The sequence below is a fragment of the Pinus tabuliformis genome, chromosome 9, assembly GCF_031772625.1.
Source record: "Pinus tabuliformis cultivar Carrire ecotype Pingquan chromosome 9, CPIR1, whole genome shotgun sequence".
Lineage (NCBI taxonomy): Eukaryota > Viridiplantae > Streptophyta > Pinopsida > Pinales > Pinaceae > Pinus > Pinus tabuliformis.
In genome coordinates, this window is record NC_142307.1 from 481,893,504 (window position 1) to 481,965,592 (window position 72,089).

Here is a 72,089-nt window from a genome sequence, read left to right on the forward strand (position 1 = left end):
CAAGCCTCCACCTTGACCATTTTCCGAATTCACAATCCACTCGTATAACTCAAACGAGAAGGAACAGAAGAAGATTTCTTGTATTTCTATGTACAAGTATTTGTGCAACCACTGTTCTTTCGTCAATCACAGATTCTTGCTTTCTTGCGTCGCGAATTCGTGGATCTTTCTATCCAACCAGGTTTCAATTTCTTTCTTGGTTGGATTCCAATGATACGACATCACGATCCCAGTCCCATCAATGGAACCATTTTTTGGCTTGATGGGCCCTGACCCAAGTTCAACGTTAGTCAACCAAGAAATCCCTGCACTACTGGCCCTTTCGGCATCAGCCCGTGGAGCGCGGACCGAAGTCTCACCCAAAGTAGTATGGGGGGATGCAGAAACCAAGTTTCCGCACCCTGAGATGGTCATGATGTCGGTTTATACTTCTTGATCCTATCTTCGTGCAGATCAATAAGCTTCTAGGGATTATCAATGTTCCTTCTCTCCTGTCCTTTAGTACCTCCGCGATGATACCCAACTGATCTTCGCGCAATCCTAACCCAAGGTCCAGGCACTTACATGCCTCTGTGACTGTGTTACTGTATAAGTTCCTAAGTTAGCTTAAGTGTTCCCTAATCTACCATGTATTTATAGCTACCTTCGCATAATCTTTTACTCTTGCTTGCGTTCATTTAACAGATATATTCGAATACATTTGCACATTAAATAAGCATTATAAAGTAAACCTAGATCGTATCATAATATAGTTAGATGCATTAAACAAAGAACAAATACACAGTGATTTGCAAAATAGTTCTCTTTATTGATATCTCAAGTTCAGTATAGACTCGATCCACCCTGTGCACACAACTTCAGGGGTCCGCACACTTAGCTGCAAACTTCCACCCTAGGCTTCTGCACACTCAGCTGTAGAGCCTCTACTTACGCTAAGACTCGAGAACACTTAGAACTTCTTACCCAAAACCCTTCTTCCTACTACTCCTCTTAGACTCTTTTAAGACTCCCTTTTTATACAATCCCATGGTCTGCAGACCATGGGTAGATCTTTACAGCCGACATGAGACTTCACAAAACAAGGGTGGACAACCCTTTGACCTCTTCACGCTCCACGACCACAAAATGCGGAGGCATTACATATTTATTACAAAATTTGGGCCTTCAACACCAAAACATGGGCTTTTAGCCCCAAAACTGGCTCTTCAGGGAACCCATTCCCAACACCCCAAGTAGACCCATAAAGTAGAGGGGAATAACTTTAGCTTTTTCTCATTAGAGGCACAGCCATAGGTCTTACAAACAACCAAAAATTCAAACATGAAAGTGTCAAGATCATAGGTTAAGCCAAGGAAGTGTGGAAGGGAAGTAGGGCTTATATTATTTATTCTAGCCTCTCCATTGGTCTCTCTGATAGGGAAAGCCTCATTGTCCCTATTTTCAGCCATAGTTTGGGTAGGTGATGTGGGTTCTTCTTCTTCCCCAATTGGTTCTTCAAAAATTTCAGGTTGCTCACCTACAGGGTCTTCTAACTCCATTGCAGTCAGAGAGGGAAGCTCCCAGTGACCAAAGAAGAGTCAAGGTTGACTATTTGAGGGTGTGGGATTTTTGGTAAGAATTTTCCTTGATTATCCCTACTCCTACGAGGCATGAAATAATTTTTTTTTGGTTTTTTTCACTTTTTAAAAAACTATATGAAAAACAAAAACAATGCTCAGATAGAAACAACATCTACTTAGACACCTCCCTGACAACAACGCCAAAAAGTGGTGAGCCTTGGTATTGCACCAAGAATGTTGCAACTCCCAAGGGATCCTCAACTCAAATTATCAACTCGAGGTTCGTACAAACTTAGAGGTGATAGTTCTATATGCACAACAGATTGGATTCTACTCATGCCACCCTCAGTCATGACATTAGATCAAAGTGCTCAGAGACCATTCCTACTACTAATTTAAAATGAAAGCTTGGTGATGAAAGTACAATTGAAAACTAATTCTATTTATGAAAGTGGAAATTCGATTTACTCAACTTGTAGATCCTAATTAATCAATTCATGAAAGGACAAGGGCTAGTCTACTTGCAAAAAGAAAGCTATTTTATCTTGCAAAATTCATCAAACTACCAAATCTACTTGCAGAAAGGAAGATATTTTATCTTGCATAATTCATCAAACTACCAATCATAATTGCATTTATCATCTACCTAGTTCACACTTGCTTGAAAATTAGTAGCCTACTTGCATCATACTTGTGATAAAAAAAAAACTAATTCTACTATGTTTTGCAGTGAGGAAAAGGAATGGTTGGAGTGGCCTAGGAGCTTCCCCTAATCATCAAATCACAAATGGGGGTCATTATTCATCTTGAATGAGCTCAAGTTGTAGTGGGGATCAAAACTGATGAAGGAAAGTGGTGCTACAGGCTTGCTATAGGTGGCTACTATAGGAGGTCCTATATTGCTATAGGAGGGCTTGTAATGCTACAAGAGGGGTTCCAAGTGGCTTTTGAGGGTGAAAATGATGTCTTAAGGGTATGGAGAGGTGGATGGAGGTTGAAGAAAATGAAGGGAGGTTGGGTTGAACCCCCTAGCCAAGCTCAAGACCTCTCAGAGATTTGTCTTGCACTAGGATGAATGCTCACGGTGTCCTAAGCTTACTAGGAAAAATGACTTATGAAAATAGAGTTTTGGGACAAAATGGAGGGTGGAAAGAGAAGGTGAAGGAGTCCAAGGTGGAGGTGGTAAAGGTGCCCTTCCCTGCAAATAAACACAACCTTACAATCAATCACATGCATACATCCATTTATCATTAACAAAATGAGATAACCTATGATGGAAAAGATGAGTTGAATTTAAATAACATCTATTTTATGCCATAACACTAATCTAATCACTAAACTGACTTCTAAGCTACATAAAGAAAATGTAAAGTAGAACAACTAACATTCATCTATTTCTAAGAAATCATAAACATAATATTTTTGGATTGAGGTTGTGAAACCTTCCACTCATTCTCCCACAAGAGAGGTGATGTAGAGGCTTGCAACAACATGTTTTTATAGCTTAATCTCTATTGAAATGAAAGAAACTATGAATTGCTTGGAATCAAGAAGAAAACATAAGTACAAGAAGAGGAACCAAATCCTCTGGGTTTGGCCCAAACCCAAGGGTCTCAGCCCTATGAAACTAACTCAAATGCAACTTAAAATCCAAATTCTCATTATCAAAAAGTACAGGTCTCATACATCACATAAAAGTTCAAAGTGACAATGTCAAGCTTCAAGCTCAATAACTACACCTAGATGAAAAAAAACTTTGAATCCTAATGAGACCTTCTTCTTGTTTATTTAGACAAAAGGGTAGTTGATAGAAACTCCCTTGAAAGTAGCAGTGATTCGGTCTTTGATCTCAAAAATAGTGGATCTTGTTCCTCTTGAGTTTCACTTGGACTAGGAGTCACTCAGCTTCCAATGAATTCGAACTGGTGAGAGAGGATGTTGTGATCCCAAGCCGAGTTAGGGAGTTAAGGAGGTGGAAAAACCCCCTAGATTCTCTCTTGGTTGTCTCCATCAAACCCCTACATAATAATTGCCTCAAAATTGCTTATTTTTCCTGCAATTAACCCACATTAGTCCACATACTATGACAACGCCTTTTTCTCCTCTTTCTAAGCATAATACAACAAAAAATGTGAATTAATGTGAGAGAAGGATTGTTTTAAGGCTGGAGGATGGCATGATGATCGTCAAAATATACCTATGATGGGCCTCATCACCTGACCCTTTTTCACAAACCCTTTAAGTTGTGTCAAATACACCTCCTCTTTTAAATCACCATTTAGAAAAGAATATTTTACATCTAATTGGTGAAAATTCCAATGATACTTTGTAGCTAATTTAATTAACAATCTAATAATATTCAATTTAGCTACAGGTGCAAGTGTTTCTTCATAATCAATGCCCTCCTTTTGTCAGTACCCTTTTGCCACCAATCTAGCTTTATATTTGTCTATAGTACCATTTGCTTTAAATTTGGGTTTGTACAACCATTTACATCCAATGGGCTCTTTATCTTTAGGAAGTTTAGTCAATTCCTGGGTTTTATTTTTAATTATAGATTCATATTCTTCCTCCATTACTCTTCTCCACTCTTCATGTTCATTAGCTTCATTAAAAATCATGGGTTCTATGACATTCAAAACACTACTCATCAGGGCATAGTCCTTATACCTTTCAAGTAGGTGAATCTGTCGAGTAGATCTCCTTTGCACTTCACTATCTAACCGTTAGTGATTTCCAGGTTACTAAATTCTTCCTCAAGCTTTTTCCGCTCAATGTTTTCTACTCCTACTTCTACATTATTGTCTTCAACTTCAGAAACTATGTGCCACTTTTCATAAGTGTTGTCCTTATTTCCTTCATCTACCTGTTTATGGAAAATTACATCTCTACTCACAAATACTTTGTAATTAGATGGATCAAACATTTTATATGATTTAAATTATTAACAATATCCTACAAAAATACATTTGATACCTTTAGCATCAAGTTTCTTTCTATTCTCCTTCGGAATATGTGAAAAGGCCTTACACCCAAATACCCTCAAATGATGAATTGTTGGTTTAAAACCATACAAGGATTCAAATGGGGTCTTGAGATCAAGATACCTTATTGGACTTTTATTCTTTAAATAAATAATAGTACTAATGGCTTCTGCCCAAAAATAATTTGAGAGGTTCTTACCTTTGATGATACTCCGTGCACACTCCACCAATGTTTTGTTTTTCCTTTCTGCAACATTGTTCTGTTGTGGAGTGTAGGGTACTATAAATTGCTGCACTATTCCATGACCCTTGCAATACTTGACGAAGTTCCCCAATTTGTATTCTCCCCCTTGATCTGAACAGAGGATCTTTATGAACTTCCCTATTTTCTTCTATGCCATGTTTTTGAATTCTTTGAAATACTCAAACACATCACTCTTTTTCCTAAGGAAGTACACCCAAGTGTACCTTGTGCAATCATCAATAAACAATAAGAAATAATAAGAACCTCCAAGGGATATGGTCTGCATGGGTCCACAAACATCATAATGCACAAGTTCTAATACATCTCTTCTTTTCCTATCAGAATTAGAGGGGAATTCATCTCTGTGAATTTTTCCTAATGCATAGCCTTCACAAGCAACATACTCATTCTTTAACATATGGAGTCCTTCAACCATTCTTTGTTTCTAAAACAATAACAAATCATGATAATTGATGTGACCATATCTCTGATGCCAAAGACTTTCTATTGACATAGTTGTAGAAGTCAGTGCTTGATGACTTTTTCAGGTGACATCAAGCTTGTATAGGCCTCCAACTCTAACCCCTAAAGCAACATGTTTGCAGTGATCCAACAAATCTTTCACCATGCAATGTGTTTTGAAGAATTCAACCTTTAGATTCTAATATGTAATTGTGGACACAAAAATCAAATTCTTCTTGATCCTGGGCACATACATAACATTATGAATGTGTTTAACACTGCCATTTGGTAAGGTCATTGGAATATCTCCATATCCCATGATCTGATGTGCATGATCATAACCAAGATAGATGCTACCACCATTTCTTATTTCCTTGAAGTTTTCATACCAGTCCTTATTGCACGTCATGTGGATGGAAGCTCCAGAGTCCAAAAAACAAGCATTAACATCATCTATTTTAGCAGACAATACATCATTAGACATAAACAACTTAAGATTTTTGAGATCAGAATTCAAGCCTTCTCCTACAAAATGTCTTGAATGTCTTATGTGTTTATTATGCCTAGCTTCATCACTTTTCTTCTTATAACAGTCTCTGTTTATATGACCACTTCTACCACAATAGAAACATTTCATTCTAGAGTCATTTTCAATAGATGACATCCCTTGATTTGATTTTGGAAATGGCATTTTCTGAGATGAGCTTACACCTTTACTTGCTCTTCCTTGTTTCCCTTTGAAGAATTTCTCCTTTTCCACAAGTGCCAAGTCTGGATTCTGAGGCTTCAAATTCTTGCACCTCTCTTCTTCCTGCAGCAGCATACCTATCAATTCCTCAAAATTTGGTGCTTTCTCCCTTGTTAAAAGACCTGTAATAAACATCTGATAGTCCTCTGACATTCCATTTAAGGTGATTGTCACTGTTAGCGCTCGAATCTACCTCAAGCTAAATGAAGGCGAGGTTCAAGGCAACATCAAACCAAGCTCAGTCTGGTAGCTAGCCCTACCAGAGCGGGAGAGGGCTCTCTCCGATTCGCACTCAGCGAATGGATAGGAAAAAAGGTCTGATATGACTTACAATGCGATGTTTACATTAGGCAAGTAAGTGAAAAGCGATTTTGGAAAATATTTTCGAAGTGACTGAACTTCTGAGATGTATATGGGATTGGCGCTTAGCAAAGAACAGAGAATTGAGAATGAAGGCACAGATTATTCTGTGAGGCAAGGTAGGCGAGAAGCACAGCAATTTCAACTTAAGGTGACGCGGAATGGAAAGATTGCCGAAGATAGTGAAAAGGGCATGGTCGCATGAATCCTTTTCAACAGAAGAATAACACTGCACATGAAATTTTCCCACAGGCAGAGCAATATAAATTGAATTCTACCTAATCTCACTTAGAAAATTTCACTGAAATGAAACATGAAATGAATTATGAAACATAACAAGATACATATGGAACATAAAAACACATTTTCTACACTCACAACAACAAGAATCCCATGAAACAGAGCCGCTACCTTTCATTAAACTCTCTGTCAAAAATACACAGTGCAGAAACAGAGTTTCTTTCCCACAGTCTCTCAGAAGTTACAAGACAGCCAACCCTTTGCAAATAACTTGCTTACAATATATAAAAAGTGTAGAGAAGAGATGGAACGCCCAGGGGTTGGGAAGTTACTCAAATCATTTCGAAAAGGAGATGGAGAGCCAACCATCAGCTACAGGTGCAGTGCTCTCAAGCATGACATTTGGTTGTGGTGACCCTTTGCATTCTTTTGCCACTTGGATAGATGCCCACCTGGAGAGAAAATTCTTTAAAAGGTGCCCTTGGTGCCAAAAAACCGAAGAGTAGATGACCGGGCCCACTTGGAGAAGTCGCGACCCAAAATTTCGCGAAACGGGAGCAATTTGGCCGTTTTTTCCCCTGTGCGCCGCGCCAAATTCCCTGTGCGTCACGCCACTTTGGAGCCTGTTTTGGGGCACTTTCAGGTGTCCAAAATGTGCCCAAGTGGGCTTGTTGGAAAGCCTATCCTGTCTACTTTCCAACCCAACTGGAATTTCTGAATTTGAAGCTCATTTTCCCCTCCAAACTTCATTGTCCCAAGACTGCTTTCTGTGTGTCCAAAAAGTGGCAGAGAGGCCATTTTTGGGTGTTTTTTGACCTTTAGGAGACCCAAAACTTGTCAAAATTTCTAGCCCGAACACCAGTAGACGTATTTTTTGATGCTGAATCCAAATATGCAAGATGTTGCTCGATCTGAGTTCTATATTTTTAGCGTGCACAAGGAAAAATTTCCTGTTTTGTGCCCAAAAAATTTGCCTGTGACCAAAATTTGCCCAAATTCCTTGAAATTTGGGTTGGAGGTTCCCTATGAAGTGCTTTGCTGGGCCAAGGAAGCCTCAGCCAAGATTCGAAGCCGATCTTGCTCCTTTGCCTCCTTTTCCTCTTTTGTCGCTTTGCTCAATTTTGCCTTTAGGCTCCTAATTCTTGCTTTGGAACTCATGTTGCATGCCTGGTAGTGATGAGTCATGCGCCTCAGCATGTCTTTCTCCCTATTTTCTTTGTCCAACCGCTGCTCCAAGTGAACGTTCACTTTCTCTAGCACATACTCACGGTCTTCGTCTCTTTGCTCCATACATCTGCCTTGCGCTGCTAGGATGTGTTGCCGGTTTTCCATGATCATTTGCAACTCTATCTTGGCTAGCCGATCCTCAAGTTGCTTGTTCCTCTGCTCTAGATACTGCACGTTCCACTTGGCCCTATCCAAGTCTAGGGATAGTTTCTCAATCACGAATTGCTACTCCTGAATGATCTCTCCCAGCTCAGAATTTGTAGGTTCTACATCTGTCTCATAATCCTATAGGAGAACAAACTCAGTCTCTTGCTCACCTGAAGGCCCCTCCTCGTGCTTGGGCTTCTTGCCCTTGTCCTGTACCTGTGTCGTCGATGTAGGTAGCGAGACCCCTTCCACTGCGGGTGGAGATAACGCTCGCTTTGCTGCTGCAAACAAAGGTCTAGTGCCTTTCGGATAGCCTCTCTGATATGTGATGTACACTGGCATGGTGGCAGTCTCATGGCTATCAAACTGATGTGGAGGGCTTCCCATCTCAGGCTCAAACTGATGTGAAGGACCTCCCACCTCATGCTCTGCCTCTGATATCACCAGTGGAGCGCTGAAGAAATCACGGGAGATGAAGTCCTCCCAAGCAATACCCTGCAATCCCAACTAATAGTCCACCAAAATCTAGATGAGAGCAAAATGATACACATTGTTTAGCTGTTGTCGTGGGCTCTTGCGCTTCATGAATTTCTTCATCTTCTCAATGTTGTTGCAGATGAAAAATGGGAGGCTCATCATCTTCACCCTGGTGAAGTGCATGAGCAGGCGGATGTGGTAGGCATAAAGGCGAGAAAACCTCCCCTCGCAACTAAAATATTTCATGATAAATCTCATGAGTGGGGCATACTCATCCCTCAAAAATCTGAATGGAAAAACCCTGGTGAGTTGGCTCAAGCAGCTGTTCTTGATGTAAGGCTCATAGTGATGCCTCTCCACCTTCTTTTTCTTATGCCACTGCTCCCCAACATTAGGTATCCCCGTTGCCACTGATATAGCCTCCGGTGTCAAGGTGAAAGTGACCCCAGCCAGGACAGATTGGCCTCCTTGTAGATGAAGTGCAAAAAGGCGGGCCAACTCATGATGTACTCTGACATTTGCCACCCTTTGGAAAAATTCATAACATGCCAAATGCTGGAAACAAGACATGGCAAGTGGGCATGCCTGTAGCTCTGTGAGGGTGTTGGGCTCGTCTCTGAGATGTATGCCATTCCGGTGATGTCTCCTATGTGCCCTCTCTCCTGAATATGTGTCACTGTGTGTATCCCCCTCATAATTTGATGAATTTTCTGATGCCATCACTGTTATTTGTATCATGAGTTTAGTGCTGCCTTTTTGAATCCAATGACACTGATGACTGCTCTAAAAATCTGTTACCAAGGAGACAATAAAACAAGGGAGTGTTAGGAGGGGAATGATGAAAAGGGGAATAGGGGTTTAAAGGGGAAATTTATCAAGGATTTGGGAGTATTTGGGGTATGGTTTTGATGGGGTAGGGTTAAGGAACTTTTGAGCTATATGAGTAAAGGGGACAAAGGGATATGATTGCAATGTAGCTAGGGTAGCTATTAGGGAAAAATGCTCCAGGGGAATTTAGCAGATAGAGGTAGGGTAGGAGCATATTTAACAATCAAGTTACTGTAGCAAAACCCTAGCTTTTTTACCCTTTTGTGTCATTTTTGTGTTTGCTTAAAAAAAATTGTTTTTGGTCTCATGGTCACCAACATCATATTTTTCTTTAAGCTTAGTATCAGTGGTGAAAATATTTATGGGCACTTTTGTAATTTTAAGAGCCAATTCCAAAAATTTTGGGCGATTCAGTGCATTCTTAGGCTCACAGGCTTGTGCGCCGCGCGCTTTGCCCAGTGCACCGCACGCCGGGTATGCGCCGCGCCAGTGTAATGTTAACACTGTGGCCGGGCTCCCAGTGCCGCGCGCCCTGAGTGCGCCGCGCCACATTGTGTGTGCGCCGCGCGTGGTCAAACGACACAATTTTTGTTTGAAAAACAGGGGAGGGAGTTTTAGGGGGGTTTTAGGTTGGTTGCTTTAGGGAATATGATGGAATGGAGGTGGAAATGATGAGGAATGAGGGGACAAGGGGAGGGGAGCAAAACCTTGGTGCTCATCATCACTTTTTGCGACCCCATTTTTCATTTTCCTTGGTGATTTTTCCATGGATGTCCATTGTGCTTTTGGATACCATCAGACATCTTACAAACCTCATATTAATGACAAAAGTGATGGAGAAGAGGTGTCAATCATGGCCTACCTCTTGATTCGCTGACTTCGCCGAGATTTGAGATGAATTGCAATGTTTTTGGGCACCTGGCTGTGTGCGTCGCACGCCAAGCCCAGTGCGCTGCACGCCCTGAGTGCGTTGCGCCCTCCATGTGCGTCGCGCACCCTGGTGTGTGCGAAGCGCCACCTAGAAGTCTGCTCTCCTTGCTCGAATTCCTCCTCCTTAGGACTCCTTTCTTCAACAATGCTTCTCTCAATATTTTTCATAACACAATGACTTAGTCTTGGGCCAAAACAAATATATATAGGCTTTGAGAGAGTTGGGTTTAATTTTTTCCTCTTTGAAGACCCACTTTCTAATGTTTGAGTTTTGCACTTTTCATTGACTTTTAAAACACTTTGCTTTTCCTTTTTATTTGAAATTTTGGCTCTCATGATAAAAATTTTGGCGTTTCTTTGCGGGGACTGTGTGACTAAGCCTCTGGCTTTGAAATCCATGACTACATCTGAAAATGTCAACTGTCAATTTTTGGAAAATTTTGTCATATTTGACCTTGTTTTACTTTTCTTAAAAACAGAGTTTTGAAGAAGAGTCGATGTCTATTGCGGTGATGATGAAGCTTTCTGCACTGTAGGTATATAAGATCTCCCTCTGGCCTGCATAACTTGTTCTGGACATGTTTTTTCAAAGACATTATTGATGATTTCCTAGACCCAACAATAAAAATGACGTTGTCCTGTAATATGACCAGACCTTGACTATCATGAACTTCAGTGATTATGGACCAAGACCTGAACCAACAGGGGCCAAACATGAGGGAAGATGAGTGGCATGACTTTCTCCGTCAAATCATGGCATGTCCCTAGCGAAATGCAGCTGAGTGGATGGAGCGGGACACCTAAAATTTGAAATGCACAAAGACCTTTGATCTCTGACGGAGGGCTGACCAGACCGACTCTAACATTGGCTCCAATGGTGGATGGTAGCTCCTTGGAGGTGCCAAGAACAGCAGATCTCTGGAGGAGCTAGACAGTGCCTCTGGGTCCATTGGGCTATGGAGTCATCATTTTGATAAACAGCACAAGACTCTGACTTATTTACAAAACTGAAGTAACCAAGAAATTGACTCAAACTTGACAATTGGAATAACTCAAAACTGACTGTACATACTGAAACCAAACTGAAATAAAAATGGTATTTACAATGACAGTGGAAGCAGCGTTAATGGATCAGCAATGATACCGCTTGAGCAGCCGACCATTGATCGGCCCTCCAGGACAGTCTTCCCCATTCATTTCTTTCAGAAGAAAGGCATTCTACCCTCTATATGCTGCAATCTTGAAAGGACCTTTCCATAGATTTTCGAACTTTCCGTGCTTGCCTTTCTCCTCATTTCTTGCATCCCACTTCAGCACCACATCATCCAACTGAAGTTTGTCCGCTTTTGCTTTTCTGTCATAGATTTTCTTTATCTTCTCCTGCAACTTAGATGTGTTTTTGAAAACTTCTTCTCTCGTTTTCTGCAAGTGGGTCATTTGATTCAGCCTTCTCTGCATGGGATCTTCCTCACTGCCGGCCTCCTAAAGAAGTTTGACCACCGGGGCAGCAAGGGATGCGGGAAATACTGTGTCCACTCCATAAACCAGCTCAAACGGTGACATACCAATAGAATTTTTCTAACTGATTCGATCTGCCCAAAGTGCATGAACCAGCCTCTTGTTCCAGCTCTTCTTATTAATTTCCAGCAACTTCTTGATGATGTTGACCAAATATTTATTCGAAGATTCCGCCAATCCATTGCCTTGCAGATGATAAGCAGTTGAATGACCCAAAATTATGTGATATTTGTGACAAAATTCTACCATCCTTTTCGATTTAAAAGCTACTGCATTATCAGTGATTATTTTGTTTGGACAACCAAAGCGAGACAAGATGTTATTTTCGAGAAATGAGATGATTATTGTGTCCATCGCTTGTCTGGTAGGTGCTGCCTCAATCCACTTTGTGAAGTAGTCCGTCGCTGTAAGGATCCACTTATGCTGTCCGGAAGATGCGGGATGAATTTCCCCAATGAAATACAACCCCCACTGCTGGAATGGAGCGCTCACTTCAATAGGTTTGAGTGGCAAAGGCTATAGTTTATGTTTCCCTTCGAAAATTTGACACTTATGACAGCGCTTTACCATCTTATGCACATCAGCAAACAAAGTAGGCCAGTAGTACCCAGCTCTCAAGATTTTGTTCGCTGTTGACTTCCAAAAAGGATGTCCACCACACAAAGTAGGCCAGTAGTACCCAGCTCTCAAGATTTTGTTCGCTGTTGACTTCCAAAAAGGATGTCCACCACACTCTCCTCCGTGGAAGTCTTCCATGACTTTCTTTGCCTCCTCTTCCACCAGAAAATTTAGTAAAATGCCACCGGGATCTTTCCAATACAGTGCAGAATTCAAGATACAAAATTTGGCAGCCCTCAATTTAAGTGTTCTCACTTTGTTTCTAACCATGCCGGGCGGTGGTGATAGATTTTTTAGCACATAGATCATATCGGACTACCATGGGGACAAAGCAAATATTTCGGATACCTGAACTGAAGTTCCTTCATCATTCTCATTGGACATGGCAGTGGTCAGATTTATGTCCAATGCATGCAAATTTGACTCAGCCATTAGCTTCGCCAATCCCTGTCCTTTGACCAGCTTTGTAGGCTTTATCTCCACATCGTATTCTAGCAAGGCTGCAATCCATTTGCCTCTTCTCCCTTCCGGATCGGTCTGCACTAAAACATCTTTCACAGCAGTATTAGGAACATAGGCCAGAATGTGAGAATGTAGGATATACACCCGGAAATATTTCAGTGCCTTCACCAATGCCAGGGCTTGCTTCTCAATGATGTTGTACTTCAAAGCTGCATCCCTTATAGCCCTGCTGAAGAATGCAATAGGTCTTTCATGATCATCCCTCTTCTGCAATAGTACCACTGCCATAGTGTGCTCAGAAGCAAATGAAAACAATATGAAATCTTGAGTGTAATCCGGGCTTACTAGAACTGGAGCTGAAGAGAGGGCCAATTTGACCAAGTTGAAAGATTTTACAGCCTCATCCGTCCATTTCACCTGGCTGTCCTTCTTAAGCATGTTGGTCATTTCTTTCAAGTGTTCCGCAAGATTAGGCACAAAGCGACGCAGAAAATTCATCTTACCATTGAATGACTGTATCTCCTTTTTGTTCCTAGGCAGATCGATTTGCTGAATTTCTTGGACACGTGCTGGGTCTATGCGGATGCCATCCTTTGAAATGATATGGCCAAGTAGTTTTCCTTCCTCCATGGTGAACAAGCTCTTCTTAGGATTCAGCGATAGGTCATATTTCCTGCATTTTTTAAAGACAATTTTAAGGTGATGCATATGCTCTTCATCAGATTTTGAAAACGCCGTCAAGTCATCCAAGTACACCACCAAAAATGCATCCTTCTCATTTGCAAACGCTAAGTCCATTGCACGCTGAAATGTGGCACCTGCATTCTTCAAACCGAATGGCATTTTGGCATAGTGAAATGTTCCCCATGGAGTTGTGAATGTTGTCTTATCCCTATCATCTTCATGGACTGAAATTTGGTTATATCCGAAATAACCATCAAGCAGAGACATACGAGATGCCCCTACTATTCGCTGAAGTATATGGTCCATCTTGGGCAGCGGATAGTTGTCCTTCAATGAGACCTTGTTTAGATTTATGAAATCAATGCATAGGCGGATCTCACCGGTCTTCTTTCGTACAGGCACTAAGTTAGATATCCAATCTGAAAATCTGATAGGCACAATGATACCTGACTTGTACAACCTATTTACCTCTTTTTCGATGGATGGCAGCAACTTTGGATTGATCCTTCTCAGCTTTTGTCTAAATGGTTTCTGATTGGGCTTGATAGGTATGGTGTGCTGAATGATGTTCGTATCATAGGTCTTTAAATCTGAATAATCCCAAGCAAATACATCTGCAAATGAAGCCATCAAACTGATATATTTGTCCTTGATCTTTGGCGGTAGTGTCTTGGAAAATTTTACCAATTTTGGATTTGTTGTTGTACCGATGTTGACTTCTTCTACACCTTTCTCCGTGGGCTGCAAAGTTGGCTTGCGGGCTACATCATCCTGATCGAAAAGTTCTTCTAGGGGTATCAAGCCTTTAGGAATGACGTTGTTCTTTAGCTGCAATACGTCCATTTGATTGATTTGAACTTCTTCTGTACCATTCCCTTTGTTCTCATCGTTTTCCACATCGATTAAGGTTTCTTTGAACTTACCTTTGTTGAGCAGAAAATCCTTAATCTCCTCATCATCTTGGAACACTTGCCAATGTCGTTGATTGTCTGGAATGGTTGGACGGTGCTTGACATGGATTTCAAATTTATTGCTGGAGTTCATGGGGATCTTCAAGCTGCTCGTTGCCTTGGCAAGAGCATCAGCAATACTATTTTGTATTCATGGCACACATGTCAAGGTGTATTCGGAAAATAGCTTCAAAATGTCCAAAACTGCATTACGATAGGCCCGCATCCTAGGATGTTTTGCTTGGTACTCACCTCTGACCTGTTTTATCACCAACTCGGAGTCGCCATATACTGAAATCCTCTTTGCATTCAGCTTCCTAAGAATATTTAGGCCAGCAATCAGAGCTTCATATTCAGCTTCATTGTTGGAACATTCGAAGGCCAGCTTGTAGGAGCAAACTCTCACGCTGCTAGGTACTTTGTTTGGGGCGGAGAAAGGACTGCGTACCCAAATACCAATACTAGCTCCATCAAAATCCATGGTCCATAAGCCTTCTTCTTCCTCTTGCAAGTGCTGAAAATCTTTTTGTTGCCCATTGTTTGTTTGTTGTCCATCGTTTGTTTGATGTCCATTATTTATTTGCTATCCATCGTTTTCAACTGATTGCCCAATCTTTTGTTGCTTTTCTTGTCTTTCTTTCTTCAAAATCTCTCTAAAATTTTATGTTATCTCTGGAATGTTGTCTGCTTCTACCATCTGACTATCTATTTCATTTAAACTATCTGAAAATATAACAAAAGACTCTAAATCTGTATGTACATAATTTATAGGATGATTTATCGGTTTCTCCTTGCTTGTGATCATATACTTCATCTTTTGTTCCCGATATAATTTCCTCATTTGTCCAAATACCGGGATTGTCGCATAGGAGAAATCCAGTTGTAGTGTCCCCTTCAATTTTTCCACCCAAGACCTGGAAAGAAGCATACCAAACCTTGGAGGAATGTTTGCTACCACTACGTCCATCAGAACATTTTTCATAGGACGTTGATCTAGACTCACCACTAAGTCTTTGATGAGCCCTATGCATCTTACTCTGCTGGAGTCGAATGAATAGAGATCATGATATTGGCGGGTGATGTCCAGACCAAGCTTATCCATGATAGCCTTGGGCATGAGATTATGAGAGGCTCCGGAATCGAACATGGCATTGTGTAGCACAAAGTCATGCAATCGTAAACTGATATAGAAGGGCGGCACTTCGCTCTCGGGAGACTCACCACTTGTCGCTGGCCCAAAAATCATTTCAAGTTGATCATCTTCCACGTTTACCATGTCGGACATTGGGTCCAAATTCAGCATTTTAGAAATTTGTCCTCTATAGCTGCTATTCTTCATGATTTCAGTCAAAGGGATGGATACCTTTAGCTTAGAAATCTCATTCTCAAGGCTGAAAGCAGGAGTTCTTTCTACCTATTTGACTGGGATCTCTTTCCTTTCCTTGTCTTTTGAGGTGGCCGATTGCTGTGATTGTTCTGCTGATTTCGATTTGTTGCTCTCCAGAACAACTGCCTCCTTTTCCTTTCTGTGTAGCTGATGGATCTTTCTTTGTTGTTTCATCCTCCTCCTTTTTCTAAATTTGTTTAGTCGGTACATCTTTGTTTCGAAGGGAATATCGCTGTTGTTGTGTGGACAAAGCATTCATATACCCCCTTTGATATTCTTCAGACTCTTCTTCCAACACGGTTTCATTAGCTAGGATAAAATCGGTGTCTTGGTGTGTAGCTGAATTCGCTGCACATTCTTCTTCTTCGGTGATGTAAGTAGGCAGCTCATCTGGAGTAAAAAGATGGTTTTCCTCGCCTATTACATTCCCTTCCTCATCTGATTTTGGTCCATGTACAAAATTCTGCTGCAAAGGTGTTTGTATCGGTTGTTGTGCTATCTACTCTTGAGTCCGCTGATCTCTTTGTCTAATTCTATATTGTGGCTGCTGTTGGCCACGAAAGTTAGGATTCCTAACTTGTGGCTCTGGCTTGTCAAGTTTTACCCTTTCGAGCATATATTCTACCTTCTTGAGCAGCTGATCCATTGAAGAAGATTCTTCTTTCACAGTGGTTTTCTTCTCTGCTTTCGCTCTTGCTCTTTTGGACAGCAAGTTAGCCTCAACGCTGACTGCAATTTTCTGCATATCTTCCATTGTAGCCGGTTCTCTCTCTCATAATTGGTATGCCATGTCAGCATCAAAACCATCCGGAAACTTCATCATTGCTAGTCCCACTGGTGGCTTTAGATGGTCTGGGATATCATTGTAGACTGCATTAAATCTAACACAATAATCTTGGACCGACTCACCGCATTCCGCTTGATTTGTTCATACTCGGCCAGAATTTGAAGGGGATTCTTTTTGACTTCCCACCTGTTCAAAAATTGTCTTTGCAGCTCAGCCAAGGTGGTGATGCTTGCAGCCATCAAACCTCTGAACCATTTCCTCACATCACCTGCAAATGTTTGTACAAAGAGCCTCATTGCCAAGTTCTCCGTATCGATCTCATGAAGTTCATAGAAATCTGCCATTTTATCCACATGTTGTTGAGTTGTAATATTGTTAAGAGTGCCATCAAAAAACGGGATTTTACTTTGATAGTCATTTGGCATGTCATCTAGGACTTGGGGCAGAACAAGAGGAGCAAAACGGGCAGCCATCATTCTCGGTGGATTTGGCCTTGGAGGTGTTGGAGGAGTATGCACAGTTTGCAAGGGGCTTGCACTTGGAGTTTGGGGTTGTGTGGCAATGTAGTTATCGATTAATCTATTATCTCTTTCCGTCTCAAGGTCTACAAGAAATTGCGGATCGGGGACGGTGTAATCAACAGCCTTTTCGGATTTAGATTCAAACAGTGATATCTCAAATCGTTCGTCAAACTCAAGCTCTTCGAGATACTCAAAAATATCGGGACATGAAGGGGATTTGAACACGGGAGTTATGGTGCTTTCTTGACGAAGGAGTCTTGGGATCAAATTTGGATTTTCGTAAATGTGAGGAGGGTCCGGGTCCGGATTCGCTCTGGTGTATCGTCTTGAAGCCAGCGTGCTATTGAGAGGAATTATGGGACACAACCAACTTACTCAGCCTTTCCAATCCTAAGCTCATCATCCGGAAGCCTAGAATTCTTATGAAACAAGGGGATTTGATTTTCAACTCGTCCCCAGTGGAGTCGCCACTATGTTAGCGCTCGAATCTGCCTCAGGCTGAATGAAGGCGAGGTTCAAGGCAACATCAAACCAAGCTCAGTCTGGTAGCTAGCCCTACCAGAGTAGGAGAGGGCTCTCTCCGAGTCACACTCAGCGAATGGATAGGAAAAATGGTCTGAGATGACTTACAATGCGATGTTTACCTTAGGCTAGTAAGTGAAAAGCGATTTTGGAAAAGATTTTCGAAGTGACTGAACTTCTGAGATGTATATGGGACTGGCGCTTAGCAAAGAACAGAGAATTGAGAATGAAGGCACAGATTATTCCGTGAGGCAAGGTAGGCGGGAAGCGCAGCAATTTCAACTTAAGGTGACGCGGAATGAAAAGATTGCCAAAGATAGTGAAAAGGGCATGGTCGCATGAATCCTTTTCAACAGAAGAATAACACTGCACATGAAATTTTCCCACAGGAAGAGCAATATAAATTGAATTCTACCTAATCTCACTTAGAAAATTTCACTGAAATGAAACATAAAATGAATTATGAAACATAAAAAGATACATATGGAACATAAAAACACATTTGCTACACTCACAACCACAAGAATCTCATGAAACAAAGCCGCTGCCTTTCATTAAACTCTCTGTCAAAAATACACAGTGCAGAAATAGAGTTTCTTTCCCACAGTCTCTCAGAAGTTACAAGCCAGCCAACCCTTTGCAAATAACTTGCTTACAATATATAGAAAGTGTAGAGAAGAGATGGAACGCCCAGGGGTTGGGAAGTTACTCAAATCATTTCGAAAAGGAGATGGAGAGCCAACCATCAACTACAGGTGCAGCGCTCTCAAGCATGACATTTGGCTGTGGTGACCCTTTGCATTCTTTTGCCACTTGGATAGATGCCCACCTGGAGAGAAAATTCTTTAAAAGACGCCCTTGGTGCTAAAAAACCGAAGAGTAGATGACCGGGCCCACTTGGAGAAGTCGCGACCCGAAATTTCGCGAAACGGGAGCAATTTGGTCGTTTTTTCCCCTGTGCGCCGCGCCAAATTCCCTGTGCGTCGCGCCACTTTGGAGCCTGTTTTGGGGTACTTTCAGGTGTACAAAAGGTGCCCAAGTGGGCTTGTTGGAAAGCCTGTCCTGTCTACTTTCCAACCCAATTGGAATTTTTGAATTTGAAGCTCATTTGCCCCTCCAAAACTTCATTCTCCCAAGACTACTTTCTGTGTGTCCAAAAAGTGGCAGAGAGGCCATTTTTGGGTGTTTTTTGACCTTTAGGAGACCCAAAACTTGTCAAATTTCTAGCCCGGACACCAGTAGATGTATTTTTCGATGTTGAATCCAAATATGCAAGCCGTTCCTCGATCCGAGTTGTAGATTTTTAGCGTCGCGCCAGTGGCGCAGCGCACAAGGAAAAATTTCCTATTTTGTGCCCAAAAAAATTGCCTGTGACCAAAATTTGCCCAAATTCCTTGAAATTTGGGCTGGAGGTTCCCTATGAAGTGCTTTGCTGGGCCAAGGAAGCCTCAGCCAAGATTCGAAGCCGATCTTGCTCCTTTGCCTCCTTTGCCTCTTTTGTCGCTTTGCTCAATTTTGCCTTTAGGCTCCTGATTCTTGCTTTGGAACTCATGTTGCGTGCCTGGTAGTGATGAGTCATGTGCCTCAGCGTGTCTTTCTCCCTGTTTGCTTTTTCCAACTGCTGCTCCAAGTGAACGTTCACTTTCTCTAGCACATACTCACGGTCTTCGTCTCTTTGCTCCATAGGTCTCCCTTGCACTGCTAGGATGTGTCGCCAGTTTTCCTTGATCATTTGCAACTCTATCTCGGCTAGCCGATCCTCAAGTTTCTTGTTCTTCTGCTCTAGATACTGCACATTCCACTTGGCCCTATCCAAGTCTAGGGATAGTTTCTCAATCACGGATTGTTGCTCCTGAATGATCTCTCCCAGCTCAACATTTGTAGGTTCTGCATCCGTCTCATAATCCTGGAGGAGAACAAACTCAGTCTCTTGCTCACCTGATGGCACACATGAAGGCCCCTCCTCGTGCTTGGGCTTCTTGCCCTTGTCCTGTACCTGTGTCGTCAATGTAGGAAGCGAGGCCCCTTCCACCCCGAGTGGAGATAACGCTCGCCTTGCTGCTGCAAACAAAGGTCTGGTGCCTTTCGGATAGCCTCTCTGATATGTGATGTATACTGGCATGGTGGCAGTCTCATGGCTATCAAACTGATGTGGAGGGCTTCCCATCTCAGGCTCAAACTGATGTGAAGGACCTCCCACCTCATGCTCTGCCTTTGATATCACCGGTGGAGCGCTGAAGAAATCACGGGAGATGAAGTCCTCCAAAGAAATACCCTGCAATCCCAACTAATAGTCCACCAAAATCCAGATGAGAGCAAAATGATAGACACTGTTTAGCTGTTGTCGTGGGGTCTTGCGCTGCATGAATTTCTTCATCTTCTCAATGTTGTTGCAGATGAAAAATGGGAGGCTCATCATCTTCACCCTGGTGAAGTGCATGAGCAGGCGGATGTGGTAGGCATAAAGGTGAGAAAACCTCCCCTCGCAACTGAAATATTTCATGATCAATCTCATGAGTGGGGCATACTCATCCCTCAAAAATCTGAATGGAAAAACCCTGGTGAGTTGGCTCAAGCAGCTGTTCTTGATGTAAGGCTCATAGTGATGCCTCTCCACCTTCTTTTTCTTATGCCACTGCTCCCCAACATTAGGTATCCCCGTTGCCACTGATATAGCCTCCGGTGTCAAGGTGAAAGTGACCCCAGCCAGGACAGATTGGCCTCCCTGTAGATGAAGTGCAAAAAGGTGGGCCAACTCATGATGTACTCTGACATTTGCCACCCTTTGGAAAAATTCATAACATCCCAAGTGCTGGAAACAAGACATGGCAAGTGGGCATGCCTGTAGCTCTGTGAGGGTGTTGGGCTCGTCTCTGAGATGTTTGCCACTCCGGTGATGTCTCCTATGGGCCCTCTCTCCTGAAGATGTGTCACTGTGTGTATCCCCCTCATAATTTGATGAATTTTCTGATGCCATCACTGCTGTTTGTACCCTGAGTTTAGTGCTGCCTTTTTTAATCCAATGACACTGATGACTGCTCTGAAAATCTGTTACCAAGGGGACAATAAAACAGGGGAGTGTTAGGAGGGGAATGATGAAAAGGGGAATAGGGGTTTAAAGGGGAAATTTATCAGGGATTTGGGAGTGTTTGGGGTATGGTTTTGATGGGGTAGGGTTAAGGAACTTTTGAGCTATATGAGTAAAGGGGACAAAGGGATATGATTGCAATGTAGCTAGGGTAACTATTAGGGAAAAATGCTCCAGGGGAATTTAGCAGATAGAGGTAGGGTAGGAGCATATTTAACAATCAAGTTACTGTAGCAAAACCCTAGCTTTTTTACCCTTTTTGTGTCATTTTTGTGTTTGCTTAAAAAAAATTTGTTTTTGGTCTCATGGTCACCAACATCATATTTTTCTTTAAGCTTAGTATCAGTGGTGAAAAGATTTATGGGCACTTTTGCAATTTTAAGAGCCAATTCCAAAATTTTTGGCTGATTCGGTGCATTCTTAGGCTCACGAGCCTGTACGCCACGCGCTTTGCCCAGTGCGCCGCGCACCGGGTATGCGCCACGCCAGTGTAATGTTAACACTGTGGTCGGGCTCCCAGTGTGCCGCGCACCCTGAGTGCGCCGCGCCACATTGTGTGTGCGCCACACGCGGTCAAACGACACAATTTTTGTTTAAAAAACAGGGGAGGGAGTTTTAGGGGGGTTTTAGGTTGGTTGCTTTAGGGAATATGATGGAATGGAGGTGGAAATGATGAGGAATGAAGGGACAAGGGGAGGGGAGCTAAACCTTGGTGCTCATCGTCACCTTTTGCAACCCCATTTTTCATTTTCCTTGGTGATTTTTCCATGGATTTTCATTGTGCTTTTGGATACCATCAGACATCTTACAAACCTCATATTAATGACAAAAGTGATGGAGAAGAGGTGTCAATCATGGCCTACCTCTTGATTCGCTAACTTCGCCGAGATTTGAGATGAATTGCAATGTTTTTGGGCACCTGGCTGTGTGCGTCGCGCGCTAATCCCAGTGCGCCGCACGCCTTGAGTTCGTCGCGCCCTCCGTGTGCGTCGCGCGCCCTGGTGTGTGCGCCGCGCCACCTAGAAGTCTGCTCTCCTTGCTCGAATTCCTCCTCCTTAGCTCTCCTTTCTTCAACAATGCCTCTCTCAAGCTTTTTCATAACACAATGACTTAGTCTTGGGCCAAAACAAATATATATAGGCTTTGAGAGAGTTGGGTTTAATTTTTTCCTCTTTGAAGACCCACTTTCTAATGTTTGAGTTTTGCACTTTTCATTGACTTTTAAAACACTCTGTTTTTCCTTTTTCTTTGAAATTTTGGCTCGCATGATAAATTTTCGGTGTTTCTTTGCGGGGACTGTGTGACTAAGCCTCTAGCTTTGAAATCCATGACTGCATCTAAAAATGTCAACTGTCGATTTTTGGAAAATTTTGTCATAGTTGACCTTGTTTGACTTTTCTTCAAAACAAAGTTTTGAAGAAGAGTCGATGTCTATTGCGGTGATGATAAAGCTTTCTGCACTGTAGGTATATAAGATCTCCCTCTGGCCTGCATAACTTGGTCTGGACATGTTTTTTCAAAGACATTATTGATGATTTCCTAGACCCAACAATAAAAATGACTTTGTCCTGTAATATGACCAGACCTTGACTATCATGAACTTCAGCGATTATGGACCAAGACCTGAACCAGCAGGGGTCAGACATGAGGGAAGATGAGTGGCATGACTTTCTCCGTCAGATCATGGCATGTCCCTAGCGAAATGCAGCTGAGTGGATGGAGCGGGACACCTAAAATTTGAAATGCACAAAGAGCTTTGGTCTCTGACGGAGGGCTGACAAGACCGACTCTAACAGTCGCAATATCAGTAGAAGGTATTGATTCTCCTATATCTCCCAACTTATCTTTCAAGTCTTTAATTCCGAAAATAAAGACACTAACGGATTCATTCTTTTCCATTTTAATATACAGAAGCTTACTCTTCCGAAAGTGGACACGAATTGTATTTTTAGTTTCATACAACTCCTTCAATGCATTTCAGATCGCATTAGAGGTCTGATAATCACAAATATAAGGAACTATATTATCTTTCACGACATTCTTAATAATACCTTTGCTTTGTTCTCCCACTTCTCCCAATCTTGAATTGATGTTGTTGTTGACCTTGCAGCAGGTTTTGTTTCTTCTCCCTTTGTGATGGTCCAAGTGCCATAGCCTTCCAATAGTGTTTGCAGCTTGAATTTCCAATTGACATAATTCGTGACATCCAGGTTATTAGCTTCGTTTGCAGCTTGAATTTCCAATTGAGATAATTCGTGACATCTAGATTATTAGATTAGACTCTATTGAGAATCACAACAATCTCTTAGAAAATAGGATCTAAATTTAATCTTATAACATAATCGAAACAACAAAACAACTTTTCTCCATTATTTCTAAATTTTCATTAAAATTAACCTCTAATCTTATCAAAATTCCAAATTCCAAAATGGTGAAGCAAAAAAAACCCATAGTATATATGCTTGAAAGAGGGGTCAAGTAGATTAATGTTTAAATTACAGTGATGCTATAATGTGTTTTTACCTCGGAAGCAAATAATTTAAGTTATATTCAGTCATCATGTCAATATTCAAAAGGCAAGCAAACAATTCCATGTCTATGTTTTGTTATTTATCCGTCGTCATATCACTCAAATAACTTCAGAAGAATATGCTATATGCTCAAATAGCAATCAGATTAGCTTAATGGTATATTTTGTTAAATATGGCAACCAAACATTCTTTTTTATTAAATAATCATACCAATATCCAAACATTACAGAGATAATTTCATATTTTATTAATATCAAACCTTCAAAAATAACTTACAAAATATGCCATATGCTTCAGTGGGTGAAAGTCGAGTAAAATAAAAGTCAAATTTCAATGATAATATATGCTGTAAAGCATGAACCCATTGGACACTCTAAATTATTGTGAAGTTATAAGCTGTGAAAAAATGAATACAGAGAACATTATCTTGTGTCTTTTTCTTATATATAATTCCAATAGGCTATGCTGGGCTAATTTAAATTGGTTAACAATGTGTTCACATTATTGATAAAAATGAACCAAATTGACTTTACTGGGATGAACCAAATTGACTTTACTGGGACTTAATAAGTATACACAACCATATGTGAAAAGTTGTACAACTTAACTCAGAAACAGGAATCTATTATTACTCTCCTTTGATTTCATGGAGAATCAGTACAAAAGCCACAATCTATTATTACTCTCCTTTGATTTCATGGGAAATCAGTACAAAAGCCACAGTGAAAGCATGATCGATTCCGTCATACACTGTGATAAGAAATGTATCAGAAACATGAATCCATTACTACTCTCCTATGATTTCATGGAGAATTAGTACAAGAGCCACAGTAAAAGCATGATCGATTCCAGGGTACACAGTGATCAGAAATGTGTCCCTTCCCAACAAAAATTGTGAAACTGTATATTTACGCCTCATCTGTATTTAACAAATTCGTATAATAAGATGTTAAGTGGCAAATCTGTATAAAAAAATTTAAAATGTGTGCAATTAAATATAGTTTAATTATAAATTTCAGAATATTTTGAAAATCCAATGAAATCTTATTAAATTTCTAAAATAATCTATAAGCAATTTAAAAATAACCATGAAATATAATAACCATGTATATTTCAAGACCTGTAATCCAAATAAGAATGACCACTAAGAAAATGTTAGATATAAAAGTGTATATACTTGGTATTCTACCTGTGCAATGATGGTTGCACCCTGATAAATTGTACAGGATCGTTGAAAAAAACTGCCTTTCACTTTGAAATCGGTCTGGGCAGCAGAGCCTGGCAAAGATACATTTAGAGACGTTCTCAACTGAAACACTTTAGGTGTGCGTGCTGTGAAAAGCAGATTCTCTTGCTTGCTTTCCTCGCCTCTGTATGCTTCCCATCTCTGGTGAAGGCTTAGCCACTGTTATGGGATAAAGAAATCAATAGTCTTATAGATTATTTTTAGTGTCGTACATTTTAAAATATCATTTCAGCAAGCAAAAATTGGTTGAGAATCAAAGAAAAATGGCCACTTTGTATAAGGTAGCGAAAGTTTCTTTTTCATATATACCCCTGACTAGGGAGAGTCAAGGGGTCTTTACTTCTAGATCAAAAACCCAAGCAAGCAGTGTCTAATAAAAATATTTCACTAATCAGTCTGCTTAATTTAATATAGATACAAGATATATTTGATTCTGTCATTGTTAAATATATTTTTGGTGTTATAGTGACAACTTCGCACAAATGAGTATAATGAATATGCTCCTAATTCAAGAATTCAGACAACAAATTCAATCCATTAAAATCACAAAACTATTACCTTCTTCCTCAGGGTAAGAAGCGGATTACCAGCCTGATCTCTGAGAATCCGTATGTCTCTGAGGCTGAATGCCCTGCCTTCTACAGTGAGAAGCAGGTTTCCAAGACTGTCGAAAACGTTGAAATCGCCCCCACTGAAGCTAATGGGCCTCCTCTGTATCGTCAACTGAACAGGGTAAGCAGCACAGAATTGCTGCCCGATCACTGCAACAGGTGGGCTGCTTCGCCCTCCGGAATTCTGGGGTTGGAGCTGGAAGGGATAAAAAGACTGTTGCACCTGCATTGCGATTTTCCTGCAAAATTATGGGTTGTCAGAGAAAAATCTGAAGATGGACCTGGCCTTAAGGGGCCGATTTTGTTGACCCTGCAACTTCTCTCAAAAATTCTCCAGATTTTCTGAAACTTTATTCATAAGTCAAAAAGCAGGACCGACCGATTTTGTTGACGATGCAACCTATCTGTTCACACTATCTCCAAACAATGGTTCATATTCAAATTTATGTGGCAATCATGGTACAAAATAAACCATTATAATTGAAGGCGTGCAGCTTTGGTTAGAAAAGTATGGGGCGCACCCTCGATGTGGAATCTTACATCGTGCAGCTTTGGATTTTTGGTAGAGAATTATAGTCCGTAACCTCGATGTGGAATATTGTGCCGTTATGTTCAAATGATGTTTGCACTGTTTATCCATATAGTAGATTTTCGGGATCTAATGAAATAATGTATATGGACTAAAGTCAGCAAAGTTGATCGTTGACTTTGCTGTGTATATGTGGAATATGTAATTTACATAGTTGGAGTATCTTTTAAGTTAATGGTAAAAATATATTAAAAGTATTAGTGTGTAGATTTTTGGTATCTAATGAATATGGGGTAAAGTTAGCATGTCCGGTTTAAGGAATTTGCAATTTTATAATTTGAGTGTATTTTAAGTTAATGGTAAAAGTAGTTGTTTAGTTTAGTTGTATCATGCGATTTAAAATTGAGGTTGAAATATTTTGATTTAGATTCTGGAACGTGTATGGATTGGTATAGGGAGCATATGGGTTTACTTAGAGGTTATAGTAGTAGATCTCATGTGAGTAGAAGTCCATGTCACGTGAGGAGTATCTTTAGAGATTATAGTGGTAGTAGTGGGAACTAGTCAGCCTAGAGATTATAGTGATAATAGATTTAATCAACCCCATGTCAAGTTAAGTGACCAATGAACAAAATTGATTAAATTCCAATTTCTTAGAATTTCATTGTTGGGCAAATAAATTTATTCGACCAAGTTACTAAACCTCAAGGGAAACACTAACAAGGAAATTCATCTAAAATTTTATTGAAAATTGTTTCAAGTTTGTTATGAAATTATAGGAAATTTAAAAAGATTCATAATAAAACAAAAAATAAAACAATAAAATCCTAAAGGCTAAAACTACTTGCTTAAAATAAAAAAGGTGACAAAAGAGTAACCTATACAGATTAAGTTAGTTTTGGGAGGATATTTGTTGTTATTGTACATAAAACATGAATGTTTATATTTGTTTTTATAATTGATATATTAATTTTTTTTATTTATATCACACACTTAAATTATATAAATTTATATAGTTATAAATAAATATAATATAAATAATATTTCAATAAAACATAAAAATTAAATATATAAAAGAAACATATATAAATTATATATATAATTTTTTATTTATAAAATACACTAAATTATATAAATTTATATATTCATAAATAATTATATATTTATATATTTATAAACCATTATTTCTATTGGTTTATCTTTGTTTTTATAATTGATATATTAATTTTTTTTATTTATATCACACACTTAAATTATATAAATTTATATAGTTATAAATAAATACAATATAAATAATATTTCAATAAAACATTAAATATATTAAAAAAACATATATAAATTATATATATAATTTTTTATTTATAAAATACACTTAAATTATATAATTTTATATATTCATAAATAATTATATATTTATATATTTATAAACCATTATTATATAATTTTATATATTCATAAATAATTATATATTTATATATTTATAAACCATTATAATAAAAATGTTAGATTTCAATAAAATATAAAAATTATATTTATATATATATATATATATATAAATTTCAAATATCAAATTTATTATGGAATTTTATATTTAAAATTTTAACTATCAAAATTTTGTAGAACTTTAAAGTCTCTCAACAAAACTAAATAATTTAGAGTAAAAGTATTAAGAAAGGTGTAGATTTTTTATATCTACTAAATAATGAATATAGAATAAAGTTAACCAAATTAATTGGCGATTTTGCTATGATATTGGATATATGGAATCTATACTGTATGTTTATATAGTTTAAGTCTTTTTAAATTAACATTAGAACATAAACACAAATCAAATAACTTAGAGTAAGAGTATTAAAAAAGGTGTAGATTTTTTATATTTATTGAATAATGAATATAGGGCAAATTTAACAAAATTAATTGGTGATTTTGTTATAACATTGGATATATGGAATCTATAATGGTTTAATTGTTTTTAAACTAATCTTAAAAGTGTTTAATAAATTTTAAGAAAATTATAAGAGTAATTGTATTGTATATTATATATGAATTGAAAATACTAATTTATTTTCTTATTTATAAAAGTAAAAATAAGCAAAATGGACAATAATGTTTGTTTCTAAGAAAAATATGATAAAAGATGGCTGGATATTACTTAACATACAAGTAAAGAAAACAATATCATTACTGAATGTATGATATATATAAAAAAAGGATAAAAAGAGATAATAATAAATAAATAAAGTATTCTTTAAAATACACATTTTTTTGTAGATTCATTTACCAATTTTTAATATTATCTATTTTGAATTGTGATTTAGAAGATAGTAACCCTTGATACTAAGGTATCATAATTTAGGATTTTTCCCAAATAAAAAAGTTGTATAATCAAATAATTTTTTTAGGTGAATTTGACTAGGTGAAAAGGTCAAGTTAGGCAATATCAAGCCTTTAGTATTAAGCCCTTGATATATTATGTAGTTAAAGCCTTTAAAAGATTGGGGATTCTCTATTGTAACGCTCTAGAGTGGAGTAGAAGACTCAACTAACCAGTGTCATGGTATGTGATAGCTTGCCTACCTTTAAGTCAAATAATAGTTTCTTTCAAACTATATAATATCAATATATTTATTATTGGCTGATTTTCCACGCTATATGATATGTGTTCTGGCTATGTGTATACTTGTTTTCTAATTATGTTTCTTCTCACATCAATTTAATTTAGTGCAAAAAAATCCTCCTTTTAAATTCTTCTACTCCAATTTGGAAAATTTGCATGCTCTCCTCCAATAAAGACTTTATGGATAGGTTAAGCATATCTGACTAGGGCTCCGTGTAGTTTACAAATTTCCATCTCCAAAGTAATTATTTTGTTTATTGCTATCCCGACATTTATGGTTTCGTCCTCTTGCTTCCCCACACTTGCTCACACAAGGTGCATCTACTTGTTGAACCAATGACCTCATGTCATCTCCAAGTCGGTCATCCATTTACTGTTCTCAACCCCTTCTCCCCTTGACAAAACGCTACAATTCATTTTTCACCAAGTAATAGCTTCTCCTTTTAAGCTTTCATTTAGCTTTGATAAAGAAAGAAATGAATAAACACATAATAAACACATAACAACAATAATAATTAATACCATAAAATATACTAGAAACCCTAGCAGGAAAACAACTCTTAATAGATCTAATATTATATTGTTCAAAGGATATTAGCAATGGGGTCATCAAGCATTTAGATAGGAAACAAGGATATCATGGGCAAAACTATCACTTATTTCAAGACCTAAACCAACAACTATAAATTGACTTTATGACCCAATCAAGTTTACCTTAACTAACATAACAAATTTAGATTTTCTTGCAATCCAAAATCACATCTTATAGCTAAGTTAAAATAAACTATCAAGCACCCTTGATAATCTAGATAACTAGTTTAGTGAACATTTAATAATAATAGTTTATTTTTTAAATCCCAACAAAATATTAAATTATAATATTTCTTTATTTCCAAAATAGAATTTCCACTTTCCTATAACAATTTGAGCTTTGTTTCAAACATTTTCATATATTACACCAAAATACAACCACAAAATATATGTATGTATAGTTTTAGTTGTTAACTTTCATAGCACATTCAAATTTTTTATGCAGGAGAAAAAATAATTTAACAGAATAAAATAATACAAAATATGAAATCAGTCAATGAATCTTCAGTTTTGACATAAGGGGACATCCTAAAATGTGAGTTAAAATTTCTAGTATTTTTTCTGTCTACTTGGATTTAAGCAAGTACATTATCCAGTGGTGGGCATATACAACCCTTGTGCATTAATGGGTCAATAGCACCATAAATATTGGTTTCCACACTCGAGACCTTAAGAATGAATCAGGGGTATCAATGATTATAAAATTGGGATAGGATGCATACTCTGTCTACATTATAATAGACATTGCAGAAAAAGATGTCCAATTTTCCTCAAATACTCATGTAACATGCATAGAACACAATTCCAAAAAAAAAAAATCTACTACAATTTACTCTTTTACCATCCAAAACCTTTCTATCCAAGGTTATAATATTTTGATTTCGTAACTAAGGAGACATATTGCACATAATTCTTTATTAACTAATGTTCGTGATTAAAAACTTCGTGTTCTTCGTAGCGAAGAGATGAGAGCTCCTGAGGCCACCCGCGGGCAACCCTAGCTATTGTTGTAGCTCTCAGAGACACAGGCTTTCTTCTCCTCAGCGGCCTCCAGCTACTGAGGATCGACTTCTTCTGGACTAGAGAGATTGCGCACCTTCCTGCAACAAGCAATTTGCTCCTTCACTCAGCAGCGTCTTGCTGCTGAGGCTCGAGAAAATGGATCCACCAAAGAAGGAAGATCATCATTCAGTCCTCGATCAGGAATCAGAAGAAACATCCAAAGCATTTGCCTCCCTCATTTTGGCAATGGGACCGGCAAAGAACAGACCATTAGTCTCAAAGTTTGTTAAAAGAATGGAAGAAATACCAGAGATATCTCTTCCTCCAGCCCTCCCACGAAAAGCAACTCTTTCCCTGGCAGAATGAGGATTAGTAGGGTAGTTCATGGGGCTGGGGCCATCACCGAGGACTATCCAAAAATGGGTAGAAAGAAATTGGTCGACTTTTGTTAGGTCCCTAAAATACTAGTGATTACCCCATTACTATTGTAGTTGTATCCCTTGTTAATATTGTTGTGCCCCTATTGTCCCCATATTGTTATTACTGTGCCCCATAGAATTACTCTATTGTTATTTTTGTGGCTTTATATTATTATTGTTAGGTCGGCTGGGTTATATTGTGACTCCTTAAACTCCTATATATAGAAAGGAGGTTTTGTCATTTGAATCATCCAAGAATTTTTCATTTGTGTAATGTAAAAGAGGTTGCCCCCTCAAAGAGGCTGAATTCTAAGGTGTTCAACTATCTTTTCTATGTTTTTGTGAGCTAGTTTCATAACATTTGGTATCAGAGCATTGGATTCTAGGGTTTCGTTGCTCCAAATAGGTCATCGTGGCATTTTCGCTATAACTTTTTTCTGCGACGTTTCAGAAGCTAAAAAAAAAACCATTTGAGACGAAATTGCACTGAACCTCAGGTCCAAATTTCAGAGATTTTCGCACTATATTTGGGGAGATATGATCTGAGGAAGTTGATTTTTTTGCAGACTCCTGAATTACATTCCAAACAGGTGACCTGGGGAAAATCGTCATAACTTTCTCTCTAAGCATCGGATTGAAATTTCGTAAGAAGGTACAGAAAGAGGACGAACTGTAGTTTCTTGTAGAGCCAAAGGTCGAAACAGTGACTCATGGCACATCGTACAAGTTCGCTCTACTGAACTAGTCTATAATCAGGTCATTGTGGGAGATTTGGCATAACTCTTCCCAGGAGAACCCAATTTGGATTAGACTAGTGGCATTGGAAAGAGGACGCAGAGGGCTACCACAGGTCGCAATTTCAGAACTGGATGATTTGAAATAACAAAGATACATCAAATTCAATATCAAGCTCCTATAAAGTGAAAAAAAATGTGTAGTTTCTTTTAATTTTTACATAAGCTTGGTTTGAAAAATTAGTTTGAAGGAATTCAAAGGGCATAGTAAAGCATTATTATCAATAATTGATGCCTAGAGGAAGAAAATGCAAACACCTAGTAAGCAACCTGAAAGGTCTAGCATGACTGTTATGAAACCAGCTCACAAAAAGATAGAAAAGAGAGATCCACGCCTTAGAATTCAGCCTCTTCGAGGGGGCAACCTCCTTTACATTACATAAATGAACAATTCTTGGATGATTCAAATGACAAAACCTCCTTTCTATATATAGGAGTCTAAGGAGTCACAATATAATCCAGCCGACCTAACAATAATAATATAAAGCCACAAAAATAACAATAGAGGGATTCTATGGGGCACAGAAATAACAATAAGGGGGTAATAGGGGCACAACAATCTAAATAAGGGGTATAACTATAATAGTAATGGGGTAATCACTAGTATTATAGGGACCCAACATGCCCCTCTCCTTCAAAAAAGTGTTGTCCTCAACGCTTGAGTAATTCTGGATACTTCTGCATAAAATTCTCATCCTCCCATGTGGAATCTTCAGCGGATAAGTTCTTCCACTTGATAAGATACTCTGAAATTGATCGATTTCGTAGCTGTCGAGTTCTTGTTTCTGTGACTGCTTCCGGTTCCAATATAATTTTTCCTTCCTCGTCAAGTTCTGGCAATATTGTTTGAATTGGGAGCTTGTCGCCTATAACCTTCTTTAAACATGAAACATGGAAAACTGGGTGCAATCGAGAAGCTGCAGGAAGCTCCAATTTGTATGCCATAGTACCAATCTTTTGCAACACCTTGTACGGACCATAATACTTTGGTGATAATTTATTATCCTTCTTAGCTTGCTTTAGGGACATTTGCTTATATGGTTGTAGCCGTAGGAATACCCAATCACCTACATCAAAACTTCTTTCACTGCGATGTTGATCTGCCTGTTGTTTCATTCTATTTTGTGCCAACACGAGGTTATCCTTTAAGAGTTGGAGGACTTGTTGTTGATGTTCGATGTGATGTTCCACTGCCTGAACCTTAGAATTTTCTCTTAAATATGATGTGATGGATGGTGGTTGATACCCATAAAGTGCCATAAATGGGGTCATTTTTGTTGCTGTATGGAAGGAAGTGTTATACCACCATTCAGCCAGAGGCAACCATTTGACCCATTGTGTCTGTTTATCAGATACAAAGCAACGAAGATATCCTTCCAAACATTTGTTTACTATCTCAGTTTGCCCATCAGATTGAGGATGATAAGATGAGCTATGAGCTAACTGAGTACCAAGACAAGAAAATAATTCTGTCCAAAAATTTCCAGTGAAAATGGGATCTCTGTCACTTACAATAATCTTTGGGTTTCCATGTAGCTTTTGAACTGTTTCCATAAATGCAGTAGAAACTGTACTGGCTTTAAATGGATGTGATAATGCACAAAAGTGTGCATACTTGGTAAGTCTGTCAACTACCACCATGATGACACTCTTTCCCTCAGACTTGGGTAAACCTGTGATAAAATCCATTGAAACCTCCTCCCAACGTTGGCTTGGAATGGATAAAGGTTGTAATAGACCCGGGTCTTAATTGTTTCAACTTTATTTTGTTGGCAAACCAAACATTCCGCCACAAACTTTTGAATATCTGATTTAAGGCCATCCCAAAAAAATTCCTTCTTAACCCTGTGGTAAGTTTTTAAAAATCCTGAGTGCCCTCCTAAGGGAGAAGTGTGCAATTCCATAAGAATCTTTTGTTTTAGCTGGGAATTCTTACAGAGGTATAAGCGATCTTTGTACCATAACGAATCATTTTGCCAGCTAAATGTATCAGAAGTACTGGAATCTTGTTGTAGCTTTTGAATAAGTGCCCACACTTCTTCATCATTCTTCCATTCCTCCCTTGCTTCGTTTATCCAATCTGGTTGGATAATAGAAATGGCACACAACAATGCTTCCACATCCTCATCCTTTCTTGAGAGTGCATCTGCCACCACATTTTGCTTCCCTTTTTTGTAGATGATTTCAAAGTCATAACCCAACATCTTTGTGACCCACTTTTGTTGCTCTTCAGAGGATAATCTTTGTTCTAAAAAGTATTTAAGGCTATCATGATCCGTTTTTACCTTGAAGTGTCTTCCCATTAGGTAGGGTCGCCATTTCTTAAGTGCATGGAGTATTGCCAACATTTCCTTCTCATAAATAGCTTTGCTTAAAAACTTTCCCTTGATTGGACGACTTTCAAAAGCAATGGGTCTTTCATCTTGCATTAGAACAGCACCAATTCCATTTCCTGAAGCATCACATTCCACAATAAAGGTTTTTGTGAAGTCCGGTGTAGCTAAGACCGGTGCTTGGCACATTGCCTCTTTAAGATGTTCAAAGGCCTTTGTTGCTTCCGGAGTCCATGAAAATGAATCTTTCTTCAATAATGTTGTTAGAGGTGCTGCTATTCTCCCATAATTCTTAACAAACTTGCGATAATACCCTGTCAACCCAAGAAATCCTCGCAGATGCTTTATGGATGTGGGGATTTTCCATTCCTTAATGGCTTTAATTTTGCTAGGGTCTACCTTAACTCCTTCATGAGATACAATATGACCCAAATATTCCACCTCCTGGACTCCAAAGAAACATTTGGATCTTTTTGCATATAATTGTTTCTCCTCCAATAGTTGTAGCACCCTGTCAACATGTTCAACATGATCCTTCCAAGACTTGCTTTAGATTAGTATATCATCAAAAAATACTAACACAAATTTTCTAAGGAATGGTTTGAAAATTGAATTCATCAAACCTTGAAATGTTGAAGGTGCATTGGTAAGGCCAAAAGGCATGACCAAAAATTCATAATGACCCTCATGAGTTCTAAATGCCGTTTTCGGAATGTCTTCAATCTTCATTCTGATTTGATGATATCCCGAACGAAGATCCAACTTGGTGAAGTAAATTGATCCATGCAATTCATCCAGTAATTCATCAATGACAGGAATGGGGAACTTATCTTTAATAGTGAGCTTGTTGAGCTCCCTATAATCCGGACACATGCGCCATGATCCATCCTTCTTGTGCACCAATACTACTGGAGCTGAGAAAGAACTTTGACTTGGTTGAATTATACCAGCCTCTAGCATTTCTGCAACCATACGTTCAATTTCACTTTTTTGGACATAGGGATATCTGTACGGCCTGATGTTTGGAGGAACACTTCCTGGAATCAGATGAATAGCATGATCATGATCACGCATAGGTGGGAGACCTTTGGGAGTCTCAAATACCTTGGAATGATTGTCCAGGACTTTTTGGAGATCTGGAGAAATAGATGATTCCAATGTGGAAACATCTAGCGAACATAATTGTGCAATTACACCTCTTTGCTCCTTTTTTAGAAGCTTTGTCATGCCATTAGAGCTGATTATCTTTCCTGGTTTCCCTGCAATACCCCTTAATTCAACTTCCTTTCCTTCCACAGAAAATTTCATGAAAAGTTCTTGAAAATTAAAAGCTATTGTACCCAAGGATTGTAGCCATTGGACTCCTAGTACAACATCAGCACCTCCCATTGGAATGGAAAGCATTGGGCTAGTCAATACATATTCTCCCATGGATAGCTTGATATTATGGCACTTTCCAGAGCAATTTATTGTTCCTCCATTTGCAATCATCACTTGACACTCTGGTGCTGGATATAGGAAGCAATTCAATTCTTTTGCTACCCTACAATGAATAAAATTGTGGGTGCTTCCTGAATCAATCAACACTATTACCTTTTTCTTCTTGATTTGTCCTTCTATCTTGATGGTTTGAGGAGTGGTAATTCCCGCCAATGCATTACAAGATATGGTCGGATTTATTTTTTCTTCATCTAGGCTTTGTTCCTGGAATATATCCTCTTCTTTTGACCTTTCTTGCTCCTTTTCTTCTTCCTCTTCACAATCTATGTAGAATAATTTCTTCTCAGCACACTTATGACCTTTTGTGTATTTGCTATCACAATTGTAACAAAGCCCTTTTGCTCTTTTTTCTTCCAATTGTTGTGGTGTCAACCTTGTAGGTTGTGGAAGACTAGGGGCAACAACACTTCCGTCTTTATAGTTGTGAGTGGTATGCTTCCTAGTTGCCATAATTTTGCTTTCCATTTTTTTTGCTAACCTGAATGCCTTCTCTAATGAATCAGGTTCCCAAAGGCGAACATCATGTTGGATATTATCCTTTAAAGACCCTATGAACACATCAATCCTATGCTCCTCTGGAATATCTTTTACCCTTATGTTCAATTTTTGGAACTCCTCAATGTGCTCCATTATTGAACCCTTTTGTTTGAGACTTATCAATTGGCTAAAAAAAGTGTTGCTTTTTGTATCCTCATAATGTGCTATCAATTCTTCCGTAAAAATTGCCCAAGTGATAAATTGTTTACGAGAGCAAAGCCATTGATACCATACAAACTGATTTGGTTCCAAATATAAAGTTGCCATACGTACCTTTTGTGTGTTTTGCACATTATTGAGATCGAAGAACTGCTCCATCTGTAATATCCATGTGGCGGGATCCTTGCCATCAAACTTCCTCATATCGATTTTTGGAATATGGTGGGTCTTCGATCCAACATTAGAATCTATGGAATCATGATTAACATTACTTTTGTTCACATCATGAGTTTCCTTTACAACCTTTTCACCATTAGTAAGTATCTCTTGTAAAAAATTTGTCAAATCTGTCTTCAAATCTGCCATGTCTGTCTTCAAATCTGTCTTCAAACTTGCCATGTCTTTCTTCAAATCTGTCTTCAAATCTATCTTCAAATCGTCCATCTTAGCTTCCATGCCCTTTATCTTAGATTCCACGCCATTTATCTTAGCATCTGTTAGCTTTTGTGAGCGTGACATTTGTTGCACTTGTTCTTGTAATTTTGATATATCATGTAGCATTTCTTCCTCTTCTTCATGAGTCATGCTAGAGCTTTCAGGTTCCTTACTAGGTGTTTGCATTTTCTTTCCTCGGGGCATCAGTTACCGATAATAATGCTTTACTATGCCCTTTGAATTCCTTCAAACCAAGCTTATGCAAAAATAAAAAATAAAAACTACACACATTTTTTTACTTTGTAGAAGCCTGATATTGAATCTGATGTATCTCTGTAATTTCGAATCATCCAGTTCTGAAATTGTGAGATATAGTAGCCTTTTGTGTCCTCTTTCCAATGCCACTAGTCTGAACCAAATTGGATTCTCCAAGAAAGAGTTATGCACAATCTCCCGCGGTGACCTGATTATAGACTGGTTCAGTAGAGCAAACTTGTATGAAGTGCCACGTGTCACTGTTTCAACCTTTGACTCTGAAAAATATATAAACGAAAACTACAGTCCGTCCTCTTTCTGCACCTTCTTACGAAATTCCAATCCGATGCTCAGAAAGAAAGTTATGACGATTTTCCCCAGGTCACCTGTTTTGAGTGTAATTTAGGAGTCTGCAAAAAGACCAACTTCCTGAGATCATATCTCCGAAAATATCATGCGAAAAGCTCTGAAATTCGGATCCAAGATTCAGCGCGATTTCTTCTCAAATGGGTTTTTTTTGCGACTTCTGAAACGTCACAGAAAAAAGTTATAGCGAAAATGCCACGATGACCTGTTTTGAGCAGCGAAACCCTAGAATCCAAAGCTCTGATACCAAATGTTATGAAACCAGCTCACAAAAAAATAGAAAAGAGAGATCCACGCCTTAGAATTCAGCCTCTTCGAGGGGGCAACCTCCTTTACATTACATAAATGAACAATTCTTGGATGATTCAAATGACAAAACCTCCTTTCTATATATAGGAGTCTAAGGAGTCACAATATAATCCAGCCGACCTAACAATAATAATATAAAGCCACAAAAATAACAATAGAGGGATTCTATGGGGCACAGAAATAACAATAAGGGGGTAATAGGGGCACAACAATCTAAATAAGGGGTATAACTATAATAGTAATGGGGTAATCACTAGTATTATAGGGACCCAACAATGACTCATGAAGAAGAGGAAGAAATGCAACATGATATATCACTAGCAATTGTCCCAAAAGGTACAAAAAGAGGCCGATAGGATTAGTGAAAGGAAGAAAGTTCTATAGATAGTCAAGCATATATAAAGGTAAGTAGTGACGAAGGCAATATGATTATAATTTCTGACTTTCTAAAGTAAATATGGAAACAAGCATAGTGTTGCACAGTGCCCCGGAGGATGTGAAAAAAGTCCCAAGTTTCATAATGAGTGAATGCACACCAAAATTTAGGGAACTCTTGGACAATGCCTGCATCAAAAAGAGGATGAAGGGCAATCAAATGCACCACAAACCATTCATAAATGATTAAAGAGAATGAAGGATATTACGTGAACACCCATGTATGATTATAATTGATCTAGAGGATGGGACTTACATCTGGTACACAAGTACATACAGTATCTATGATCTGAATCTGAAGACAATGTACAAAAAATAAGTAAAATTTATACTGTGAGGCAGTACCTGTTCGTTGTCACCAACAACTGATTCATTGCCCATAACCTGCAGAAGGGAGTCCTTTGAAGAACAATTCACTGCAGTGGGACCCTTTTATATGATCCTTGATAGCTGTTTGTTGATGTCCCTTGAAGAAGTGAATTGGATAATTTCCTCAAGGAAGTTAAAAGCTAGGAGACGGGGCTTCTTCTGCTCCAAAGAGATATGCCAGGGATCTGCCTTTAACATGTAATATTCTTGTGCACTTGTTCAACATAGTCTAGTCCGATCTCTCCTGTAATAAGTAGAACTAACTGGAAAAAGAGAGATAAATAAATTGTCTCGAGCACTTAAGCAAACCTGCCAGATCTGACATTGACTGCATGAAAGAAAACTTGAAGAGAAAGAGACGTGTTGGTGATTTCAGCATTGATGTCAAAGGTGTATGTGGACAGTAAGCTTGGCATTTGATGATGAGACGTTGACTGGAACTTAAGTTTGGATGGTGGAACTGCTCTTGAAGAAGGCTATGTAAGTTCATTCGATTGCCTGGCAGAGACAATGCTCCACCTGATAGGGATCAAGCAATCAAGACACTTTGGCAACATTCAAATGGAGGAAAACAGTTTATTGATGAGATAGTCAAGTTTGATGGCAGTGTTCTGGGCAGTAGATACAGATCTCATCCAAACCAATTCCGTTGGATTTAACACAGCATATTAATGCAAAATTTCTGACCTGAATACTCATCCCTTAATGGTGCTCATGATTACAGATACACTGCTCATCTCACGCAGCTGTTTCTGGGTTGCATAAACAAGGAAATGCGTATCAAACCTCCTCAAGGACTTCTTCATACCTTCATCACCATAGTTATGGAGTGCAAAAGCGTTATATTTTTTTTTACTGATCAGTTCTGCAAACACTGTCACAGGTACACATTGCTTGCAAACTTCTGACTGTTATCACTATTTTTTATTTACTGGGATAGCCCTCCTGGTTACCCCAATTTTGCGCAAGGCACTATTGTGGGCAACAGTCCCCTCTTATATTATCATGCTCTTCTTTGAGCACTAACACATGGTGAGCCTTACCTGGTGTAAAAGCTCTGGCTCGATTTGTCATTTTATGTACCAAGTGCAACAACTCTGTAAACACCTTTGCACAGCAGCTTATTATCTTGAATAAGCTTAATAGTCTTTGGGCTGAATATGTCGTTTATCAACTTTCATTTCCAATTATAATTCTTTAGAAATAGACCATTTGGAGCTGTGTGGAAACTTCATTAATACACTCAAGCACTGTGGTGGCATGAGACCATTCATCACATGTAGGAGACAAAGCATTTGGGTATATTTAGAAATAGTGCTTAAATAATGAAGAGAGAAAGCATAAAACTCTGTGATATGGTCCATACTCCATAGAGTATCATCCAACAGATTTGAGAGAAGGCATTTAAGCTGGATTTGCCATCGTGCATTGGGATTCATTTCATCACATGTAGGAGACAAAGCATTAGTGTATCTTCAGAAATAGTGCTTAAAAAGAAAGAGGGAAAGCATAAAACTCTGTGATAGGGTCCATACTCCACAGAGAATCATCCACCAGATTTGAGAGAAGGCATTTAAGTTGGATTTGCCATGGTGCATTGGGATTGATCTAGCGTTCAACACAGTCTATAGCTTTGCTTGAAGCTCTACAAGACATCCATCCTTGATGAAGATGAAGAGGAGTCCATCACATCATTTTCTGTAGAATGTCTTAATTTTGGCACAGCAGTGGAAGAAGACATAGTTCTGTAGTGCAAAGAATAGGTAACCAAATAGGAAACTGTGCAACTTTATAAGAATGGGCTCAGAGGACAATTGCGGCATTGCCCTTGGTTGGCAAGTGGTACAACTTGGATCAAATGAAAATCAAATCAAGAAGAAACTTCCTCAACTGTAAGACAATTGATGAGTACTGACAACTTCTAAGTGGGGATATTTGATTGTAAATAAGATCAGAGGTTTACTGAGCCTATGATAATGTAAATTTTCTCTGAGGAGAAGTTCAACAACAAATTTGCTACAGTATGACCACTATTTCAGAAGTGAGTTGTGCAGATGATAGGCACAAGTCACATATCATAGTTAACATTCCTCCTGCAATTTTAGAGTGATGGCAGTCACTGCGTCAGAGGATGTGCTAAAAGTTGGGTCAAATACTCATGTAGTGATCCGATTATGCTAGAAATATTGCAACAAATAAGGGCAAGAGAAATGTACAAGGTTGTTGATAAGTGGGCCTCATCTGCCACCTCCTGCTACACTTTTTCTGCTGAAGCTAATTTCTCTGATATAGTTAAAAACTGTTGTTGCCAAGGTGCATCCACCGTATGTGGACTGGTTGGTGAAGCCAAAGAGCATTTCTGTAAGAAGGCTTGTATGAGAAGTATAAGCACATGTGACACTGCCTCAATGGCAGTTGTTTCTGGAACTTTACTTGCAAATGGTAGTGAGCAAGGCATTGATGTGTTAGTAACTTAGTTCCCACTGCTGCACAGATTAAATATCCCCCATGTTGTACCAATGGAATGATCGCCAGTTCACACAGAACATTGGTCACACACCAATTGCCCCCACATAACACTGCTTATGCAATGGCAGTTGTTTCTGGAACTTTACTTGCAAATGGTAGTGAGCAAGGCATTGATGTGTTAGTAACTTAGTTCCCACTGCTGCACAGATTAAATATCCTCCATGTTGTACCAATGGAATGATCGCCAGTTCACACAGAACATTGGTCACACACCAATTGCCCCCACATAACACTGCTTATGCATCACTCATTCGCAATAGGTTAACAGGTTTCTTTGATATCCAATTCTAACAATAGTTTTAGACCATCTTTGTGTTTGCTTCCTCACATAATCTGTCTCCAGATATTTTTCCTTCTACACTCCACAATTTCAAATTCAATTAAAATGATTTCAGTTTCTTGGAATTTTCTCTGGAGCAATCTTTGCTGCCCCAAAACTGTTTATACCCTTTTCCATAAGTAGGATACATACGCAGCGACATTTTTCACTCAAACCCTGAAAAAGAACAAGCCTTCAGGGAATTTCGTCTGGATCTTTTATCATTAATGTAAACAAAGAAACACAATCTATAAATTCCCACTGTTTTCTTGAAAAAGGAATCAGAAGAATTTACATTTTAAATGGCAAATATGAATACTTTCGAAATTGTGATGAGTTTCTTCTTCCGTATCTATCACATAAGTAGTTTTAATCTGGACACTTTGCCTACTTCAATCGCCCTGCACAGTTCAGATCTCTCTTGCTACAGGATCTACGCATCAATTCTGCACTCAATGGCTCCACAATTATAGCCCCAAGCATAATTTGTCAGGGATTACCCTAGATTTGTCACGGTAACAATCTAGAAAGCAAATACTCAAAACTAATTGATTGAATATATCTCAGTCCCAGATGAAACATATAAAATTAACATTAATGGTAAAACTTAACAACATTTGAATCCTGCAAGTACAGGCAGGGATTGCCTATAGTTACAGCCAAGAATAATGCCTTGTTCAGGATGATATACAATAGAAAAATTCATTATGGAATGAAACGGTTTCATTATGTCTCAAGGATCAAATATGTAGAAATTTTGCATTACGTAATGAAACGGCAGCATTTCATCTCAATGATCAAAGATCTCTTAATCAAAATAATGGTTTCCATTAAATGAGTGTCATTACAAATTGCAGGAAGAATAGTTAGGAGCTCTTTAATGAAGAGCAGATCCCCATAATAATCACATGGTCCAGAGAGATATCCCACAGGTATGTACAAGTAGTTGAGAGTATAAATGAACAGAACATATGTACAGGTAGTCTAATAATCAGGACCCATGACCAAATCAAATGACTCACTAAAAGAGAGACAACTCAGAAAAAACCAACGGAAGATAAATAAAATCAACTATACAGTTAGAAGAACATATTGTATTTCCAGGAGATGAATGAAGAAGCTTTATGGGCTTTCTTAAACAGTTGTTTTTCTGCCAATAGCAGGAATTTTATAGATAGCCCATAACAGTCAACATGGGATCGGTAATGAAGAGGCCATAACTGTTTGCAAGGTTGGACAATAGACACCTACACAGTCTATGATAAAATTTCATCAGGCATAAATGTTAATATGAGAGGAATAATCAAGGGTTCCAGCTCCTTCTTATCCCATCCATTCTTCCCACTCGTCCTAATAAGCGTTATTGATTCCCATCATGCCCTCGACAGAGTAATCAGCAGAATAGCTTTGCTGCTTTGCCTTTGCTAAACTGGACATTAACGTCTGCTCATTATCACAAAAGTAACAACAATCAGAAAACCGTGGGCCTGCATAAGAGTCCCATATTACAGAATGAAAATGCATATAGATAAAGATTACTCTTAGGCAGGCAATTTACCTCATAAACCTGATTGATCTTGTGAAATTGAACCCCACGCACATCTCCTTTGCAAACATCCGGATGATACTGTAAGCAGATTATATCAACATATGAGTGCAATATTAATGTTTTCTGACATTATATATGACCAGGGATATTGCCAAACAAATTTTCTTAAAAATTCTCAAGAATGTGTGAAGTCTAACATTTTTAATTTCTATTTCAAACCTGTATCTCTTTTTCTATTTGCTTCAGAAATGGAAGATTTATTGAAAATATCTGATCTTGAAAGTAAGAGACATAGCTTCAAATGGATACTTGCATACCTGCAACGCAAGGCGACGGTAGGCTCTCTTCACATCTTTTTCAGAAGCCCCAGGGCTCAATCTCAGCGTCTCATACTGCTCTTTCATCCCAGGAAAAGCAACAGAGGCCATCACAGTTACATTCCTCCTGCCTCCCATTTGTAATAGAATACAGATTAATAGCAGTGTGCAACCCATTGTGAGTGTCTGGAGCATCTTCCAAAGCTGAACATGCAAATGATATAAAAGTGAAGTATGTGAATGTGATGAAAGGCTAAAATGCTGACATGTTTTTGTTGTTTAATGTAGAAGGAATCTTGCCATTTGGGCTCTAGAGCCCAACCTGCTCTCTCTTATTGCAAAACACAGAGCATTTAACCAACGAAAAACACAGAGCAGTGGACGATGTACTCGATTATTCTTTGTTCATACCACAGAGAACTGTTCTATCAAGTACGTGAACCCCTGTCTGTTGTGGGGTATACTGCTTTCAATTGGAAAACAACTCATCTCAACTACCTGCTTAACCATTCAGAGAGCACTCTTTTTCAGCCTACCCATTTTCGAGAGCACTAACCTGCAATTTAAACAGAACAGAGAAATTCTGAGAACCTGGGAAACAGAGAGCTGTACCTGCATGAAAAAGGAAGGGCTGAGCTGAGTTTCAGGAAAGCAGGAATTAACCATTCATTTAGATACAACCAAAATCAGTTATCCAAGTGTCAGCTGGTCCATATAGGCAGCTGTGAGAATATACAGGCCCTTCTTCCCTGTCCAGTGGAACTGAGAAATGCCCCAAAAATATTCTTTTCTACTGCTCCTGACGCTTCAATTGATTAAGCGCCACGTAAAGCCCCTACTCTCCTAACGACCGGGGCTTTAAAAACCCCCATAGTCATTCCGCGTTTTTCTATGAATAATATCCTACTGCGACGGGATTCAGCAACGCCTATGTGATTAATTGTCGCCAATTTTAAGACTATTATCCAGATTTTCAGTACAGATGCAAACAACTGTAAAAGAGGGCGAAATTACCATTTATTGCCAAAGTATAAGGAAGCTTCATTCTGTTTCTTGACTCGATCAGCTCCACGTTCTTCACAAAAACATTGAATCTATGCACAAGCTGATGGACAGAATCGTACCTCTTGCCATATCTGCACAAGATTGAAAGAAAAGTATTACAAACTTTCACTGAATGCAATTTTTAACCGACCTCTTCAAAACCCCCATAGTCATTCCGCGTTTTTCTATGAATAATATCCTACTGCGACGGGATTCAGCAACGCCTATGTGATTAATTGTCGCCAATTTTAAGACTATTATCCAGATTTTCAGTACAGATGCAAACAACTGTAAAAGAGGCGAAATTACCATTTATTGCCAAAGTATAAGGAAGCTTCATTCTGTTTCTTCACTCGATCAGCTCCACGTTCTTCACAAGAACATTGAATCTATGCACAAGCTGATGGACAGAATCGTACCTCTTGCCATATCTGCACAAGATTGAAAGAAAAGTATTACAAACTTTCACTGAATGCAATTTTTAACCGACCTCTTCAATACCCCATACATAACTATCTATTCCCATTCATATTGCAACAGTACATGCTACAAGGCGGCCATGAATGCGATTCTAACACAAAGCTAGAAAACCCAATCAGACACAGATAAGATAAGAAGAGATCTCAGCTATCAGAACCATTTGAATAAATCACATCACAGACCTGACAGCGAACTCCGCAAACTGTAGAGACTTGGGATTGGTTCCCAAGATTTTAACGAAATTGGACTCCAGGTTCTGGATCTTGTCAGTGACCATATCAATATACCCCGTTTCTTCAAACGACCTGGCAGCAGATACAGATACGGCCAGCAAAAACAAAGTGCTCAGAACAATGGCGAGGACGCGAGCCATGGCGGGCGAGACTGTTGAAACCTCTGAACAGAGCAAAGGCGAGATCAATGGTGAAGAAAGAATGAGGTGGGGGTTGGTTGGAGAGCTGGTAGATCCCTCGTATCTGTTAATATAGCAGGAAGTTCTCGGCGCGAATAAACTTACCAAACGGACGGAAAACCTGAAGTTCTCGGCACCGAGAATAAACGGAAGCCCGCGGAATATGGATGCCAGGTGTCAGCGTCTAGTCGTTTCCTGAACAGAGACAAAGTTCGCCAGATGTCAGCGTCAGAAAGAGTAAGACGACGAAAGGTCCCTTTCAAAGAAAGGCCTATCGGCCTAAAAATTACGAGACCAATTGCAACAAGTGTCACTTGCACAAAAAGGAACAGAATTTAAGATGGATGGTTTAAAGAAAGGCATAGAAGCTAAGATGGATTGTTTAAAGAAAGGCATAGAAGCTAATATGAAGGACGTGGAAGCTAAGATGGACGATTTGAAGATAGATTTGAAGACAGACATGGAAGATTTGAAGACAGGCATGGAAGACTTGAAGGCAGATTTGAAGACATATTTAACAAAGTTTCTACAAGAAATGCTTACTAATGGTGAAAGGGCAATAAAGGAAACTCATGATGAGAACAAAAGAAATGTTAATCATGATTTCATAGACTCTAATGTTGGATCGAAGACCCACCAAATTCCAAAAATCAATATGAGGAAGTTTGATGGCAAGGATCTCGCAACATGGATATTACAGATGGAGCAATTTTTCGATCTCAATAATGTGCAAAACACACAAAAGGTACGTATTGCAACTTTATATTTGGAACCAAATCAATTTGTATGGTATCAATGGCTTTGCTCTCGTAAACAAATTATAACTTGGGCAATTTTTATGAAAGAATTGACAGCACGTTATGAGGATACAAAAAGCAACACTTTTTTCAGCCAATTGATAAGTCTCAAACAAAAGGGTTCAATAATGGAGCACATTGAGGAGTTCCAAAAATTGAACTTAAGGGTAAAAAATATTCCAGAGGAGCATAGGATTGATGTGTTCATAGGGACTTTAAAGTATAATATCCAACATGATGTTCGCCTTTGGAAACCTGATTCATTAGAGAAGGCATTCAGGTTAACAAGAAAAATGGAAAGCAAAATTATGGCAACCAGGAAGCATACCACTCAAAACTATAAAGATGTAAGTGTTGTTGCCTCTAGTCTTCCACAACCTATAAGGTTGACACCACAATAATTGGAAGAAAAAATAGCAAAAGGGCTTTGTTACAGTTGTGATAGCAAATATACTAAAGGTCATAAGTATGTTGAGAAGAAATTATTCTACATAGATTGTAAAGAGGAAGAAGAAAAGGAGCAAGAAAGGTCAAAATAAGAGGATATAATCCAAGAACAAAGCCTAGATAAAGAAGAAATGAATCCGACCATATCTTGTAATGCATTGGCTGCAATTACCACTCCTCAAACCATCAAGATAGAAAGACAAATCAAGAAGAAAAAGGTAATAGTGTTGATTGATTTAGGAAGTACCCACAATTTTATTGATTGTAAGATAGCAAAAGAATTGAATTGCTTCCTATATCCAGCACCAGAGTGTCAAGTGATGATTGCAAATGGAGGAATGATAAATTGCTTTGGAAAGTTCCATAATATCAAGCTATCCATGAGAGAATATGTATTGACTAGCCCAATGCTTTCCATTCCAATGGGAGGTGCTGATGTTGTACTAGGAGTCCAATGGCTACAATCCTTGGGTATAATAGCTTTTAATTTTCAAGAAATTTTCATGAAATTTTCTACCGAAGGAAAGGAAGTTGAATTAAGGGGTATTGCAGGGAAACCAGGAAAGATAATTAGCTCTAGCGGTATGACAAAGCTTCTAAAAAAGCAACAAAGAGGTCTAATTGCACAATTATGTTCGCTAGATGTTTCCACATTGGAATCATCTATTTCTCTAGATCTCCAAAAAGTCTTGGACAATCATTCCAAGGCATTTGAGACTCCCAAAGGTCCCCCACCTATTCGTGATCATGATCATGCTATTCATCTGATTCCAGGAAGTGTTCCTCCAAACATCAGGCCATACAAATATCCCTATGCCCAAAAGAGTGAAATTGAACGTATGGTTGTAGAAATGCTAAAGGTTGGTATAATTCAACCTAGTCAAAGTTCTTTCTCTGCTCCAGTAGTATTGGTGCACAAGAAGGATGGATCATGGTGCATGTGTTCAGATTATAGGGAGCTCAACAAGCTCACTATTAAAGATAAGTTTCCCATTCCTGACATTGATGAATTACTGGATGAATTGCATGGATCAATTTACTTCACCAAGTTGGATCTTCTTTCAGGATATCATCAAATCAGAATAAACACTGAAGACATTCTAAAAACAACATTTAGAACTCATGAAGGTCATTATGAATTTTTGGTCATGCCTTTTGGCCTTACCAATGCACCTTCTACATTTCAATATTTGATGAATTCCATTTTCAAACCCACCCTTAGAAAATTTGTGTTAGTATTTTTTTATGATATACTAATTTACAGCAAGCCTTGGAAGGATCATGTTGAACATGTTGACAGGGTGCTACAACCATTGGAGGAGAAACAATTATATGCAAAAAGATCAAATGTTTCTTTGGAGTACAAGAGGTGGAATATCTGGGTCATATTGTATCTCATGAAGGAGTTAAGGTAGACTCTAGCAAAATTAAAGCCATTAAGGAATGAAAATCCCCACATCCATAAAGCATCTGCGTGGATTTCTCGTATTATCACAAGTTTGTTAAGAATTATGGGAGAATAACAGCACCTCTAACAACATTATTGAAGAAAGATGCATTTTCATGGACTCTAGAAGCAACAAAGGCCTTCGAACATCTTAAAGAGGCAATGTGCCAAGCACCGGTCTTAGCTACACTAGACTTCACAAAAATCTTTATTGTGGAATGTGATGGTTTAGGAAATGGAATTGGTGTTGTTTTAATGCAAGATGAAAGACCCATTGCTTTTGAAAGTTGTCCAATCAAGGGAAAGTTTTTACACAAAGCTATTTATGAGAAGGAAATGTTGGCAATACTACATGCACTTAAGAAATGGCGACCCTACCTAATGGAAGACACTTCAAGGTAAAAACGGATCATGATAGCCTTAAATACTTTTTAGAACAAAGATTATCCTCTGAAGAGCAACAAAAGTGGGTCACAAAGATGTTGGGTTATGACTTTGAAATCATCTACAAAAAAGGGAAGCAAAATGTGGCGGCAGATGCACTCTCAAGAAAGGACGAGGATGTGGAAGCATTGTTGTGTGCCATTTCTATTATCCAACCAGATTGGATAAACGAAGCAAGGAAGGAATGGAAAAATGATGAAGAAGTGTGGGCACTTATTCGAAAGTTACAACAAAATTCCAATACATATGATACATTTAGATGGAAAAATGATTCGTTATGGTACAAAGATCACTTATACCTCTGTAAGAATTCCCAACTCAAACAAAATATTCTTATGGAATTGCACACTTCTCCCTTAGGAGAGCACTCGGGATTTTTAAAAACTTACCACAGGGTTAAGAAGGAATCTTTTTGGAATGGCATTAAATCGGATATTCAAAAGTTTGTGGCAGAATGTTTGGTTTTCCAACAAAATAAAGTGGAAACAATTAAGACCTCGGGTCTATTATAACCTTTATCCATTCCAAGCCAACGTTGGGAGGAGGTTTCAACGGATTTTATCATAGGTTTACCCAAGACTGAGGGAAAGAGTGTCATCATGGTGGTAATTGACGGACTTACCAAGTATGCACACTTTTGTGCATTATCACATCCATTTAAAGCTAGTACAGTTTCTACTGCATTTATGGAAACAATTCAAAAGCTACATGGAAATCCAAAGATTATTGTAAGTGACAGAGATCCCATTTTCACTGGAAATTTTTGGACATAATTATTTTCTTGTCTTGGTACTCAGTTAGCTCATAGCTCATCTTATCATCCTCAATCTGATGGGAAAACTGAGATAGTAAACAAATGTTTGGAAGGATATCTTCGTTGCTTTGTATCTGATAAATAGACACAATGGGTCAAATGGTTGCCTCTGGCTGAATTGTGGTATAACGCTTCCTTCCATACAAAAACAAAAATGACCTCATTTATGGCACTTTATGGATATCATTCACCATCCATCACATCATATTTAAGAGAAAATTCTAAGGTTCAAGCAGTGGAACATCACATCAAACATCAACAATAAGTCCTCCAACTCTTAAAGGATAACCTCATGTTGGCACAGAATAGAATGAAACAACAGGCAGATCAACATCGCAGCGAAAGAAGTTTTGATGTAGGAGATTGGGTATTCCTACGGCTACAACCATATAAAAAAATGTCCCTCAAGCAAGCTAAGAAGGATAATAAATTATCACCAAAGTATTATGGTCCGTACAAAGTGTTGCAAAAGATTGGTACGATGGCATACAAATTGGAGCTTCCTGCAGCTTCTTGAGTGCACCCAGTTTTCCATGTTTCATGTTTAAAGAACGTTATAGGCAACAAGCTCCCAGTTCAAACAATATTGCCAGAACTTGATGAGGAAGGAAAAATTATATTGGAACCAGAAACAGTCACAGAAACAAGAACTCGACAGCTACGAAATCGATCAATTTCAGAGTATCTCATCAAGTGGAAGAACTTATCCGCTGAAGATTCCACATGGGAGGATGAGAATTTTATACAGAAGCATCTAGAACTACTCAAGCATTGAGGACAACACTGTTTTGAAGGAAAGGAGCATGTTAGGTCCCTAAAATACTAGTGATTACCCCATTACTATTGTATTTGTATCCCTTGTTAATATTGTTGTGCCCCTATTGTCCTCATATTGTTATTATTGTGCCCCATAGAATTCCTCTATTGTTATTTTTGTGGCTTTATATTATTATTGTTAGGTCGGCTGGGTTATATTGTGACTCCTTAGACTCCTATATATAGAAAGGAGGTTTTGTCATTTGAATCATCCAAGAATTGTTCATTTGTGTGATGTAAAGGGGGTTGCCCCCTCGAAGAGGCTGAATTCTAAGGCATTCAACTATCTTTTCTATCGTTGTGTGAGCTGGTTTCATAACAACTTCAATAAACGGGAAGATCTCGATTAGGTTTTGTGGTAGAGGATATTATACCTTTCACTTCAAGACCAAGGAGGATCGAGATTTGATTTTCAGGAATGGTCCGTATTTCATGGATATGAGGGGGCTGTATCTGAACAGATGGACCTCTGACTTTGATCCAGAAATGGATGTCCCAAGCGTTCTACATGTCTGGGTTAGATTGTCGCACCTCCCTCTCCACTAATAGGGAGACGACTCAGTTAAAGCCATAGGAAATGCAGTGGGAAATTACATCAATCAATGCGAACCAAAGGAAAATATGCATGCATGCTCCCGAATATGTGTCGAAGTGGATCTGGGGAGAGGCCTCCTAGAAGCTATCAAACTCAAAATGGATGAGTGGATGCACATACAGTAGCTGGAAAATGAGCAGATTCCCTTCAAATGCAAGGTATTTCATGAATAAGATCATTTCACAAATAGATGTAAAAAAAAAAAAATGAAAGTGAAAAAACAGAGGATCTGGAAAATAAATGGGAACGGGTTAAGAAGAAAAAAACTGCAATCAAGCATCCAAACCACTCTTCTTCGCAGCCCTCAGCATCCATAGAAGCCCAGCCTATCTCACCGAATGTAGACCTTGCAACTACAAACCCATTTGATCCATTGGATTTCTCTGCTCCCCCATCTCCTCGTTCCAAATCTAGATCCAGATCTCCTCATTCCCCTAACCCTTCTCTCCACTCCCCTAGAATCTCAAATCCCCACCTCTCTCTGCCCCCCTCAGTAGACAGAATCTTAACCAGAAAGTAAGCAAGGGAAGCACTCCCTAATACTGAAAATAGGTGAGCCAAATTCACGCAGGATTCTAGATCCTTCTAGATCAGATCTTTCTAGATCTCCAGGATTCTAGATCTTTCTACACCGCCATTAGTTTCTAGATCATTCCAGATCTCCATCTGAATCACATACATGATCCTAGATCCTTCTTCTGCCTCTATAAATTTGTAATTTCTGTGGCCAAGGAAAGCAAGCCAAGACCCAAGCATGTTATGTAATGCAAAGTGATTTCTGTTCTCCAGTGATTGTTTTATCTATTCCGTTGTTTCTGATTGAGTAATCTTGTTGTTTCTCCATTTGTCTGTTTTTGAAATTATTCTTTGCTATTTCCGTTTAAGTCTCTGAGTATGAGTCCGCTATATGTTATGTATGCTCTTATCTAACAATAATGTGTTTTTACATCGGAAGCAAATAATTTAAGTTATATTCAGGCATCATGTCAATATTCAAAAGGCAAGCAAACAATTCCATGTCTATGTTTTGTTATTTATCCATCGTCATATCACTCAAATAACTTCAGGAGAATATGCTATATGCTCAAATAGCAATCAGATTAGCGTAATGGTATATTTTGCTATATATGGCAACCAAACATTCCCTTTTATTAATAATCATACCAATATCCAAACATTACAGAGATAATTTCATATTTATTAAAATCAACCTTCAAATAACTTACAAAATATGCCATATGCTTCAGTGTGTGAAAGTCGAGTAAAATAAAAGTCAAATTTCAATGATAATATATGCTGTAAAGCATGAACCCATTGGACACTTTCTAAATTATTGTGAAGTTATAAGCTGTGAAAAAATGAATACAGAGAGCATTATCTTGTGTCTTTTTCTTATATATAATTCCAATAGGCTATGCTGTGCTAATTTAAATTGGTTAACAATGTGTTCACATTATTGATAAAAATGAACCAAATTGACTTTACTGGGACTTAATAAGTATACACAACCATATGTAAAAAGTTGTACAACTTAACTTGGAAACAGGAATCTATTATTACTCTCCTTTGATTTCATGGGGAATCAGTACAAAAGCCACAGTGAAAGCATGATCGATTCTGTCATACACTGTGATAAGAAATGTATCAGAAACATGAATCCATTACTACTCTCCTATGATTTCATGGAGAATTAGTACAAGAGCCACAGTAAAAGCATGATCGATTCCAGGGTGCACAGTGATTAGAAATGTGTCCCTTCCCAACAAAAATTGTGAAACTGTATATTTACGCCTCATCTGTATTTAACAAATTCGTATAATAAGATGTTAAGTGGCAAATCTGTATAAAAAATTTTAAAATGTGTGCAATTAAATATAATTTAATTATAAATTTCAAAATATTTTGAAAATCTGATCAACTCCTATTAAATTTCTAAAATATTTTATAATCTATAATCGATATAAAAATAACCATGTATATTTCAAGACCTATAATCCAAATAAGAATGACCACTAAGAAAATGTTAGATATAAAAGTGTATATACTTGGTATTCTACCTGTGCAATGATGTTTGCACCCTGATAAATTGTACAGGATCGTTGAAAAAAACTACCTTTCACTACGGATTCTCAGAGACCAAATTGACTTTACTAGGACTTAATAAGTATACACAACCATATGTAAAAAGTTGTACAACTTAACTTGGAAACATGAATCTATTATTACTCTCCTTTGATTTCATGGGGAATCAGTACAAAAGCCACAGTGAAAGCATGATCGATTCCGTCATACACTGTGATAAGAAATGTATCAGAAACATGAATCCATTACTACTCTCCTATGATTTCATAGAGAATTAGTACCAGAGCCACAGTAAAGCATGATCAATTCCAGGGTGCACAGTGATTAGAAATGTGTCCCTTCCCAAAAAAAATTGTGAAACTGTATATTTACGCCTCATCTGTATTTAACAAATTCGTATAATAAGATGTTAAGTGGCAAATCTGTATAAAAAAATTTAAAATGTGTGCAATTAAATATAATTTAATTATAAATTTCAGAATATTTTGAAAATCTGATGAACTCCTATTAAATTTCTAAAATATTTTATAATCTATAATCGATATAAAAATAACCATGTATATTTCAAGACCTATAATCCAAATAAGAATGACCACTAAGAAAATGTTAGATATAAAAGTGTATATACTTGGTATTTACCTGTGCAATGATATTTGCACCCTGATAAATTGTATAGGATCGTTGAAAAAAACTACCTTTCACTTTGAAATCAGTCTAGGCAGCAGAGCCTGGCAAAGATACATTTAGAGACGTTCTCAACTGAAACACTTTAGGTGTGCGTGCTGTGAAAAGCAGATTCTCTTGCTTGCTTTCCTCGCCTCTGTATGCTTCCCATCTTTGGTGAAGGCTTAGCAACTGTTATGGGATAAAAAAATCAATAGTTATATAGATTATTTTTAGTCTCCTAAACTTTAAAATATCATTTTATATATGTATATTCTAAAGCAAGCAAAAATTTGTTGGGAATCAAAGAAGAATGGTCACTTTGCATAAGATAGCCAAAGTTTCCTTTTCATATACACTCTCTGATTAGGCAGAGTCAGGGGTCTTTACTTCACACAACCTAGTTGGATTAAAAACCCAAGCCATCTCTAATAAGGATATTTCACTAGTCAGTAAACATATAAATACCCGATATATTTGATTTTGTCATTGTTGATTATACTTTTAGTGTTATAATAACAGCTTCGCACAAATTAGTCTAATGAGTATGCCCTGGTTCAAGAATTCAGACAAAAAATTCAAACCATTAAAATCACAAAACTATTACCTTCTTCCTCAGGGTAAGAAGCGGATTACCAGCTTGATCTCTGAGAATCCGTATGTCTCTGAGGCTGAATGCCCTTCCTTCCACAGCGAGAAGCAGGTTTCCAAGACTGTCGAAAACGTTGAAATCGCCCCCACTGAAGCTAATGGGCCTCCTCTATATCGTCAACTGAACAGGGTAAGCAGCACAGAATTGCTGCCCGATCACTGCGACAGTTGGGCTGCCTCGCCCTCCGGAATTCTGGGGTTGGAGCTAGAAGGGATAAAAAGACTGTTGCACCTGCATTGCGATTTTCCTGCAAAATTTTGGGTTGTCAGAGAAAAATCTGAAGATGGGCCTGGCCTTAAGGGGCCGATTTTGTTGACCCTACAACTTCTCTCAAAAATTGTCCAGATTTTCTGAAACTTTATTCATAAGTCAAAAAGCAGGACCGACCGATTTTGTTGACGATGCAACTTATCTGTTCACACTATCTCCAAACATTGGTTCATGTTCAAATTTATGTAGCAATCATGGTACAAAATAAACCATTATAATTGAAGGCATGCAGCTTTGGTTAGAAAAGTATGGGTCGCACCCTCGATGTGGAATCTTACATCGTGCAGCTTTGGATTTTTGGTAGAGAATTATAGTCCGTAACTTCGATGTGGAATATTGTGCCGTTAGGTTCAAATGATGTCTGCCCAATTTATCCATATTGTAGATTTTCGGGATCTAATGAAACAAGGGAGCCACTGTCGTGGCGGTAGTCCCTGCCGGGGTCTGCCAGAACAACACAATACAAACGCTTTGTGCAACTTGTCTACACACTCAATATAATTCAGTTTTTAACTTACTAACAGTGAATTGGGCATGAAATTGTCAACCTCTTTTTTACTTGGGCTACCAGAATCCTTCAAGTAATATCACTAGCATATTGGTGTAGGATAAGCGCCTCAGAACCTCAGCTGGTCATGTGCTCTGAGGATTGTATGTGTGTGTGTACATATGTTTTGGATTGTTCTTTTGGCATTTTTGCCATATCAGCAAAATCAGGAATCTCCTCCTTCTGAGATGGCAAAAGAAGTGTTTGCATATCCAAACTAGCTATAGAAGGAAAATAAAACTTGCAGTTCAAACTGAGGCTTTAAATAACAGATCCCACTTAGAATTTGTTGTGATCTATTTTAACAATTCGTAAGTCTTCACTCTTTGGCCCAACACCAAATGAGAAGAAAAGGGCTAAAACACTGGGCAAACTGAGAAGTTTTAAAAACAATAATTAGTGACTGGCAAATGTTCAAAACTTGAACAACGATTTTGTAAAAAGAATTACATAGCCGGGAAAAGAGATCATTACACTACTGGTGCAATAAATCAAAAAACAATACACATATTCTCAACTCAAACAACTAAATCATGTTGAGAAGTTTATAATTAGATAAGCATTTTTGACTTCACTAAAAGACGGAACAAGAATCGATGTCTGAAACACAAAACCGCTATGTTATGCATGCAATAAAGCAATTGTTCATACCCAATCTCCAGTTACACAACTGAAAGCATAGGAAAAGTGTAAGAATCAAGCAAAAAATATGCACCTACTAGTAATCAAGCCAGCCCACCAAAGTGGCTCATATAAGTATGTATAGCCGCATACTCCCGCAGGACAGAATAGATCAATCATTTATCATTCAGCATTTGGAGCTTTTGTTTTTTATGTTGTACAAGCTCAACCATCTATTAAACAGGAGGTACTCTATTCAGAATATAGATGGCTGTAGAAAGGGCATATTTCAGACATAACTAGAGCGTGGTTGTTGCTGTAAAGTTGTAAGTACTAAACATTTGTGGAAATTTGGTGTAATAACCACATAGAGACAGTGCAATATGGAAGAGGTATCAGTCCTTGAATTAGCAGGTTTCCTAGTTATTATGAGTAGAAATTACAAGTTAGCTAACAGCAACTAAATGTTGACATCCATATGTTGAAGTTCTGCTTTTCTAGACCCTTTCGGGCCAGAGAAAAGAGATATAATACTAGCACTGAAGTGGAATAATTCAGGAAGATCTATCAACAGAACCTTAGCCCTAATGACTTATGCAGAAAATATGCACTTACTAGTAATCATGCCAGCCCACCAAAGTGGCTCATATAAGTATGTATAGCCGCGTACTCCCACAGGACAGAATAGATCAATCATTTCTCATTCAGCATTTGGAGCTTTTGTTTTTTCTGTTGTACAAGCTCAACCATCTATTAAACAGGAGGTACTCTGTTCAGAATATAGATGGCCGTAGAAAGGGCATATTTCAAACATAACTAGAGCATGGTTGTTGCTGTAAAGCTGTAAGTACTAAACATTTGTGGAAATTTGGTGTAATAACCACATAGAGACAGTGCAATATGGAAGAGGTATCAGTCCTTGAATTAGCAGGTTTCCTAGTTATTATGAGTAGAAATTACAAGTCAGCTAACAGCAACTAAATGTTGACATCCATATGTTGAAGTTCTGCTTTTCTAGACCCTTTGGGGCCAGAGAAACGATATAATACCAGCACTGAAGTGGAGTAATTCAGGAAGATCTATCAACAGAACCTCAGACCTAATGACTTATGCTGAGCCAACCTGAGTTTGACCCAGAGCCAACCGATGATGGCAGGGGTAATGATGTTATTTTCAGAGGATTTGGAGGGTCGATATTTGTAAACATTCATTCTGATGTGGTTTGAAAGAGTATATTTGATGATGACACCACCCTAATAACTTTGATGCTAATTGCTAGAGCTGATATTCTACTTTCATTGTTGAAAGGGCAGTGTTTTACTTTGAAACCATGCAATCAATTGGAAGGCATTAAGAACCATATGTTGCATATGTAAAGAAAGGATATCAGTTATGTCCATCAAATTGATCCAAGGGGCTGCACTGGACGTTCACTTGAATGGAAACCTGAAGGGCCTATTTGCATTTCTTGTGGGGTTGTATTATTTCTAAATACAACAACTTAGATGTAGACTTCATGGAGTGACTGGGCAGTACCACTATTCATGCATTATAAACCATTAAACATACTTACAAGTAGTAAAGTTGACAAATTCAGTGTGTAATTTGTTACACAAATTCAGATTAGGGCTTGAAAATAAAATAAAAATTAGGCCAACTCATATTAGGGCTCAAATTTCCTTAGGGAACCATGAATAGGGTGCTTTAGGAGAAGCAAACAAACTCAAATAAATATGCGTCGAAAGTGACTGAAATCAATCCATGAAAATGTTGCATAATATGTATTAGATATGCTTCAGAATGAACTTAAAAAATGAAACTGCCTCATAAATTCTCCCACAGAAATATTAATATTGCGACGAAACTAGAATGCCATAAATACTTGGATTAGGCTCAAAATCACAACAGAGACAAGCCGTAAAATATGTCCAGTTATTAACCTTGTTCATCAAAATTAGATTACCAACAATGTAGAAATTCTAGTAATTCATGCAGCGAACATGATGGCATTGCAAACCTCCACTGAGGTACCATGCTTTCTCTTTGAAAGATGGAGCCTAGCTTTCTGACTGGGCAAGGAGCTCCACTTATATCTTGAATGCATGGAGAACAACTGACCTCTAACGAAGACCCATCCTGTTTTGCTGAAGTAAATAGAACAACAAAGCTTCAATCTGCCTTCATCGAACAAACTTGCTACCTTCCCTGAAAGATCTTGCTCCCTGCATGGGGTTGCAAATTCAATGTGTAATTCGTTACAAATATTTAGATTAGGGCCTGAAAATAAAAAAAAAAATTAGGCCAACTCACATTAGGGCTCAAATTTCCTTAGGGAACCATGAATATGGTGCTTTAGGACAACCAAAAAGACTCAAATAAATATGCGTCGAAAGTGACCGAAATCAATCCATGAAAATTTTGCATAATATGTATTAGATATGCCTCAGAAACAACTTAAAAAATGAAACTGCCTCATAAATTCTCCCACGAAATGATAATATTGCCATGAAACTAGAATGCCATAGATACTTGGATTAGGCTCAAAATCAGAACAGAGACAACACGTAAAATAATGCAAAAAGAGGCCTGAGATTCAGAATTTTGACAATCTCTCCTCAAAAATGTGAGCTGTAACTCAAATATACTCCATAGCCAAGTACTTGTTGTAGATTCATACGCTCCTCTGGATAGTCTAATAGCCGAGTACTTGCCGTAGATTCCTATGCTCCTCGTTCGAGATGTTATTGTTAGTGGCTGTTTCTTGGTTTCTTTTTTCTTTGTGCTTCTACTTTTACGATGTCCATAATCAGAAGAGTCATGAGAACAAGTGCTAAGAGAAACAATGCTGCCAGTTGAGTAAGTTGGCTTATGCTAATGGATTCCATGTTATGTGAAGCAGAGAGATGTATGTCAATATGTAAGTGCAGAAGGTAGTTATGTTTTGTAGGTGAGAAATTAGGCATTGCTTTTGCCAATTTATAAAAGAGTTCAACGTGTTTGCAAGCTGGTTTTAAGTGTGAATGGAACTGAGTTTTTGGGAATATTTTACTGCAAGCAAGAGGTAATCATTTGAAAAGATTGAAAGACAGTGGGTAATGGATGTTTGTATAGGCTTGTTCAACCTTGTGGAACGAGTGTTTTTGGAACCTGTGTGCTAAAAGAGATGCAACCGAAAAGTTCTATACAACCAAATAGGGAGACCCGTGAAAGATCGCAACACTTCAATGCGGGATAAATTTCTGACAGGTGCAGAAATAAATACATATACGGACTGATTTGAAATGGAGTTGAAATACTTCAAGATCAGATTGGAGAGGATATAATCCAATATGAAGAGCATTTATTGGAGCAAACCGGTGTTTAATGATCGCCATAAAACAAAAAACTTACCATTTCAATGTTGCAAGATGCAAGGTGCGGAATTTGATATGCAATCGCTGCAGTAAAGTGAGCAATTGGTGCAATTAAGTGATCTATCTGACATCGGAGGCAGATGGCATATGAAATGATGTATGTGACAGCAAAAGTAAATCGGAAATTAAGTGATGTATCTGAAATCAAAGGCAAATCTCAAATAAAATCTTGGTGTTAGATTGCAAGTGAGGTTTTGGCAGTTGAGTGCGACAGGCTCGAACTTCTCGTTGCACAGAAGAAAGGATATGACAGTCAGCGATATGACAATCTATAAAGGGAAAGAGTGGAAGTAATGAGGGGAAGATACATACCCATAACTCCACTCTGCATAAGCATAGGGTTCTATAGATGGAAAGCAGAATTTACATAAAATGGCTAAGCTGTGGTTTTATGTGTTACTGTCATTTTGTGAAGAGACATGAAAAAGCAATAGGGGCCACGTTAAATCCTGGCTGACTTTGATGGAAGGGTACTCCATGCTCATGCATTAATGTTAATGCACTATTTCAAAAATATCTCACAATCTCGTCAGAAAAGAGGTCAACTGAGAGGTGAAACAATTGACCTTTTCACATACCATACAATAAAATCCCGTTCAGATTGGACAAGCATAATATTCTTGTCTGCATGGGAGAAATCTTAAGTGTCCATACCAAGATGGAAATATACTCAAAAGGGTAACAGGATCTAAAAACCTAGTTATGCAATTGACAAACTAGGTTAGGTTTGAGATGTCAAGGGTGCCAGGTTCTGTTTTTGTTGTTTCTTCAAAGGTTTTTACATTTTTCAAACTTATAAAATTGCTTTTCCTTATTTATTGATGGAGATCTTTATTCCTAAATTTAATTCTACAGGGTTCCAAGTTCTACTTCATCATTTCTCAACATTCATATTTTTTCTTTAGCTTCAGAAACAGTACAGTTGAGTTGTATTTTAAACTTCAAATCTCAACATTTGCAAAGTTGAGACCCTTATATATAGATTACTGTGCATTGGAAGAAAGCTGCAGATGTTTGAACTTTGAACACATATGTGATAGACAGTAAACCTACAAATATTGATAAGCAAGTGCATATCAATATGGTCCATAAGGCAATTAGATTTGAGGCAAAGAATTGCTTCCTGTCTCTAGATATTGCTAGGAGAGCAGAATGCCAAACACCAAACTATATGATCAAACCAATAACTTGTTTCATTGATGTTTGTAACTGCTTGAATTAACAGCTCATTTTCATCTATATCTTAAAAGGGACAAACAAGGAGCATAAAAGTTATATTTCTCTGTCTCCATGTAATAAAAGCCCTAATATGTGTTAATTATTGGCAGATTTATTTTTGCTTCAATAGTTATGTCACTTATTCTAGTGGATGAGAACCAAAAGATACTTACTTACAGACTGATATGCTGTAGTCAAATCACACAACTCTTTATGCTATAAAGCACAAAAAGGGATGCACCGTAAAAACAAGTAAACAAATCAAAAAGATGAAAATTTAAAGGAAAACGAGCTGAAATATTCAATCAGATTCACGCTCAACTTGGGCAGTAAGCACTGAAAACAATAATTTAATTTTCAGCATGTAATTTTTCCTGGTCAGATTAATTTCCAGTACTGTAAAAGCAGACTGGACCAGGGCAGTCAATTGCTAACTGTCACTTCTAAGAATCAAAAATTATTTCTATGAATCAGAAGTTAGTGGTCTGATTGTGTGTTATCCAAGAAATACAGTATGATCAGGGAAACCATTTCCACATACAGATTGAAGTAAATGAACTCAAATAGGATTCCTGTCATTCTAACTGATCATATTCAACAGAGAATATGAGTAATAATTTTATGGAAAACAATTTAATATAACGAGCTGTAACAATCCACAATTCTAAATAGAGCTAAATATTATTACAAGTTACAACTTAAGAACCACTCAGATAAGAAATGAACATTCTGGAATCCATAGCAAAAGGGTTTGGCCAAGCGTTTTGTTCTTTTGGCATTTTTGCCATATCAGCAAAAGCAGGAATCTCCTCCTTCTGAGATGGCAAAAGAAGTGTTTGCGTATCCAAACTAGCTATAGAAGGAAAATAAAACTTGCAGTTCAAACTGAGGCTTTAAATAACAGATCCCACTTAGAATTTGCTGTGATCTATTTTAACAATTCGTAAGTCTTCACTCTTTGGCCCAACACCAAATGAGAAGAAAAGGGCTAAAACACTGGGCAAACTGAGAAGTTTTAAAAACAATAATTTGTGACTCTGGCAAATGTTCAAAACTTGAACAACAATTTTGCAAAAAGAATTACATAGCCGGAACAAGAATCGATGTCTGAAACACAAAACCACTATGTTATGCATGCAATAAAGCAATTGTTCATACCCGGTCTCCAGTTACACAACTGAAAGCATAGGAAAAGTGTAAGAATCAAGCAGAAAATATGCACCTACTAGTAATCATGCCAGCCCACCAAAGTGGCTCATATAAGTATGTATAGCCGCGTACTCCCGCAGGACATTGCCATGTGCACTGTCATTTCATTAAAATCAGTACGTTCCAAAAACTATAAACTGGGACAAATAAATATAATGCTGATAAAAGGTTCCAAAGAAGCCGTGTTGACCATTTATGTAGCTGACCAAGGTTTGCATTTGAATTCCTACTATTCAACACTCCAAATGGAGAATTGGAGCCATAATTGAGGTTAGAAACAGAACACTTAAACCACTTCTTTACTATAAGTAGGATCAACCTTGATTACATATGGACTGTAAATGGCAGCATAATAAGGGAAATGCTAAGTTAAAAATAAAAATAAAAACAAAACAATTCATGGCATTTTAACTAAGCAAACCAGAGATGTGCTTTAATCTTGCAACTTGAGAGCGAGCATCCTATGAACAAAGTTCAGCAGGAGAAATTTTTTTACCAAAACCTTAAAGCTACTATCCAAACAAGCATTTAAGGCACAAGACCAATGTTAAATGCGGTCTCCTTGATGACAGTAATTTTGAATATCCAGGAACAAGAATTTGAGTGCTTAGTTGTGAAAAACTTTTCTGTGTCTACAAATTCAGGGAATCGCACCTTGATAAACAGAAAAGCCAAATTTATGGGCTTTCATGCTACATCATAGATGTCTAAACTCTTTCCTAACAAAATGACTGTGAAGATGCCTCAAGTATTTAAATATTCTTCCAAATTTCTCATTTTAAATACAGGAATAATCCCTTATCGTAGATTGGAATCCCTTGAGGAGGAGGTTTTGAGAAGCTTCTAGGTTGATGGCAGATTTAGTTGCCCAGATAATTTGATATAAAGGAATGAACTAAATTGCATGATCAGGCCAGGAGTTTTTTCCCTTATAGGACAACAGACGTGTGGACACTGCTTAGCCCAAAAGTCTACTAACCAATGAGAGAGTACAACAAAAGTATCCCTGCATAACCAAGTGCTGCAAGATGTGATAGCTCAACATGCAGCCTATTTGGAAATAAAATATAAACTGGCCTGAACCTCAGCTGGTCATGTGCTCTGAGGATTGTATGTGTGTGTGTACATATGTTTTGGATGCTAAAATGACTTATGCTGAGCCAACCTGAGTTTGACCCAGAGCCAACCGATGACGGCACGGGTAATGATGTTATTTTCAGAGGATTTGGAGGGTCGATATTTGTAAACATTCATTCTGATGTGGTTTGAAAGAGTATATTTGATGATGACACCACCCTAATAACTTTGATGCTGATTGCTAGAGCTGATATTCTACTTTCATTGTTGAAAGGGCAGTGTTTTACTTTGAAACCATGCAATCAATTGGAAGGCATTAAGAACCATATGTTGCATATGTAAAGAAAGGATATCAGTTCTGTCCATCAAATTGATTTACGCATTTTCTTTATACGTGAATATTGTGAAAGAATTACACATACCAGAATACTGCGGTTTGCAACAGATCGCCAATTGAAGTGCAAAGGAAGTCAAATTGAACTGGACCTCAAACGATGTAGCAATTCACTGGTCTGAAACCGTAATGTATAAAAGCAAAGACAAACTCTATCGTAACAAGGTAAAGACAGAGCTTTTAAACAAGTTAAAGACAAAGCTTTTAAATAGACACTTATCACACATGCAAAAAGAAATGTATAATACAAAAACATATTTCAAACACTTAAAATACCGTGGGGCCCACAACTTTACCTCTGTCTCGTTTGAATGTCCAACGTGTCTACCTCCTTGCTAACCAACGCAAAAGCAGGAGTTCCGGGTTCACCACTGGATACTACAAGGCTTAACCCTGAACCCTACCACCATTCCCACCAGAAGAGAGAGCCAATTTGCCATACGTGAGAAACGATGATTGCATGTTCCCATCAGACAACAGAAGGGAAGTACTTACCACAGAGAAGTCAATCCTTACCGCCGCCGAAAGAGAAGACCCCATAACCACATACCCGGTATATTTCATTCATTACCCCTTTCATTCATACCCCGGTTGGGGAGGGTTGACCTAACTTGAGGTCTAGGGACGGGAACACACTGGAGTTGAACCAGTCATTGCGTAACCATCACGGCATTCCGTTTTCGCAATATATATTCCCACAGGGGCGTGTCTTTCTACCAGCAGCTGCAAACAAGCCCCACTACTCGGTAATAAGCTAACAGGGCGGGGTATAGGGAGGGAGAGGGGAGAAAGGAGAGGGGAATAAGAGAAAGGAGAAAAGGAAAAAGGATAAAGAAAGGACCCAACATTAAATTCAACAACTAAACAGAGGCTCTTTGAGCCATGGCTAGCTCTCAGAGAATTTCATTCTCTTCGCTGTAGAAATCGAAGGTCGGGGTAACAGCAATTGATGAACTCAGGAAGCAGGCGCTTCACAAGAATGTGATTAAAATCTGATGCTGCTTATGGACGGGTTGAGCTGCATCCTGAGGTCCTGCTTGGGTTGCTTGGGTCTATCCAAGCAAATGAAAACGGATCGGGGGGCCCTCATACAGAGGTCTGTAGTGGACAACAGAACGCGTACAACAGCGGGCATCATACGGACTTAAAACAGGCATAAAGCATACAGGAAGCGTACATGGACTTAAAGGGGACATCATACCAAGACAGGAAGCATATAGAAATCGTACATCATGCGGACAAAAAGCTCCCAGAATGGTTAATGGTCGAGGGGCAGATCTATAGCGAACGAGTTCCACTTCTTCCTCAATCCACTCTAAGAAAAAGGCAAGTACAACTACTCTACTTTAGAGTCGATCCAGCTTTCGCTTCTCCCTTGGGGTCTCAATCAAATAGGGTATGTGGTCCCTCGGGGTTTCACTACCTCTGAAGAGGCCTCCCCAAGAGATTCGTCAGATGAGGGCGGTTCGGTTGCCCTAAAAGCTAAAAACCATCATCACAAGAAAAAGCTTATGGTCCCAATATATATTCTGTTGGGAAGAATAATGAGATGAATATAACAAAAGCTTACCTGAGTCATGAGTTGGGATTAAGGAGATTATAATGGGTACTGAAGGAGATATTGGCGAGTCTGAGATATATGTAGGGAGGCAGGCAAACTGGGCATGCGGTGGGGAGTCCGTAAGCTGATTTTCTTACGACCAGGTGCAAACCCATCTCTGCCTTCTCCTTCTTGTTGCTCCATATTTTTATCTCTGCAACCAATTTTTTTCTGTCAACGCTACGCCAACAGACTCTGATGTTCACAAATTTTGCTTTTTAAGAGCAAATATGGACTACCATCTACTTTTTGGATTCACATGGAGTACCCATACCAATTCTAAAGTCTGGAGAATCAGCAGCTCTCAGTATATCCGCAAAGAACAGTGTTATGTAAACAGAATAGGGCATTATAACAACTGACACATGCAACATGCAAGACACGCAAAACAGGTAAAAAACAACTTAGGATAAATGAAGTTGTCCGCACATCGGGCCAAGTGAGGCAGGAAATAAGCGGGTAAACTGAAAACTTTGGATAAAGTTTTCTGGCGAACAAAGTGCCCAGCATAAAGTTTGGTTAACCAGTGAATAACCGGCAGAAATTGATGGTCAACGCGCATTTTAATAGCCAATCAAAGGCCTATCGAACGCTATAGTCCCTGCTATGTCGGAGGCAGGGACTAATAATGCATATGGAGTGAAGCTAGCAAAGTTAATCGTTGACTTCGTTGTGTATATATGCAATATGTAAACTAGCAATTGTCCCAAAAGGTACAAAGAGAGGCCGATAGGATTATTAAATTGGAATTGTTGAATTTTTCTAGAAGAGTTAATTGGTTTGTGGAAATCCTTGTTTTCTTGGACTTGATCATTGTGCAATTACTTTTCTTTAGATGTTTTGTTTATATCTATATTACAAGGAACACATTGAATGTCTTATTTCATTTTAGTGTAAGTTAATTACCCAAAATCAAGAGGTTAAGTTAATTACCCAAAATCAAGAAACCTCTATAGATGGCCAAGCATATACGAAGCTTGCTAGTGACCAAGGGAATAACCACCATGACTATCCCCTACCAATATATTTCATTGAAAACCATAATTGTATATTGCATTTAGAAAGTCAAAACATAATAAGCAAATGTACCGTGTGTAGAACGTAGACAAACTGCTGAACAAGTTGCAGCCTATTCAAAGGCCTAATCTTGTTTGGATTTTCTCATGGGTAATATTTTGGGCAGATTTATCTGTCTAGACCTAACTCAAGGATGTCTAAAAGATTTGATTTAGTAATTCCTCAATTGGAAAGAAACTTAACAATAGAAACTATTCCTTGAAGCTTTTACTAGTGTTTAATATGTGTAAAAATAAATAAATAAAATAAAAATAATATAATATTATAAATTCTTGAAAATTTTGGAAGAGTTTATAGTGATGGTTTTGATCTTGTTGGAGACTGGTTCATAGCACATGCTATTGTGTTAATAATATTTGACTAAATTATTAATTATTTATATATAATATTGATTAAAAATTATATGTATTGCAAGACCAGAAGATTGGAGTTGACAGAATTGTAAATCGTTGTAAATTTTTATTTAACAGAAAAGTTAAGGTGGTTTTTCCAAGTAATTTTCCAAATAAATCTATTGTTTATTTTGGTTCTGTAATTTTTCTTACAAATTATTGTTCAGATCTAAGATTTAAATTAACAAGCAATTATAGTTACGAATCCACTGCATCTGATATATTGACTAAGCTTTTAACACTGAGTGTCATTTTTCTGATTATTTTCAAAGGCCCGGTACGTAAAGCTGCATTAATAAATCTAGCCTGACAATGTTGAAAATATGCCAGGGACCGGGATCGTCATTAAAGACACTACAGTCCCTGGAAATTTTCCCTAGGTCGTCCTCGAGAGTTGACTTATGAATGATAGCGATTAAAAGATCAGGAATTGGTTGCCTTCCTTAGGGAAAATACCGAATAGAAGATGAGAATGTCGACTTCAAAAGCTGCAACGTTGTCCTGCGGCGGAACAAAATTGGACAACCCAGTTCAGTAAATAGGATCTGCCTAAGATTTCCCCCAGTGGCAATCTGATCAGCGTTTTTGCATAACAGGGCCAGGTACTTTATGCGCCCTCTACTTTATAATCGAAGGCTGTGTCTCGCAATGGCGGGAAGGTCTTGTCGCTTGCCCAATAAAAATGGCAAGGAAGACATTCAGACATATCCGCTGATTAGAAGCAGATATGCAATTAAGAAATGATTCACGCTCCCCTGGAAAAATGACGAAACGAAGAGCTCATCTTGCTCAGAAACTTATCTTTAAAATGCAAACATACCATGGAGCCAATTGCCAATTTAGAGAATTGAAGACCATGTCCAAAGATCCATGTAGATATCTTCGAACACGCTCGCTTGAGAAGAACTCATCTTGCTCAGAAACCCATCTTGAAGATGCAGCGATGCCACGGAAATAAACAAGAAATACAGGCAAGGAACTACTAACCTTTTGCCGAATCGATCTCGGTTGTTACAGAGAACAAACCTGCACAAGTATGTAGAAGAATAGAATCAAGTTAGTTAAAAAAGACGAATCGCATGAATGAATGAAAAAAAATTGTCTGAAAGTCAATCCTCGCAAGCCATTACTATAATAATTAGAATGTGAACGTGCAGTTGAATAAATAGATCCATACCGAAATCCAGTTGAGAGGGGATTTCTAGGAGTACTTACTTGTGAGCAGAGTGGGGATCCGTCTTCAGTGCCCCTTCTGAGGCACCGGTGTTTCTACGGCACAACCCCAAATACATACATAGATATAAAACCTGATAAACAGGGATAGAAAATTTGTATTATGAAATATACAACAATAACTTAAATTCCAGATCTCCAAGCAGGAAAACATTTGATTGTCCAAACATTTACTAGTACAATGCTAGTGCAATCAATACTATAACACTTTTAAATTACAGATGGTATTCTCACCCCCAAAACAAAGTTGCAATAACTTGAAATATTCCAGACCTCCAAGGAGGAAAACAGTTCTGTGTACAAAATATCAATCACTATGACCCATTATTTTATTATACTAAGACAGCTCTCTTATAATAACCAGTGTTCATTCATGTGCTGATGCTCAAGCTGTGGTGAGCAGATATCCTTCCACGGTCTTGAACATGCTGGTTGCCGCTTCCTTAATTGGCTCTGCGGGGGGAATTTCATTACATGTTGGCTCGAACTCAACACTCCAACTTACAGTGCAAGAATTGGCATCAGCTCCCGGAATTACCAACACTCCAACTTACAGTGCAAGAATTGGCATCAGCTCCCGGAATTACCTTCAAGGTCGGCCTGAACACTTTGTATATGCTCATAATCTCACCCTCTATTACAGTGTAGGTAGCGGTCATATTTGTTTCATCCACAGCATCAATCCTCTTAGTTGCATGGGTCAACATTTTCATTCCTGCAACCAATAGGGAGTCTTTTTTTCAATAAGTTAGAAACCATCCTTTAAAACTTTCAAGCTTCAAAAAGTTGACATTTTATACAGGGGAGGGGCATCTTTATGTTGATTGTGGATTTGGGAATATTTGATATGGAGAAAGTTAATTGTTTGACCTCTTCCATGTCCTTTTGATTATTCTGGTCCACATAAGTTCTGGGTTTAGGGAGTACTTCTATGTGAAAAACAAAATGTTATGCTTCAAAACAAGAATGGAAGAATATTGGGCAGAGCTAGTTTCTTGTTAAATTCTCTAAATGGCTATGCTGTAAAAGCTTTTATATCACTTCTAAGCATGTTGTTAAGAGTCCACAGATACTCTACTCAGATTAAAACCAACCAATTTCAATCTACAATTTTTTCCTACCTGGATTCTATAGTGTTTTTGCTCATTACAATTTTGAAGCAACAACCAAATATTTTTGCTTAAACAAAAGTAGGCAAACTGAGAAACTAATGTTGAAAACTAAACTCCAGGATCTGCTGCTGTTGTTCCATGGCCACTATCTGCCAGAAATGTACTGCATAGCTATATCCAACACACTAGGTCACACTTTGGCTGAGGCCTGGGAGCCATGCTTTCATTCATAAAATGGGATATATACAGTGGCAGATAACCAGAGATCTCAAACTCTGCAACATGGAATATATTTTGCTCAAACAATTTGCTGGTATTCCATTACATAAAACATTCATAAAATGGGATATATAGAGTGGCAGATAACGAGACATCTCAAACTCTGCAACATGTACAGGGAATATATTTTGCTCAAACAATTTGCTGGTATTCCATTACATAAAACTTTCTGCATTAAGAAAGTGTCAAAATATTCCTCAGAAACCTATCTTGAAGATGCAAACATACCATGGAGCCAATGGCCAATTTAGAGAATTGAAGACCATGTCCAAAGACCCATGTAGATATCTTCAAACACGCTCGCTTGAGAGGAACTCATCTTGCTCAGAAACCCATCTTGAAGATGCAGCCATGCCACGGAAATAAACAGGAAATACAGGCAAGGAACTACTAACCTTTTGCCGAATCGATCTTGGTTGTTACAGAGAACAGACCTGCACAAGTATGTAGAAGAATAGAATCAAGTTAGTTAAAATAGACGAATCACATGAATGAATGAAAAAAAAATGTGTCTGAAAGTCAATCCTCGCAAGCCATTACTATAATAATTAGAATGTGAATGTGCAGTTAAATAAATAGATCCATACCGAAATCCAGTTGAGAGGGGATTTCTAGGAGTACTTACATGTGAGCGGAGTGGGGATCCGTCTTCAGTGCCCCTTCTGAGGCACCGGTGTTTCTACGGCTGAGTGTGAGGGATCTTCTTTACTGCTGCATCATGCAAATGACATTTTAAAACACATGAAAACTAGTTGGCAGAAGATTTATTAAGGGTAAAGCATTGAACTTCGAATTGCTTTATCCCTCGGCATCGTTAATAGGTGTAAAGTTGCTCCCGCAGTGAAACTTGGAATGAGCTGTATGCTGCGTACTGCACCGCAGAACTCAGAGGTGAAAAGAAGGCAACTCAACCCATATTGGCAAAAAGCCGTCAAAGTGCAGACGAAAACAGAAACAATAACATAAATGGGAAAAAGCAGTGTAATATAGCCAGATGTCAAAGAAATATCTTTTAGTGCATTCATTCAAAGGTTCAAATCAATAGTTGAAAGTGTCTCACCTGATCTAACGGAGCAGAATAAAAGTGTTGATGATTGTTTATGCAAAGTGACCATTCTTCTTTGATTCTCAACAAATTTTTGCTTACTTTAGAATATACATATATAAAATGATATTTTAAAGTTTAGGAGACTAAAAATAATCTATATAACTATTGATTTTTTTATCCCATAACAACTGCTAAGCCTTCACCAAATATGGGAAGCATACAGAGGCGAGGAAGGCAAGCAAGAGAATCTGCTTTTCACAGCACGCACACCTAAAGTGTTTCAGTTGAGAACGTCTCTAAATGTATCTTTGCCAGGCTCTGCTGCCCAGACAGATTTCAAAGTGAAAGGCAGTTTTTTTCAACGATCCTGTACAATTTATCAGGGTGCAACCATCATTGCACAGGTAGAATACCAAGTATATACACTTTTATATCTAACATTTTCTTAGTGGTCATTCTTATTTGGATTATAGGTCTTGAAATATACATGGTTATTTTTATATCGATTATAGATTATAAAATAATTTAGAAATTTAATAGGAGTCCATCAGATTTTCAAAATATTCTGAAATTTATAATTAAATTATATTTAATTGCACACATTTTAAATTTTTTTATACCAATTTGCCACTTAACATCTTATTATACGAATTTGTTAAATACAGATGAGGCGTAAATATACAGTTTCACAATTTTTGTTGGGAAGGAACACATTTCTAATCACTGTGCACCCTGGAATCGATCATGCTTTTACTGTGGCTCTGGTACTAATTCTCCATGAAATCATAGGAGAGTAGTAATGGATTCATGTTTCTGATACATTTCTTATCACAGTGTATGACGGAATCGATCATGCTTTCACTGTGGCTTTTGTACTGGTTCCCCATGAAATCAAAGGAGAGTAATAATAGATCCCTGTTTCCAAGTTAAGTTGTACAACTTTTTACATATGGTTGTGTATACTTATTATGTCCCAGTAAAGTCAATTTGGTTCATTTTTATCAATAATGTGAACACATTGTTAACCAATTTAAATTAGCACAGCATAGCCTATTGGAATTATATATAAGAAAAAGACACAAGATAACGTTCTCTGTATTCATTTTTTCACAGCTTATAACTTCACAATAATTTAGAAAGTGTCCAATGGGTTCATGCTTTACAGCATATATTATCATTGAAATTTGACTTTTATTTTACTCGACTTTCACACACTGAAGCATATGGCATATTTTGTAAGTTATTTGAAGGTTGATATTAATAAAATATGAAATTATCTCTGTAATGTTTGGATATTGGTATGATTATTAATAAAAGGGAATGTTTGGTTGCCATATATAACAAAATATACCATTACGCTAATCTGATTGCTATTTGAGCATATAGCATATTCTCCTGAAGTTATTTGAGTGATATGACGACGGATAAATAACAAAACATAGACATGGAATTGTTTGCTTGCCTTTTGAATATTGACATGATGCCTGAATATAACTTAAATTATTTGCTTCTGAGGTAAAAACACATTATTGTTAGATAAGAGCATACATAACACATAGCGGATTCATACTCAGAGACTTAGCAAAGAATAATTTCAGAAACAGACAAATGGAGAAACAACAAGATTACTCAGTCAGAAACAACTGAATAGATAAAACAATCACTGGAGAAACATGAATCCATTACTACTCTCCTATGATTTCATGGAGAATTAGTACAAGAGCCACAGTAAAAGCATGATCGATTCCAGGGTGCACAATGATTAGAAATGTGTCCCTTCCCAACAAAAATTTTGAAATTGTATATTTACGCCTCATCTGTATTTAACAAATTGGTATAATAAGATGTTAAGTGGAAAATCTGTATAAAAAAATTTAAAATGTGTGCAATTAAATATAATTTAATTATAAATTTCAGAATATTTTGAAAATCTGATGAACTCCTATTAAATTTCTAAAATATTTTATAATCTATAATCGATATAAAAATAACCATGTATATTTCAAGACCTATAATCCAAATAAGAATGACCACTAAGAAAATGTTAGATATAAAAGTGTATATACTTGGTATTCTACCTGTGTAATGATGGTTGCACCCTGATAAATTGTACAGGATCGTTGAAAAAAATTGCCTTTCACTTTGAAATCCGTCTGGGCAGCAGAGCCTGGCAAAGATACATTTAGAGACGTTCTCAACTGAAACACTTTAGGTGTGCATGCTGTGAAAAGCAGATTCTCTTGCTTGCTTTCCTCGCCTCTGTATGCTTCCCATCTTTGGTGAAGGCTTAGCAATTGTTATGGGATAAAAAAATCAATAGTTATATAGATTATTTTTAGCCTCCTAAACTTTAAAATATCATTTTATATATGTATATTCTAAAGCAAGCAAAAATTTGTTGAGAATCAAAGAAGAATGGTCACTTTGCATAAGATAGCCAAAGTTTCCTTTTCATATACACTCTCTGATTAGGCAGAGTCAGGGGTCTTTACTTCACACAACCTAGTTGGATTAAAAACCCAAGCCATCTCTAATAAGGATATTTCACTAGTCAGTAAACATATAAATACCCGGTATATTTGATTTTGTCATTGTTGATTATACTTTTAGTGTTATAATAACAGCTTCGCACAAATTAGTCTAATGAGTATGCCCTGGTTCAAGAATTCAGACAACAAATTCAAATTCAAACCATTAAAATCACAAAACTATTACCTTCTTCCTCAGGGTAAGAAGCGGATTACCAGCTTGATCTCTGAGAATCCGTATGTCTCTGACGCTGAATGCCCTGCCTTCCACAGTGAGAAGCAGGTTTCCAAGACTGTCGAAAACGTTGAAATCGCCCCCACTGAAGCTAATGGGCCTCCTCTGTATCGTCAACTGAACAGGGTAAGCAGCACAGAATTGCTGCTCGATCACTGCGACAGTTGGGCTGCTTCGCCCTCCGGAATTCTGGGGTTGGAGCTGGAAGGGATAAAAAGACTGTTGCACCTGCATTCCGATTTTCCTGCAAAATTTTGGGTTGTCAGAGAAATATCTGAAGATGGGCCTGGCCTTAAGGGGCCGATTTTGTTGACCCTGCAACTTCTCTAAAAAATTGTCCAGATTTTCTGAAACTTTATTCATAAGCCAAAAAGCAGGACCGACCGATTTTGTTGACGATGCAACTTATCTGTTCACACTATCTCCAAACATTGGTTCATGTTCAAATTTATGTAGCAATCATGGTACAAAATAAACCATTATAATTGAAGGCGTGCAGCTTTGGTTAGAAAAGTATGGGGCGCACCCTCGATGTGAAATCTTACATCGTGCAGCTTTGGATTTTTGGTAGAGAATTATAGTCCGTAACCTCGATGTGGAATATTGTGCCGTTAGGTTCAAATGATGTTTGCCCAGTTTATCCATATT

The 72,089-nt window shown here is 38.0% G+C and overlaps 3 protein-coding genes and 1 pseudogene across 10 annotated transcripts in view; all 4 read right to left on the minus strand.

Annotated features, from left to right (window-relative positions):
- Window positions 1-23,859: 23,859 nt before the first annotated feature.
- LOC149149307 (protein LURP-one-related 15-like) lies at window positions 23,860-25,645 on the minus strand. 2 transcript variants are annotated; one of them, XM_089440097.1, is made up of 4 exons: window positions 25,511-25,645; window positions 25,079-25,370; window positions 24,464-24,679; window positions 23,860-24,193 (listed from the first exon to the last, which is right to left on the minus strand). In XM_089440097.1, exons 2-4 carry the CDS (start codon window positions 25,358-25,360, stop codon window positions 24,062-24,064), a joined length of 630 nt encoding a protein of 209 aa, XP_089296223.1. In that variant the 5' UTR covers window positions 25,361-25,370; window positions 25,511-25,645; the 3' UTR covers window positions 23,860-24,061. The 2 variants fall into 2 exon arrangements, with proteins under 2 accessions (XP_089296223.1, XP_089296222.1); XM_089440096.1 differs by lacking the exon at window positions 25,511-25,645 and having other exon boundaries at window positions 25,079-25,494.
- Window positions 25,646-37,617: 11,972 nt separating this feature from the next.
- Window positions 37,618-44,607, minus strand: LOC149149308 (thiol protease aleurain-like). 5 transcript variants are annotated; one of them, XM_089438452.1, is made up of 7 exons: window positions 44,202-44,342; window positions 43,849-43,970; window positions 43,510-43,631; window positions 42,496-43,401; window positions 42,188-42,256; window positions 40,925-42,072; window positions 37,618-40,806 (listed from the first exon to the last, which is right to left on the minus strand). In XM_089438452.1, exons 4-6 carry the CDS (start codon window positions 42,688-42,690, stop codon window positions 41,980-41,982), a joined length of 357 nt encoding a protein of 118 aa, XP_089294578.1. In that variant the 5' UTR covers window positions 42,691-43,401; window positions 43,510-43,631; window positions 43,849-43,970; window positions 44,202-44,342; the 3' UTR covers window positions 37,618-40,806; window positions 40,925-41,979. The 5 variants fall into 5 exon arrangements, with proteins under 5 accessions (XP_089294578.1, XP_089294577.1, XP_089294575.1 ...); XM_089438451.1 differs by having other exon boundaries at window positions 37,618-42,072; window positions 42,496-43,631; XM_089438449.1 differs by lacking the exons at window positions 37,618-40,806; window positions 40,925-42,072; window positions 43,849-43,970 and having other exon boundaries at window positions 42,496-42,699; window positions 44,202-44,607.
- A 7,828-nt stretch (window positions 44,608-52,435) lies between these two features.
- LOC149149309 (protein LURP-one-related 15-like) lies at window positions 52,436-53,662 on the minus strand (annotated as a pseudogene). The gene is made up of 2 exons (XR_016263394.1): window positions 53,144-53,662; window positions 52,436-52,728 (listed from the first exon to the last, which is right to left on the minus strand). The product of XR_016263394.1 is annotated as a protein LURP-one-related 15-like (transcript).
- An 11,381-nt stretch (window positions 53,663-65,043) lies between these two features.
- LOC149149310 (protein LURP-one-related 15-like) overlaps window positions 65,044-72,089 on the minus strand; it is a 7,233-nt gene continuing 187 nt past the window's right edge. The window contains exons 1-4 of one of the 2 annotated variants that reach the window (XM_089440956.1): window positions 68,256-68,828; window positions 67,859-68,064; window positions 66,222-66,954; window positions 65,044-66,032 (exon numbers count right to left, since the gene is read on the minus strand). In XM_089440956.1, the coding sequence (XP_089297082.1) occupies window positions 65,846-66,032; window positions 66,222-66,298 (264 nt within the window). In that variant the 5' untranslated portion in view covers window positions 66,299-66,954; window positions 67,859-68,064; window positions 68,256-68,828 and the 3' untranslated portion in view covers window positions 65,044-65,845. Of the gene's footprint in view, window positions 66,033-66,221; window positions 66,955-67,858; window positions 68,065-68,255; window positions 68,829-71,393 lie in introns of those variants that run through there. The other variant, XM_089440955.1, reaches the window with a different exon arrangement.

Bases quoted from the DNA above. Each gene is read 5' to 3' on its own strand.
- LOC149149307 (XM_089440097.1), bottom strand. From the start codon at position 25,360: ATGCAGGTGCAACAGTCTTTTTATCCCTTCCAGCTCCAACCCCAGAAT. The intron at 24,680-25,078 runs GTAATAGTTTTG...ATCCCATAACAG, and splicing joins TTCTTACCCTGAGGAAGAAG to TGGCTAAGCCTTCACCAGAG. The intron at 24,194-24,463 runs GTAGAATACCAA...TGTTAAATACAG, and splicing joins GTGCAACCATCATTGCACAG to ATGAGGCGTAAATATACAGT.
- LOC149149308 (XM_089438449.1), bottom strand. From the start codon at position 44,392: ATGGCTCGCGTCCTCGCCATTGTTCTGAGCACTTTGTTTTTGCTGGCC. The intron at 43,632-44,201 runs GTCTGTGATGTG...AATCTTGTGCAG, and splicing joins TTTGCGGAGTTCGCTGTCAG to ATATGGCAAGAGGTACGATT. The intron at 42,700-43,509 runs GTAATTTCGCCC...TTGCATGTTCAG, and splicing joins TTATACTTTGGCAATAAATG to CTTTGGAAGATGCTCCAGAC.